The sequence below is a fragment of the Ichthyophthirius multifiliis genome (genome assembly GCF_000220395.1).
Source record: "Ichthyophthirius multifiliis unplaced genomic scaffold scaff_1120509251164, whole genome shotgun sequence".
NCBI lineage: Eukaryota > Ciliophora > Oligohymenophorea > Hymenostomatida > Ichthyophthirius > Ichthyophthirius multifiliis.
The window spans coordinates 5,135-66,082 of record NW_004086143.1 but is presented as its reverse complement, the minus strand read 5'-3'; the positions used below and the strand labels follow the sequence as shown (position 1 = coordinate 66,082).

The window sequence follows — 60,948 nt, the reverse complement described above, 5'->3', positions numbered from 1 at the left end:
ATTTTTTATAAATCTTATATTATTTTAACTAAAATTAAATAAAATAAGATATGTAATCATCAAAAAATGAGGATTATACAAGTAAATAGAAAAACATTTTTATAAAAATTTTTAAAAAATCAATATAAAAAACTCCAAAATAAGATAAAAAAAACCATTAAAATTTAATTAAAAATTAAATATTAATTAAAGCCTAGAAAATATTAGATTGTAAATATATTCCTAAAGAAATACTTCATAGAGAAACTGAACAAAATATAATTAAAAAATTTATAAAAAAGTAATAAACTTAAAAGAAAAAAATCATATTTAGAAATATATATATATATATATATATATATATATATATATATATATAAAGATGTATCTAAAATGAATTAGAATAAAATATTCTATTAATAATAGGATAACCAGGTTCCGGAAAATCATCGACAGTATAAAAAACAATAAAAGAATTTAAAAAAAGCCGAAAAGATTTTACATATTTGAAGTTCAATGGGATGTAATATAAAGATAAGAGTTTTCTTTTGAAAGAATTGTATATAAAAATATTCAAAGAAGAATGTAAAGTAAATATATAAGAACATTTAATTGAAGAATTAAGTAAAACAATCATTTTAAAGCATTTGGTATTAATAATAGATGAATTTGAGAGCTTTTTTTAAGGGAAAAATACAGAAGAAGATCTAAAAATAATACTTAAAATGGCAAGAAAAGAAAATAATATATCTATAATTGGAATATCTAATAAAGTAGATTTATTATTTATTTTAAAGGATATAAGAAATATTTATTTTGTGCCTTATACATAATATTAAATCGAAGATATAATAAAAAAAAGAATTGAAGAAATGAAAAAAAAGCTTATGTTATAAAATAATTCTGATATATTTGAGGAAAAAGCAATTGAATTTTTTTCGAGGAAAATCTATTAAATTAAAGGGGGGGATATGAGGTATTTTTTAGAGATTTTTTAAAAGGCTTTTCAAAAAAATATATAAAAAAATAAAGGCTTTTAAGTTGTTGATATTGAAGATTTTTGTGAAATATTTGATTTTTAAGTATTTTAAAAGTATTCATTTATTAATTAAATGCCTATGGAATAATAAATAGTAATTTTTGCAATGTATTTTTGTGGAATAAATTAAGAAAATTATAATTTGGAGATTTAATTGGGATAAATTTTAAAGATTTTTAATAGAATTTGTTAGTTTTTGGGTATATTGTAGGCGAATTGTTAAAAAATTAAAAATATTTGCTTGATTTTAGAGGACTATTAGGTTGTATAGATTAAAAAAAAAATTAAAAACTTAAAAATTAATTAAATGGAAATTATATTAAAGGTTCCTTTATAGGAACTTAAATAAAATTTTGTAAAAAATTAATTGTTTGAGGATTTTTTATGAGTTCTCTTTATTATAATAATATTAATTTAATATATATATATATATGAATTTGTATTAAATATTTTTTGTAAAAGATGTAAACAAATATTTAATTTAAAATAATTTTTTTTTCTTAATCTAAAAAACATTGAAACACTATTTATTTTTTGGATTTTATATAAAACAAACTAATTTATCTTTAATCGCAAAAAATTTCTATAAAAGCAGTATTTTTTCCTTTAACTTTATAATATAACATAGTTATTTTTTTATTTTTTTTTCTAAGAAATAATTATTTTTTTTTGATAAAAAATTATATGATATAAGTTTTATGAACTTTATTTATTATTTTATTATATAAAATTTTCTATTTAAACAAAAATAAATTAAAAAAGAATAATATAAAAGTATTTAATATATTTATTTTTTTATAAAAATAATTTAAAAATATTTTATCCTATTTATATATACTTAAATGAATATATAAATTTATTTTATTTTACATTTATTTTTTTATATTTATATATCTATAATTTAATTACATTTTCGTTTTTTTTTTCTTTTCCTAAAAAATTTAATTAGTTTTTAATTATTTATCATTCTTCTGAAATCCATTTTATCCTTTTACCATCTTCCCATATTCCTTCTTTTTTATCTCCACTAGGTAATATTATCCAACCTTTATTTTACTAATATATATTATTAAAATTTATTAAATTTACCTTTCCCATTTTATTTTCCGTTTTCCAATATCCTTCATATATTTTACCATTACCCCATTCGAAAATTCCATATCCGTGTTTTTTATCATCAAGATATTCCCCTTTATATATTTTTTTATCAGGCCATATTGTTTCTCCTCTTTTTATTTTTATTATATATATAATTATTTTATATTTAAAAACAAAGCAACAAAAATACTTCCCATTCATTTTATTATTTAACCATTATCCTTTATAAGTTTTACCATCAGACCAAAAATATTCACCATAACCTGAAATTTCATTATCAAAAAATTCTCCTACATACTTACTTTTATCTGCAAAATATAAAATACCTTTACTGTTTTTTTTTCCATTTAAGTAATTTCCCTCATATTTCGCATTATCTGGCCAAATCTCAACACCTTAGCCATTTTATAAATCATCTTTCCATTCCCCTTCATATCTTGCACCTCCACTATGAATATATACTCCATGTCCATTTGCCATATCGTTTTTCCAATCACCTTCATATATATCTCCGTCTATATGTGTTAGCTTTCCTTTACCATGTGCTTTATCTTAAAGCCATTCGCCTTCATAAAAACTACCGTCTGGCCATGTGTGTTTACCAAAACCATCTCGCATACAGTCTTTCCATTATCCAGTGTAATTTCCGCCATTTTTCATTTGGATTGTTTATATTGTTATAGGTTCAGATTTTCCTATTGTTTAATTTATTAATTCTACTTAATCTTCTATTGGTTAATTGTCACCATGTCGGCTTCTTTTTAAAATACTGTTTACTTTTTTTTTAATTTAAGTGTTTTTATATGTTCTATTTATTTTTTTGTATAATATAATACCATTTTATTGTGGTTTTTATGTTTGGGAAATATTTTAATCATATTTGGATTTTTACGAATCATTATTTTAATTTTAAATATTTTTATTTATATCTTTGGATGAATCTAAATTCTATTATTCTTTTTATATTTAATTTATTAAATTTTGATTTTTGGGTTAATCTCTATCTTAAATTACAACATATTCGTTTTCTGTATTAGTTTTACTTTAAGCACAAACACAATTACAATTTCCCATTTTATTTATTTATATATTATTGCAAAATAAAAATAAATTTACTATTTATTAATCGTTTATTTAATACAAAAAATTTAATTTCTAACAAAACATTATTAATTTATAAATTAAGAAAAAATAAAATAAAAAAAAGCTAAATTTTTTTGTTTTATTTGTTTTTTTTGTTTTAATAATCATAAAATATTTGTAATAAGTTTCGCATTTTTTTATTTTATATTTAATTGTTTTATAAAATTAAATATAATTATATTACTATTTTATTTTTTAATATTTTAATATTATATACTTAAAATCTAAATTTGTTTAAAAAATAATATAAATATTTGATTTTAATAAATAAAAATATTTTTAAAAAGAATTTGATAATTAATTCATTTTTAAAAAAAAAACCAAAATCTATTTTTTTTATAAAATGTTTTATTAAATACTTATTATATTATAATAAATCTATTTTTACAAAAAACTTAATATATCAAATATATTTTTTTACCTTAATATAGTACACTTAAGTACTTTCTATATAATTAACTAATTAATATGATTTTCTTGTTTTTTAGAATTTTCATTTTCTACTTAAAATATTAATTCCCCTTTTTACTATTATATTCAATTTTTTTTATTTATCTCTTACTTGATTTTCTAAATGTATATTATTTTTTTGACAATATTATTATTAAAAAATCGAGTTTTATTTTTCATTTAATCTAAATATTTTATATAATTTTATTTTATTTAAACATTTTATTATATTATTACTGATTATTTACTTGTAAAGTATTTAATAAATTGAATTTTATTCATTTATTTCTATAGAAAGATTTTTTTTTATTTAAATTTATCCTTTATAATAACCTTTTTAATTCCATATTTTATCTATGCTTTTCAGACTATAAATTTGCTTATGTTTATTAGAATAATATTATTATTTCCATTATTAGTTTATTTTATATTTTAGTTTTTTAAACGAAGTTTAAAATATATTCTAGAAATAAATATAGTTGAAACTTATGAATTTATTTAACCTTTAACTTAAAAAAGAAAAAAATATTTACAGGTTTGCTTGAATTTTCAATAAATGAATTTTTGTGTTTTATATAAACTTCTATAATGAATTAAATATATTCAATTTCAATTAATGAATTACTTTAAAATTTTGGTTTAAAATTCAGATGAATAGTTACTTTTTAATTGCTTCATTTTTTAAAATGATAAAATGATTATTGTCAATTTTTTAACTTTTTATTCATGTTTTATTAAATATTCATTTCTTAATTGATTGATAATTTTTTGTAAATGGACAATAAAATTTAAGATACTGGAGTTAGTAATTCAGTAAAAAGACAGGAGTGTTAATTTTTTATACTTCATTACTTTCAAATAAATATATAGATTAAACATTGTATTTAAATATTTAAAAAATATTAACATTATATCTTAAAATAAATTCCTTTTTTTATTTTTTTTGTAAAAAAATAGTTCCTTTTTTTTTAGTATACATTCGATGAAATCTTGTCTTCTTTTGGTTTTTCAAACAAATTTAAAAAGGGAATTCATTAAATTGAAAAATTATTTTTTAATATTATATTTTTATTTTTTTTCGAAGTATAATGGAGTTTTAGAAGTAAATTAAGCATTCGATTCTTTAAAAGAAAGAAAATTTAATTTAAATCATTTTTATAAACTATTTATTTTTAGATTATTTTAAATCTTTCAAGAAATCCCTAAAAAATTGGTTTAATATATTTATAAAAAAAAATAAAAAAATCTATCTTAAATAATTTTTATAAATCTAGATTTCTCACAGAGTCTTTTCTAGGTAAACCTGAAAAAAAAAAAAAAAAAAAAAAAAAATTATTTCTTCCAAAAATATAAAATATATATATCGATCATCATAATTATTATTCTTTAATATAAATTGATTTGGGGGATTATTATATAAATTATTTTTTAAAGAGTTTATTATGAAAATTAGATAAGAATATATTGTATTTATTAAGAATTCTGTATTGGTTTCTAATATTATTTAATCTCTAAGTTTATTTAATATTTATCTTCTTTTTCATTTTCTCTGTATTTTTATTTTTGAGATAATGTCTAACTCTACATTTTAAATTTACATTAACGTACTTTATGTCTAAATATCTTATATAAACTCATATTTTATTTCATTTTTATATATATATATTTTATTTGGCTGATTATTTCTTTATTTCTTACAAAATCATTCCTATACTATTTATCGAATAAGAAAATACCAACATTTAAAAATCATATTTATAGTTAGAAATGTTACTTCATAAGATTTCTTGGAAGTGAAATATCTTCCATAACTAACAGTTTTATTTCATTTTCTTATGATTTTTTTTTAATATATAAATAAATAAACTTATTGTTATTGTAGTAATGGGTAAATATTTATTTTTTCATATATGGGCAATAATTGCCATGCTATTATAAATTTATTTTTTTAATTATATGGTTTAATTATAAGACTATGTGTCACTAAAATAAAAAAAATAGTCAAATTAATAAGTTTAATTATATGTTTTTTAATACACATTCTATATACTATTTTTTTTATTATAGTATATCTTTTCATTTTAAGAATAAAATCTATTCTACTATAATATAATAGATAATAATTGTTTTATCTATAAATCTTAAGTATAGAAGGAAAATTAAGCTTTATATGTTAATAAAAAAATATGCTTTAATATATTTAAAAGTCATTTTTTTATACATTAAATTAATAGATAATTTTTTAAAAATAAGTGCTAAAAATTTAATAGAATATCGAATATATAAATTAGAGAATCATAAAAATAAATAGTTTGTTTGTAATTTATTGCAATAAATAGAATTATTGAATTGAAAATATAAACTTAAATATAATGTGGAGAAAATTTGGTTAAACAAATAAAACTTTTTTCAGTTTTAATTGTTTAAATGATAAATATATAATTCTTTTTGATAAATTTTAATTTTTTTAATAATTATATAAATCTTTAGATATGGTTTTATATATTAATTATATTATTTTCATAAATTTTAAGTATATTAATAATTAGTTTATTCCTTATTTCACCATTATTTTTAATTTGACTAATTTAAATGAACATAATTATTTATTCCGTATATAATTTAAATTTATTTACTATTATTATTGTATATTTTCTTGTAAAAGAGCGTATTATTTGTGTATTAATATAAAAGTTTTGTAATTTAAAGAAATTTTCTTAAATTATTTATATTTACTGAAGTTTTATATTTCTTTTTAGAAATTTAAGAAAATCTAATAATGATTGAAATTTGGTTTTTTGTTTTGTTTTTATTTAATTTTTTTAGTTAAAATTAATATTTTAATATCTCCAAATTTTTATGGGATTTAAGCTTTTGATATATTTTTATATTGGAAAAATATATATCCATATAACTCCTGATATGAAATCTTAGTGACATTAAATATGTATAAATTCTATTCATATATACAGAAACATATAAAAATTAATTTATATTTATACAAGTATGTTATTCATTAAAATTATTATATAATAATACAATTAAAATATTGTCAACACCAAAATTAAATAAATATTTTTAATTATATAATATTAGTTTCATGATATTATTCAAAATATATATTTTTTATATAATCAATAATTAAAAACTTATATATACTTGTTGAAATATACTACTATAAAAAAAAGTATCATTGATGTTTTTTAAGATAATAAATAAGCAGTTATTAAGTTGAAATTGAAATAATTTTTATTTATTTTTATAATTTATTATTAATATAATAATGACAATAAATTTATTGTTTTTTTATTTTTATATTTTTGTATATCAGAATTTAATTTAAAAGGTAAATAAGTATTTTAACTATATTAAAATACTTATTTTATAATTTACATTTTGAAATTATTATTAATTAATAATTTTTTAATATTTATTTTTAAATTATTAGAATAAATCTAAATTTATTTTATTAATTTTTGTATAAAATTTTATTTATTATATTATAAAAATAAAATGATTACTAATAATTCATAAGAAAGTACAAAATATTTCATAATTGAGCAAGTAGATAGAGGACTTTATGACTGGTCTTTACATGAATATATAAATGTAATGGATTATTTAAAAAACATAAATTCAAAGCTTGTATTTACAAATGCAAAGAATTTTTAAGACCTCGAATCAGATGAAAATGGAAATTATATAAAAAATATCAAAATTTTAGAAGAAGAAGAGAAAAAAAGAGGAGGAAATTTAACTTTGAAATTCGAGAATAAATTACCTTAATATATAAAAGATGATAAATTATTAAATTTATAAGATTAAAATAAAGATATATAAATTCCTTTTAAAAGAATTGTTTTATTAGATATGAGAGGTGAAAAAGAACTAGAAGTATATTTTAATATTATTTTTTTTAATTTTTTGTTTATTATTATTAGCCGGCTGATTTTGATAAATTTGATGCTTTTATATTCGGAGGTATTTTAGGAGATCATCCTCCAAAAGATAGAACTAAAGAATTAAGAGATTTAAATTTTGAATATAGAAGATTAACAGAAATGTAAATGACTACTGATACAGCTATTCTTACTTCTAAAATTATTCTTTTTGATAAAATTACATTGAATAATATACTTTTTGTAGAAGAACCTGAAATTGAAAATAAAAATAAAAATGGTTAATGTGAAGAATCTTGTTAAATGGAAGGATTCACATATGTAAGTGCTATGTATGATATTGAAAAAGGATCTTTTAGTAATAATGCAGATAAAATAAATATACCTATTATGCCAGATAAAATAAAAAACGAACTTCTTTTTGTAGATTTTTGATATAAAAAACATAAGATAAATATTTTTTAATTAAAATATATATATTTTTATTTTGTTTGTTAATATTTAAAGAAAATAGATTTAAATAATATTCTATTTTTTTATTTATTTATTTTCATTAATATTATTTAGAAAGTAATTAATACTTTAATTAAAATATAAAATTTAATTTTTTCTTAAAAATAATATAATTATCAATAAAAACTCATAAAGAATTCATATTTTAATATAAAAAAACAAAGTCTATATTTTTGTTTTTTTTATAATATTTAAATATTATTGAATTAATTTGAAATCTAATAAAAATTAAGATTTAATAATTAAAATAAAAATATAAAAAGTATAAAACTAAAAAAAAATAAGAAAAAAAAATAAAAAAAAAAAAAGTAATATAAAAAAAAAAGTAATATAAAAAATTAAAATAACAAAAAATTAAATAAAAAAAAAATTCAGATATATAAAAATTTAAAATGGGTAAAACAAAATATTCAAGAGAACCTGCAGTACCTACCAAAGCAGTAAAAGCTTCTGCAAAAGATTTAAGAATCCATTTCAAGAACACTTATGAAGTAGTTAATGCGATCAAAGGCATGAACTTAAGTTTCGCTTAAAGATATCTTAAAGATGTTTTGGATCGTAAAAGATGTGTTCCTTTTGTAAGATTTACTGGATGTATCGGTAGAACTGCTTAAGCTAAGGAATTCGGAAGAACTTAAGGTTTTAAATTATTATAAATATTTTCTTTTTTTCTTAAAAAATAAAATAAAAGGAAGATGGCCTGTTAAATCCGTAAAAGTTATTCTCGGATTATTAGATAATCTTTCTGCAAACGCATCTGTATATATATATATAAATAATAATTAATATTAGTTAATTTATTTTTAATTTAAAAAAGGCAAAGAACCTAAACAGTTCCAATTTGGTCTTAGCTCATGGATAAGTAAATAAAGCTTAAAAGGGAAGAAGAAGAACTTATAGAGCTCACGGAAGAATCGGACGTATAATTTAATATATTTATATAAATATACATATTTATATATATAAATATATAACAATAAAAATAAATATATATATTTTTTTTTTATTTTTTTATAGCTTATTTAAATTCTGGATGCCATGTTGAAATTTTCGCAGTAGAAAAAGCTGCATAAGTTAAAAAAGAAGCCAAAAAAGAAGCAACTAAAAAATTAACAAGAAAATAATAATAAAAAACTAAACTTGCAATTGGAAATTGATTATATTTGCTTTTTTTATTAAACAATATAAATTTTTATGTGTTTTTTTATTTTTTCTGTAATTTTATTTTTTAGAAATATATTCTTATTTAAACTTAGATTAAAAACAATCAGTTAATTTTTTCTTTTCCTATAAATACTTTTTTTTTATATATTTATTTTATTAATAAAAAAAAAAAAAGTAAATTAGATATTTTTAAAAATATTAAATAAAATATTTTTATCTAATAAAAATAATAAAATTAAAAATTTTTAAATATATAATATATATATTTTAATTAATAAAAAAAAATTTATTTAATAAAAATATTCAATATATAATATATCTAACTAAATAGATATTTTTTTCCATAAATATATATATTCCATATTAATATATATATATATATATATATATATATATATATATATATATATATATATTTTAAATTTTCATTTTTTATATAAAACATATTTAAATAAAATTATAATTAAAATGTTTATATAATAAAATTATACATTCAATAACTAAGAATGTATTAGAGTAAATTAAAAACTTTTAAATTCTGTAAGCATAATGATAAATTTATGATTAATGTTGAAGAAAAACCAATTCCTCTTAAAGTACTTATTTTAAGCTGATTTCCTATTAAATATCCAATAGCAAATAATATCCTTCCAGCAATGAAGAGACAAGCAAGCCAAATAAAGTATAACTTTTGTTCTTATTTTTGATTTTAAATTAATTAAAATGTCCAATTAGGTACAAATATTAAAGCCTATTCAATACTATTATATAATATTCTTTAACATATGATAACACATTATGGGTCTTTTCCTAAAGCTGGATTAGGACTTTTGGTCAGTACTCTAAAGAAAATTGTCAATATAACAATAAAGATGAGATAGGTTGAAAAATATACTAAAATAGTAATATTAGATTTAGTTTTTGTTCAAGTGTTTATATTTTTATATCTTTAAAATAAGGATCAAGTAAATTGATTTTTAAATAAGAGCTTTTTATTACAGTTATAGCAAAAACTAAGTTAAAAGGAAAAAGGAATGCTGTTAATATTTTATTGTCCCCCATATTATTTTTATATATTGAATATTTTATTTTTTATTTTTTTATTAAAATAATAATATCAAATATTAATATCTTATTAAATTAAAATTATAATGTTTTTTTATTTTTTTTAATAAAAAAGTAAAATATTATAATTTTTAATTATTATTATTATCATAATTTATAAAATATTTCATCAACTAAATATTTATTTATTTATCCCATTTTCCTTTTAGAAAATATTAAATACTAGATATTATTTTTTTAATAATATATACCATCTTTCTATTAGTAAACTTAAAGAAGATTCATTCGAATTGTATTTTAATTAATTTAAACATATTTCCTTAAAAATAAAGAAATAAATATATATATAAATAGATAAATATAAATATATATATATTATATATATATATTTATCAATTTTATTATTATAATTTAAATACTTAAATCTAATAGGCTTATTCAAATTATTCAATAAAATTTTAAAGTTTTATTAAATTTAATTTATTTTCTTCGTCTATTATTTATTTTTAGTATATATTAATCTTTTACTTATTATAGATTTCTCCTAGTATTAATAAAACTTGATCTATAATAAATATTATTATTTTTTTATTTATAAAAAAATACTTAATTATTTCAAAATTTCTTATAATTTTTCAAAATTTTTTTCACCTTTTGTTTTTTTTGTTAAATAAAAATAATAATAAATTTTTAAATTCAAATTTTTAATATTACATTTTATAAATTATTTAGTTTACATTTCATTATTTTTTTAAATGCCTTTAAAATAAAAATAAAGAAATTATTAAAATCAGAATAAAATATATATTAACTTTATATATATTCTATTTATTTTTGTATTATTTCTTATCCTTCTTAATTTAGATTATTCCATCCTAAAAGACTTATTATTATTAATTTTAATAATTTAAAGAAAATAAAATAAATATACTAATCTTTTATATCTTTATAACTTTAATTTATCATTATTAATAAATAAAAAAATTAATTAAATTTAAGTTTTTTTATTAAATATATATTAAATAAGTATTTTTATATTTTATATATCAAAAATAAATTTACTATATTAAAAACATAAATAGAACAAAAAATATATATATTTACTATATAAACTATTTTAAAATTTAAAATTATTTAGTTTTTTAAAGCATCAACTACTAAAAAAAAAAAAAAAATCCTGCTTTAAAAGTTTATTTTAATACATTTTTTTTTTTTTTCATTTTTCAAATTTCTTCACAGGAGAAATATTACTAATATTAGCAACCAAAACTCTACCACTACTATACATAGATTTTCTAGATTTAGATTAAATATAAACGTCATAAAGGTTTTTATTTGTAGCATTTTCAGCACCTAATTAACTTAATTTTTTTTCATAATCTTAAATTTTAGTAGATGAGTCTTTAGAATCCATAAAATGATTTTCTAATTATTAATATTTAACAATATAATCATTCAATTATTTATCTTTTGATAAAATAGCATTTTTTAAATTTTAAATTTCTTCTTCTAATCCTGTTATATGATTATTATGCGAATTTTTAATAGTATCAAATGCAAAATTATTGAATTTTTCTAATTTTAATCTCAAATCATTAATTTCTATAGCTTTTTATTTTTCTAATTAAACAATATAATTATTTAATTAAACTATTTCTTAATTAAGTTGATTTTTTTCATTTTCCAAAAATTTTCTATGGTCTTAATTAATATTGGATTCTTAACAAACGACAATTAATTATTCTTTATTATAATATTAAATATTAATCATATATATATATATATATATATATTTATATATATCTATGTTTTTAATTTATATGAATTTTTTACCTTTTAATTTCTTATTTTCATTTTCTAATGAATATATTTTAATTTTACTTTTTTTAAGTTTTCAGAATAAATATCATCATTTATTGATAATTTTTTTTTAACTTCATCTGCTTGAATTTTATTTTGATAATCTGAATTTTCAATTTTCAGAAGAAGATCTTTTATATTTATTTTTAGATTTTTAATATCTTCCTCAAAATTATTTTTCTAAAGTTTATTTGAGGATATAATTTTATCCATTTCATTATTTTTGTGAACTAAAATAATTTTCAGTTTTTCAATTTCTCCTTCTAAAAATTAAATTTGCTTAATTTATTATTATTAACAATCTTAATGAGATTAATTATTTCTATTTAAAGTTTCTATATATTCATTATATTCACGTTTTTTTTCTTCTTCTTAAATATTACATTTTAATTTAATTGTTTCTATTTCACTATTTAATTATTCTATATTTATATTATATTAATTTCTTTGCTACATTCTTTCCATGATTTAATCTTCTAGTTCTTATATTTTCTATTATAGAATTTTCTTTATGTCTTTATTTTCCTAAATCAGGTCGTTTATTTGGTTTTCATGGAGCTTTTTTAAACCCTAAATATCTGTAGTATGTAAATTTGCAAGTTTATCCTATAAATCATTAATTTCTTCCTCCTTTATGAAATTATTCTCATAAATTTTTTTCTTTAAGAGCTTGATTTTCGACTCGAATTCCTTCAAGTTCATTATCAAAGTTTTTTTTTTAGGCTTTATTTTACTAAATGAGGTTATTAATTTCCTAATTTTTAATTTCAAGGAGGTTTTTAAGTTAATTGATTTCACTTTCTAGTACGTCCAATTCACTTTAGTGTAATTATTTGAATGAATTCAACTATTCGAGACTAAGAGCGTCCTATCTTCTTTTTAAATTTTCGATTTCTTTCGCATTATCGAGTTCTTATTGACAGTTTTTCATTCTTAATTTTTCTTTTAACTCATTTAATCTCTAAGTCTCTTATTCGGTATATTTGTTGCTTTCTTAAAGTTTGTTTTCAAGATTTTGTAGTTCTTTTTCCCTTTCGTCAATTATATCTTTCGTTTTTCGCAGTTATTCCTCGTAAAGAGATATATTAGAACAATGAGATCTCTTAATAGACTCGATTTATGTTTAATTATCATTCATTAGTTATTGTTTTTTTTCTTAAACCTCCTTTTCGCGTTCTTATTGCATTTTTTCGTTTAATTAGCGCTAAGTTTGGAGTTAGTTCCAAAGCTTTTAAATCTCACTTTCATAGTTCGCCTTTATTTAAATTATAGAATTCATTTGGGTCTCATATTTAGACTTCCATATATCAGATTCGGTGTCGTTTTTGAGAAAATTATTTAGATAATTGGTCGTTTTCATTTATTAGTGTGGCATTTTGTTTTAAAATATCATCTACTTTTTGCTCAAGGTTTTTGACTTTTTTAGCCTTGAAAGAAGCGAGCTCGTAGGTCAGTGTTTACTTAACACAAAGAGGTTTCGAGTTCGTTACAGCGACTTTTCCATAATTCGACTTCATTTTATTGGTTTTTGGGGGGGGGTTATGTGCTTTTTGGGACTTTATTAAGTATTTTCTTAACGGGCACTTTGCTTTATACTTTAAAAACTTCTTTTAGGAGATATTTTATTAACTTAATATGATGAAGATGGCTTTATGTATTATATGGGACTTATAGAATGGGTTGGGGAAGAGTTTTAGTACATTATTTTCTGTTTTGTTTTTCTTTGTTAAAATTTTATTTTTTTGTTTATTAATTTATATACTTGTTAATAAATTTTATTATTATTTTTTTTAATAATTTAATCACAAAAAAAAAAAAAGGCAATAAAAATGAATAATGATTGCCTATTTTTTTTACAATCGAGTTTTAACAAAAAAAAAATTAAAAAATATAGAGATATAGAAATATATAATTTTTATTAAATTTTTATTTATTGTGTTTTTAAAATTTTACAATTTATTATTATTATTATTTTTTTTTGATTTTTTTAAAAAAATAAAAAGAGTGTTTTTTTTATCGAGATATATATATATATATAATATATTTTTAATAAAGATTTTTATTTTAATTCAAAAATAGTCTTTTTTCTTTTTTATTATTTTATTATCTTAATATATTTTAAAAATATAAAGAACTCATGTTTTTTTATTTAGAAATTGTTTCTATTTATATATTTGTATTTATATCTAAACTGTATGTCTTTTAAGTAATTTAATTCTAATAACTATATCATTAAAATTTTCTAAATAAAAATAAAAAAATTACTTGTTTTTCATATGCATTTATTTATGAATTATTATCAAAATAATCATTATTTTTTCTAAAAGTACTCTCTGTCTATTAAATTCTTTCATTTTTAGAAAAGCAATACTATGTATTACTATTATTATATGTTTATATGTTAGTATTATTATTTTTATTATAATTAATTTAAAATGCATTTTTTAATTTTATTTATATTTATTTTTTAGTCTTTTTTTTTTATTTCGCATTTGTATTTAGCTATATCGTTTTCTTTTTAATTATTTGGAATTTAATGTTATATACTATTATAATTTTCATCAATATTCTAATAAATTTTATTTTAAAAATGCTTTATTAATTTTAATTGAGAAGATTAATTTATGTTTAAACTATTTTTTTTTCTACACATTTTTGTTTTATTTTACTTATCTATATTTCTAATTATTAATTTATTATAATTTTCTTGTTTTAATGATTATTTATTTTCTATTAATTATTATTACATATTTTCTATTAATACTTTTAGTTGTTGTTCAATCTTTTATATAAATATATATTTATTTTATAAAAACTATATAAAAATTAAAAAAACCCCTATTCGTCATCTTATTTCTGCTTCTAATTTTTAAAGCTATTATTCATATTTATAACAATTAATACATTGTTTCTATTATTCGGATTATTTCTTAAGTATTTACTCTAGTTAATCTCTTATCATTTTAATGTTATAAAATTAATATGATTCTTTTATAAAATGTCTGAATTTTGCTATTTATTATAAAAAATGAATAATATTATTATTTATTATATAATAGTTATTTTAATAAAATATATATAAAAAAAAAATATTAATACAATGTTTTATTAGATTATTATTTAAATTTTTTATATTAAATAAAATTATAATTATATTCACTATTTAATATAAATATAAAAAATTATATTTTTTTAAAATATTATTAAATTAATAATTTATATTTATTTAAGAATTATAAAAATTATATAAAATACCAAGAATAATAGATTAAAAATTAAGAATTATAAATATTATTTTAATTACATTAATTATTTTATTTAATAGAAAATTAATTTTATGAAATTTTGAATTGAAATTAAATATGAATTTTTTTTAAATAAAATTATTATTTAATCTTTTTCTATTTTATATTTATTATTATTATAAAATTTAGAGAAAATAAAAAATGAATTTAAATTTAATTAATTATAAAATATCAGAAAATCTAAATTATATTATATTATTAAGCTTTTTGTAAATTTAAAATAAAATTAATAATAAAAAAATAATACAGGTAGAAATATTGTAATTTACATTATACATTGAGATAATTAATATAGAGGATAAAAAATACTACTGATTAAAAAATAAACAATGTAAACTTTTTTATGCTATTTAACTATTAATAAAAGATATCTTTGATAAAAATTATGAAAAATAAATTAAATAAATATAATAATAAAAGTTTTGAATAAAAATAAAATAATAAAAAAATAATGAGCTTAATTAGTATTATGAAAATAAAATTTTTAAGATATATATATATATTGAAAAAAAATATATATAAAAAATAAATTTTTAATTTTTTAATTTTTTAATTTATTAATATATATTTATATATACATATATAAAAATATATATATATATATATATATATATATATTATATATTTTTTTATTTATTTATATATATCTAATAAATATAGAAAAATATATAAAATTATTTTATATATTTACTTTTATTATATTTTTATATCTATTATTTTTAAAAACATGTTTTATTTTTAATATTATAATTTTATTTTAATATCTCTAAATAAATATATATTCACACAAAAACTAATTATTTTTTATAATATTAAAAATTTACTATTTTTTTATTGTTTACTTACTTTAGTTTTTTTTTGTTTGTTATTTTATAATGAATTAGAATAGCACATATTTTAATTTATAACTATATCTATATATTTTTAATTTTTTTTATATATTTCATTTATTTATGGTTTACTTATTTAAATTTTAAAGAATTTTTTTATCTAATATAATATAATTATTTAGCAAATCATTATAAATTAATTAAAAAATAGACTATTACTTATGTATAATTCATTTTCTTAAATAAACTTATGTTTATGGTGTTTAGGAACTTTTTTTCCTCCAAGTCATGTTTATTTAAATAAAGTCATATTACCAAAAGAATATTAGGTTTAAATTGAATGATCATCATATATGGATTATAAAATGATTTTATTTTTTATGATATAAATAATTTTTATATTGAATATTTAATTAGATTTAAAAACTATATTTAATTATTTATATATATATATATATATATTTATTTTGTTTTTAATTAAAAATAATATTTAAATTTTTATTTTTAGTTATTCAGGCTTAAGTATATTCTAATTTTTCTAAATCTTTTTCAGCAATAAATATACTTTTTAAATTGGAATGACTGTTTTCTTAGCTATTTTATTAACTTGGCTTTTTCGAAAATTCGGATTTATTTTATTACTTTGACATTCTGATACCTTATTCGGAAGAATTATGCGAATGAGTACTTGAAGCAAGAGAGTTTATTCCCAAAAGTTTTGTATTGTTAGTATTTTATGCTTAATATGATTTTCTGAAATAAGGATTATCATTAATAAGGGCTTAATTAAATTATTTGTATTTATTTTTTCTAGCAATTTTTTTAAGTTCTTCGTCCATTTTATTCGCTTCATTTTTTTATTAGTTAATTAAATCATAATATTATTACTAATCCCATTATTCTTTTAAATTATATGTTTTTCTCTCTGGAGAGTTTAATTTAGAATTACTTCGAGATGCATTTAGGTCTTAAAGAGATATTTATTTTAAAAATTTATCTGTCTGATCTTAATCGAATTCTTTTTGGAGAATAGATGTTATGGAATTGTCTCTTTTTTTTTTTTTTATTGTCTCTTTGTTTTCATATTCTTCATCTTCTATTGCTTCTTCTTGGTTTTATTTTAATTTATGTCTTATTAAAATTTAGGATACTTCTTTAAAAAAAGGATCTTCTTCTACTTATTCACTTTATTTTAAAATTTATATTTATGGATATTATTATTCTTTTTCATCTTTTAATTAGAAATTTTATTATTTTATTTACTTTTTTATTTTTTTTATTTAATTAAATTTTTTTTTGTTTTTATTTTTTTTAAGTTTTTTTTTTTTTTTAGTTTTTTTTTAAGTTTTTTTTTTTTTATTAAGCATTTTTTACTTTATCGTTTTCTTATAAATCTTCGTTTGAATGGATTGTATTAAGTTTTGATTTTATTTCTTAGTATTATAATTCTTATATATCGTTGTTGTTTTATTAAGGCTATGGATGCTATTATTAATTATTCGCTATATATATGTTTAGATTATCGTTTTTTATAAAAAATTAAATTTTTCTTTATTATTAAAATAACGGTTATTAATTATATTCTTCTTTTCTTTTTCCACAGCATGTACCCATTTTATAAAAAAAATTATTTTAAAAATAAAATAAAGTTTTGTAATTTTTATTTATTTTATGCAATTAATAATTTGAAAATATTATTAAAATATATATATATATATATATATATATATATAATAATATATAAAATACATTATAAATTTTTATATATTTTCTGATAAATTTATATAAAATATATATTATTTATTTAATTAATTTTTTTATTATATTATTATAAAATTTATTAATAAATAAATTCATTATTAGAATCTAATTATTATTATATATCTAATTGGGCAATTGGTCTAGTGGTATGATTCTCGTTTTGGGTACGAGAGGTCCCGGGTTCAATCCCCGGATTGCCCCCTTTTTTTCTTTTTTTTCTTTTTTTTTATTTTTTTTTTAGGAATTTAATTTAAACAAAAATATAAATATAAATTAATTAATTATATTTTTATTATACTAATAATATATATTTCATTTTTTATATATATTAATAAGTTTGTTTTAAAAAATTAATATATATTTTCATTTATTATTATTTTTTACAAGAATTTTTATATTAAAAAAACAAAAATATATATTATTTGTTAAAATATCTTTTAGAATTTATATTTTTATTATTCTCGATAAAAATTCATATTTTATAATCTGAAAGTTAACCTGAAATATAATCTAAAACTTCTTTCTTCATTGACATTAAACCTCCATTTTAATTATGAAAATCTTCCATATTTTCATCATATTAATAATTATTGGCATTTATATCAGTAATAAATCCTCCAGCAGCTGATATTATAGCCTCCAAAGCACAAATATCCCATCTAGATGCTCCTTTGGATAAATAAACTAAATAATCAGCTTATTTTTCTAATACCATCAACCCTTTTTTTCCAAAACCTCCTTTTCTGATAATTTAAACGGGCTTAAGTGCTTATATGGTATCTAATTGTTACTAAGAAATTCTGTTTTGGGAAATAGTAGCTACTAGATTATCCAAATTTGAATTATAAATAGGTTTTTAAAATTCATAAGGTAAATAAAACTATCTTCCTTCTTCATTTAATTCGCTTCCATAAGCATAAAAAACTTGATTAACCTAAGAATGTGCGAAATAAATTTTCGGATTATATTAATTATTATCATCATAATGTTGTCCTACAATCCCTATTGTGGGCAATCCGTTTATTGTAACTCCTATAAGAGTACATACGGAGTCTAATTCTCCATTTACATAGGATAAAGTACCGTCTAAAGGGTCAATATAGACTACTGCATCAGATATATTTAATTAATTATTTAAGTTGTTTTTTAAGAAATATTATTCTGGAATCAATTTTTTATTTAATTTTTAGAAATCATAATTTAAATCTCCTGTGTAACTTTTTTTTTTTTATTATTATTATTTTTTATGCTTTGTTTTTTTACTCTATTTATTCTTCGGCTACTATTTTTATTTAAGGGAAAAATTAACGAATTCCTTTTATTATTAATGCTTGGCTTTTCAAATCGGCTATTGTCATAGGATCATTTTTTCCTTTCCATTGTTCACCTAGAGAACCTGATTTTTATATTTAAGATATTATTTTAGATGATTCTAGTGTAAGTTATAAACATATTGATATAAATTCACTTACTTTTCCTATATTTGACATTTTATTTTTTTAATATTTTTATTTTTAATAAATATCAATTTATGTTTTTTTTTTTTTTTTTTTTTCATAAATATAATTTTAAATATATCCATTGCTTATTTTTATATATAATTAAATTTTTCTTTATATGATTACCTCAAATTATGTTTTTTTATATAAAAAACTATTATATTATATTTTATATTTAAATTTATTTTCATCTATTTCCGAAAATTATATAATAGGATCTTTTGTAATTTAATAAAAATGATAATTTTTCAGATTAATTTTATAAAATAAAATTTTAAAATTAATTTTAAATTAAAAAAAGTAAATATTTTAATTGCTAAAGACTTAAATAATTTATTTTAGATTAAAAATTTAATATTGAAGTTTAAATTATCTTTATTTCAAATCTGTAGAGAAATATTAAAGAAACGAAGTTTATATATTTTATACTAATTCTTAGGAGTATTTTTTTTTTTTAAATATAAACTAAATGTTTCATTATACATATTAATATAGATGAATAAATATCTATTATATTCTTTTTTATTTAAAATTATTACTTATTATGATTATGATGTATTTTATTTTTCTATAATTTTTTTTAAAAACTTAAGGCAAGAAAAAATGGAAAAATTGACTTTTTAAAAATTATTATTATTAGAAATTGTATATATTGAATTTCAAAGGAAATGAATTACCATAAAATCAATAATTAAATAAAAATTTAAAATGCAAAAAAAATAAAAAGGAGTTATAAAGGCAGATCATATTTTTTTTTTTTCAAGACTGCCTACAAATCTAAAGTTATAATTAATTTTAAATTTTTTGAATATTAATTATTTTTAGTGCTTTCATATATATAACTAGACTTTATCTTTATTATATAAATAATAATTAGTTATATAATAATTTAATTCTTTGAAATTAAATAATTTTATATAAATTATATATATATGAGTTTCTAAAGTCTTTCTTTAATTAGTTTGACTTTTAACAATCTAATTTAAAAAGTGAAGTATAAATAATTTTTTTAAATAAAATAATTTAAAATTGTCCTTAAAAAAATAAAAGGATTTATAATTAATTAATTAAAAATAATAATATTAAATAAATAATATATATTTTTTATTTTTTAAATTTTATTAATATATATTAATCTAATTTTAGATTTTTTTTTTTTAATTTCGAAAAACATATACATATATAAAAATTTTTATAAAAATAACTTTTCTTTCATATATAAAATATTATATTAATAAGTTAGAGGGAAAAAATAACAAATATTTATATAAATAATAATAATAAAATACAAAATAAAAAGCAAAAAAGGAGGAAAAAAATAATATAAACAATTATAAATAATAATTATTTACATAAAAGAAGTAACCAAAAAAACATTTCATATTTTTTATATTTCCATCATAAATTTTTTTTATTAAAAAAAAAAATAAAAATCAATAAAACAATTAATAATGAATTCATCATTACTTTCCTAATAAAATAAGCCATATTAATTACTAAACTAGCATTCGAAATATGTCTAAAAATATATTATCAAGTCCAAAACCTAAACAAATATAATATATTCGGACGTATATAAGATCATATCGATAATAAATAACGATTCATTAGTCATGAAGGAGGTAATAACAGTACATAAAGACGGAAAAATACAAGAATAATCTAAAAAAGCAAGTATTTTATTAGAAAATGAATATAATATAACACGAAGGATTAATAATTTGCATATTTTAGAGCCTAAAAAGTTGAAAAAACATAAAGAGGGGATTTATATATTGAGTGAATTTGCAAGAGGGAAGGACTGCTTTGAAGTACTCATATAAAAGAAGTAAGAATTTTTTAAAAAAATGTAATGTTTATACAAGAAGAAGGAAGAAAACTCAGAAATTGATGAGGTAGAATGGAAAAAAGGAGAAAATTTACTATAAAGTAACATAATTAAAATTAAAAAATTGGTAAAATAAATTGGAATTGCCTTATTTTACTTACATTAGGAAAAAAATATAGCACATAATGATATAAAACCGGATAATATATTTATTTTTGATGAAAATTCTTAATTTAAATTAGCGGATTTCGGTTATGCGAAAAAAATAGGGTTTAAAGATTTTAATGAGTGTTTTAGGTTTTTTTTGAATAAAAAACCTGGCTATTTTGCACCGGAAATCTTCAATTTTTTAGGAATGGATTAGAGTATTGTTATTGACGAAAAAAAATGTGATGTTTTTGCATATGGGGTTAGTCTCTTTTAGATTATATTTCATTAAAATCCATATTTTATGCATGGGTGTTATTAAAAAGATCAGATTTATTAACTTTTGTAATTTAATAAAGAGGTTTTTTGGAATTAAGTATCTTCTATGATAAATTTATATTCTTAATATACTAATGTAGATGATTTAAAATCTTTGCTAGAAGGAATGTTGGAATATAATGTGAAAAAACGATTAAATATTGAGTAAATAATGGAACATCCATGGATTTAAATACATATTTGAAAACAATTGTATTTTATAAAGTTTTTTAATTTTATATATAAAAATATTAATTTTAAGACGACTTAAAATAAGTATATATATGTGTTTATATATTTTTTTATATTTTTTATTAGTTTCTATTAGTATTTTATAAATTATAAAGAAGTTTTTTTCAAATATAGTTTGAGAATAATAGAAAGGTTTTTTTTAGTATAGATAATAAAATATATATATATATATATATATATATATATATATATATATATATATAATATTTTTTTTTTTTTTATTTTAACCAGATGTTTTTATAGTTCTTTTTTTATTATTATTCAATACGCTTTTTTTTATTTAAAATGGATATTGTAAGTGTAATTCAAAAAATATAAGAATTCTGTTTTAATTTTTGTAATCTAATATGATTAATTTGCTTAATTTATTATTTTTTTTATAAAAAAATAATAATAATTATATTTGATTAGATTTAAATTTTTGATATAAAATTAAATATATTAATTTTATTTTATTAATTTATTATGTATAATTTTTTTTTATTTATATTCATAATATATAATTTTATTTATTATTTATATATTTTGTTTTCTTTTTTTTTAAAAAAAAATTAAATTTAATAATCTTATATGAAATATTCAAAAATACTATTATATATAAAATATATAAATTAAATAATTAAAATATAATTTATTTATATATAAATAAAAAAAATAACTATTTATATATATATATTTTTTTAATTAATTAACACTTTAGGTACATATATTTATAATAAATATTTGATATAAAAATTTTATATTATTTAATATATAATTATTTTTCATTAAAATATAATTTTTAATAATATTTACATTCGTCTTATCTTATTCGTATAAATTAATTATTTTTTAATTATTAAATTTAAGTTAATTTTTATTATTAAACTCTTTAGAATTCTTCCAAATATTCTTCAATATATATTCTCTGACTAAGCTTAAATTATTCTTATAAATTTAATATTTTTTAACATTTTTCAATGTCCTGTTTATCTTCAATAAGTTGAATATATTATTTATCTAATATTAGAAATTAATATTCCTAATCTTATTTAATGAATTTATTTCCAGATTTTATTTGATTAATAAATTAAGAATCTTTTATAGAAGTATTTATAAATTCTTATTAATATATATTAATATTAATATTAATCAAAATTGTTTATTTCATCCACTATTTCAATAAATTTTTATATTATTTTTTTAAAGTTACTACTCTCTATTATTTTAATATCAATGCCTTTTTTATTTTCTAAACTTTATTTTTTTATTTTATTTATTTCTTCCTTTTTATTAAATTCCCCGAATATCCATACTTAAGTCCTTTATATCGACACTATAATCCATATAGTTTATATTTTAAGTCTTATTATTTATAATTTATTCCTTATTTTTTATTTTAATCTTGTTTATCCTTATTGGTTATATATTAATCATCATATTTATCATTATTATTTAAATTTTAATTATTATAGTCCTCATCTAACCCTTTTTTTAGGTTCTTAAAATTTTCTAAAAATTCCTTTTAATATTTTATTATTCTCGAAAATCTTCTGTTTCCAACACTTTAGTCTTTATTAATAACATTATCTGTTTTCATATTATAGTCTTTATTAAAAATATTCCCTATTTACCCTTTTTAATCTTTATTGGTAATAATTCCTATTAATACACTTTAATTTCCTTAAGAAATAACTCCTATTTATACACTTTAAATTTTATTAGTAAGATCTTCTATTTATTAACTCTAATCTTTATTTATTTTTCCTATTTAAACACTCTTATCTTTATTTATATTTTTTATTTAGACACTCTAATTTACTTCTAAAACATCTTCTATTTATAATTTTTAATCATTATGTATATTATTATCTATTAAAACAATCTAATCGTTATTAAAAGTATCTACTGTTTAAAGACTCTAATCTTTATTAAAAATATCTCTTATTTATACACTTGAATTTTTATTAAAAGTGTCTACTATTTATACTACATTCTTATCTTTATTGGTAATATTATCTATTTAAATACTCTAATCTTTATTAATAATATCTCCTATTTATAAACTTTAATATTTATTAGCAATATCTCATATTTATATACTTTAATCTTTTTTAAGAGTAACTTATATTTATTTATTTTAATCTTTATTAACAATATCTTCTATTTATAGGCATTAATCGCTATTATAAATATATTCTATATATATGCTTTAATCTATATTTATTTTTCCTATTTATATACTTTAGTTTTTTTCAAAAAAATGTTCTATTTAAGCACTTTAACTATTTTTTTGAATTTAATTAATTTAATCACTTTAAGAATTATCATTAGTTTTTATATTTTGGAATTTCATTTAATCTATTTAAGCACTTTAAACTTCTTTTAATATTATTTTTTCACTTTAAGAGCCATAATGTTATTTTAATTAAATAAGATTTTAAAATTATTGATGTTATTATATTTATTAATTTATTTAAGTTAATTAAAAAAACTCGTTTTAAGTTAAAATAGAAGAAAGGATTTAAAAAAAATTATTAAATTTGTCAAAATTTTAATAACTAAAATCTTTTTTGAAATTATCTTATAAAATTTAAATATTATTTATAAAAAATTTTATAGTTTTTTAAAGAATTAAAAATAATAATTCTTTCTTAACAGAACATATTTTTTAATGTTTTAATTTTTTCAATTTCTTAAACTGTTTCAAAAAATTTTTATATTTCTATTTAATATTTTTAGAATTTATCTTCATATTTTTGCTATAATATTATCATATTTTAAGCATATATATTACTAATTTTTTAATATTTTAATTATAATTAATTCATTTAATCTTTAAATTCGTATAAAACTTAAATTAAATTAAAGGAATAACCAATTTAATTTATATTGAAAATATTAATTTAATGAAATAAATAAGAAAAAATAAAAATATCATAATTTATTAATTTTTATGTTGTAAAAAATTATATATAATTATTAAATAATTAAAAAAATAAAAATATTATAATATTTATTAGTAAAAAAAAAATAATTATTATTATAAAATAAATAAAAGAAAATATATTTAATTTGAAAATAAAAAATAAGATTATTTTTAAAAAAAAAAAAATATTTAATATTATAATATTTTCATAGAAATTAAAAAAAAATTTTTTTAATATAAATAAAAACAATAAATTTTAAAAAAAAAATTAATAAAAAATATATCAAATATCAAAATTTTAAAAATCTAAAATAAAATATGTATAATTTATATATATTTAAATATAAAAGTATAATATATAATTTATATATATATTATATACATAATTTTTTTATGTTGTTTTAATTTAAAATATTTTAAATTTATTTATATCGTTTATATTTCTAACAATATTTTTTATAAGCTAACTTTATATATTAAATATTTCTAAACTTATTTTTATTTATATTAATTACTTTTTATTTTTTTTTGTTAATAATTATTTTTTATCTTAAATATAATATATATATATATATATATATATTTATATATATATATATATAAATATATTATTATTTTACACATAAATAAATATCACATTTTTTAAAAACTAATAAAATAATTATATTTTTTTAAATATTTATATACTATATCTTCTTTATTTTTTATATATAAGTTTTTTTATTTAAATATAATGTTATATTTTCATTGTTTTTATCACTTATTATATATTGTAATATTTTCTTATTTAAAATATTGATTTATTTATTTTATTTTTTCCATATCCGCTTTATTTCTTTATTTTTTTGTCCTTTTTTTTTTTTCTTCATTAATTTATAAATAATAAATATATAAAAAAAACACAATTAAAACAGTTATAAAACTTATATATGAATTCTTTATTTTTATAAAATAAAAATATATCTTCCTTATCCAATCTGAATTAATTTTAAACTATAAAAAAAAAAAACTAAATAACTAAAAAAGTTAAAAATATTTATTATTATTGAATTAATGATTCAAATAATCTTTATAAACCCTTATTTTACTATAATATAAAGACTATCATTAAGTTATTAAAAGTACATTATATATCCTAAAATAGTTCTAATAATAAAAAAATAGGAATTAGTAATAAATAATAAAATTCTTTTAAAACTAATACAAAATTTTATAAAAAAGACATTTTTATTATATAAAAAAAGATAAATAAGATTATAAAAAGAAAAAGGGAATATAATTTATTTATTTTTTAAGAAATTTTTATAGAATAAAATAACACCAAAAAATCCATAATAAAAAGTATACTGAATTTTTAATATTTTTTTATTAAATTCATATAAATCTTCATAATAATTACAATAATATTTTCACAAAAAAAAAAAAAATATTATAAATATTTCACAAATTTTTTACTAAATATTTACTAATATTTTAATAATATATGTTAATATAGTATTCTTTTTATTATATTGTATAAAATCTAGTATACTTTTTCGCAATATTTTGTTAAAAAATTCTATATTTCTTAAGTACAATTAAAAATATTTATAATATTAGACTATATAATAGCGTATTTCTTGATATAAGTTTAATATTTTTTTTATATATGTATTTACGATATGAAGATATATAATTATATATTAGCTTAAAAAATTTAGAAATGCAAGTACATATGTAATTGGAGAAAGCAAGAAGATATAGAGTTTAAGATTTCGGAAATACAAGAACATATTCATTTGCAAATTCTAGGAAATAAAAGAGTATATTTTAATACAGATTTAACATATAAATGTGTATAGGAGTTAAGTATTTTAAAAAGAGACGCATATATTATAATATAGTAATTTTATATTATAGTAAATATTATTTAAAAAGATTTATGTAAAAATAGTATATTTTTAGGAATATATTTTATATATAAATGAAAATTTTAGATAAAAAAAGTATATATTAAAGTATAAATTTAAATATACAATATAATTAAAAACAATTAATTTTTAAGTCTAGATAAATACAGATATAAAAAAATGAAAAAAAACAATTTATTTAAAGCAATTTGAAATAAAATAAAAAATAATTTACAGCTTTTTCTAAATATATGGTATGTATTTATAAAGATTATAAAAAAAAATGAATTCATTTAATGATTTAAACTAAATATTTATATAGTGTATAAATATAGATTAAAAAAATAAAATGTTTAGGTTTTATTTATTTTTAATTATTTGATATAAGAAATTATACATTTTAGATAAACAAAAAATAAATTTTATATAAAAAAAAAGTTTAAATGTATTTATTATCGAGATTAATATTTTTTTATATATAATCATTTCAAAAAAAAGGAATATATTATATATTAAATATAATATTAATTATATTTTTAAGTGTATAAATAATTACTTTTAATTTTTATTTATTGAAAATTAATTAGAATAGCTATAAAGAATTTCATAATAATAATAAAATAGAAGAAAAAAAATCATTTTTTAAAAACAATTTTTATGATGCTTTATATTATTTTATAAAAGATTAAAAGTAATATACGTATATAAAAATTCTTGTAAAAAAAAAAATATGTAATGTTACAATTTTTTTTAAAAAAATAGATCGAAAAATTATAAATTTAATAAAATATTTATTAAAATTATTTATATAAAATTGTAAATTAAAAATATAATGTATATATATTTATATATTAATTTATATATTTATTTAATTTATTATATATATAATACATATAAATAAAATAAATAAATATATATATATATATATATATTAATTTATATATTTTAAAATTTCTTTTATTTTTAATCTTAAATATCCATTTTTTATAAATTAGTATTTTTAAATTTAATATTTTTATTTAATAATAAATAATATGCTTAAAAAAAAAAAATTATATAATACACATATACTTATTTTTTAATATTATAAAATAATGATTTTATGTTATAATCTATTTTAATAATATATCTTTTTATTAAAATGTAAATATTTTTTTTAATAAATAAATAATTTAAATTTTTTCTATTTTTTTATTAATAAAAAAAAAAAAATTTTAAATCTTAATAAAAGCTATATATATTAATTAACTAATTTTTATATATTGAATACTAAATCTAAATTTTATACATTTTTTATATTTATTTATTTTATATTTTTATATTCAATAATATTAAAAATTTTATATATATATCTTTGAATTTAAATTTTATTAATAAATAATTAAAAATTTAAATAAAAATTATATATATATATTATTTTTTAATTATTAAATATTAAAAATTATTTTATTATGCAAAAAATGATACTATATTATTTTTTTTAAATAAGTTATAGTGTTTTAAATTTTTTTTAAATATTTATATTGATATTAACAAATAATAGTATTTATTTTATATTTCTTATTTATTATAATAAAATATAATTATTTACGTTTTTTTTTTTTTCAAAAGAAAAATCTAAAATAATTGAATTAATAATAAATAAAATAATAAAATATAGCAAACTTAAAAAAATTGTTATAAATAAGATTTTTTATATAGATTTTTTAGTTTTTTATATTTTAAAAAATATATTATTTAAAGATCTTTATATTAAACTTTTAAATATATAAAATTTTTTATCTTTTTTTTAAAAAAAAGAAAATGTATAAATATAAAAACTTATTAAAAACAATCATTATTATTTTTAATCTTAAAAATAAGAAAGAATATATATATATATATTTACTAAGTTTTTTTATATTTTTAATTATTATTATTTAATTTTTTTAAACATAAAATAAAATTTAAAAAGAAATATATAAATAAAAAATGAATGTAAATGATAAACCTGGGCAATATATGCCCGAAAAAAAGTAATTAATATAAGAAAATGTATAAGAATAGTTAAATTTAGTATCAAATAATATTATGAATAAACCAAAATAAAAATATTAGCAAATAATATGTAAAAAAATAAAACTATTTAATAAATTGAAAATATATAATATAAAGAAAAAGAAAATAAAAATATATTTAATTTTTCAATTGATAATTGTGATTTATTATATTCATATACATACTAACCAAATAATGATATTGAAGGAATAAATGACTTAAATGATTATATAAAATAAAATGTAGTTTTTTGGGAAAAAACAGGAAAAAATCATAAATTTTATTTACCAGAAAGCAAGTTCGATCAAATTAAATAATTGACGCCTTTAACATATAAAAAAAATGTAAATATACTAACAATGAAAATAAATATATAATTAGATGATAATAATAATGATGAAAATAAAAAAAAAATACTAATTTAAAGATAATATGATCCATTACATACTTAATAGTTAAAAGAAATTAAATAAACAGGCTAATTTACTGTGTATTGATTAAATAAAAAACATATAAAATATTATATATATATATATATATATATATATATATATTTATATTATATTTATATATTTATATATTTTTTTATTTTTATATAGTTATTCAGATAAAAATTATTATCCTGATATATGGTTAATACAACCCTGGATTCATTTAGGATTAGAAAAATCTCTTAATAATTTAAAGGAATATTTAGAATGTTGCAAGAGTTAATTTTTATAAATTATAAACAGATTTTTTACTAGTTATACTCTGTAAATAATTTTTTAAAATAAGAAAAATACCCATTGTAATTCCTAAGTTTGTAATTTTGATTGCTTATAGATTAATATTTTAGAAGCATTAAGAGTTATTATTGGTATTCCATTGCACTTTTTGATATTAATTTTTGGTATTCCTTTATATAATGTAAACTAATAATAATTCTAGAACCAAGTTTAGAATGTTATATGTGATAGAATTGAGAAATAAATAAAAGAAGGCGGAACTAAGTATACAGATATTATGTTTTTTAAGAATTTAAATTAATTTCCGTTACTTTTTGTTAATTTATTAAATGATTTTGACTTAAATGAAGAAACTTTGAAGATTTTATAAGACTTTTTAAAGTGTAATAATTTTGATTAGGAGTACTATTTATTCGATTTATAGGATTTATTAAGTGATATTTAAATAGATAAAATGAAAAAAGAACTGCAATCAAAAAACATCGATAATTCGATTATTATGAGTCTAGAAAATAACTATAGGGCATATAATATATTGAGAAAACATTCTGTTTTTATAGAAATACAGCCGAATAATAATAAAAGGAATTATGGAAACTAGAAGATTATAGTTTAGAATTTAAAGAATTACAATATATAAAAATAAGTGGATTTAATATAACTTTTCTGGAAGGAAAATAAAAAAGGAATAAGTATTTTAGAAAAAAGAAATATCATAAACTAAATAAAAACGTATTCCAAAATAAATAAATTAACGTATAATTATTTCAGAGTAAAGGTCGTCAAAATAGGAAATGAGTATAAAGAAAAACGTGCAAATGAAATAAATATAAAAACCTCTTTTTATGGCTGGAAAATACCCATGTTATTTATTTGGGCATATTTTATGACACACAAATGGGTTCATTATTTCACTTATATGGCTTTTTTTTCACAAATATCTTTCAAATGTGTCTTTTGTTCGAGTCCTTTTGCACAAGAATATGCTGTGAATAGTAAATCTGGACAGCTTTTTGAACAATAATCTTCTATTGTGAATTCTATTAGCGCAGAGTATAAACTAATTAAATAATAAGTAATTGATAACATCCAAAAATTTGAAAATGAACCCGACGTGGGTCTTTTGGGGAAATCAATTGTCCGTATATTCAATAGATTGGAAAATTATATATGGAGGTACTTTATACTGGGGTTTATTCTAATAAATATATGCCTAAGGACCCTAGTTTTGATATTAGCTTTATTTTTTTTAATTATGATTCCTTTAAGTTTACTTTTAGCACCTCTATATGTGATTTTAGGGATGATTTGTTGCCTTTTTTGTTTTGATTTTACAGTTCCGAATAAACACGATGAGTGGGATTTACCTATTATAGTACCTGTATTTGACCTTTTGATATATAGGTTAATTATAAAGGGTTTTTTTTAGATTTTTTTGAGTATTTTGATGATTTTTATGCATATTTTTTTCGGTATTTTGAGTATAATATTAGGTCATTTATTTTTTGTGTGTAGAAGGATTTTCGATAATATTACTTTTGCTTTAATTTATTATAGAGGAAGGGTACCAGGGGGAGATTCTTATATTGCGTAGAGAATTAAAAAAGGGAAAAAAATTGTAAAAGAAGATTTTTAAGTTTAAAAAAATGGAAAAAATGAAGCTTTTTAATTTTTGAAATTTGAAGATATTTGTGAGATGATTGATGGACTTATAGAAAGATAAATGTTGGAAATTTATAAATAATAAATGAAATAGGTTATTAAAATGCCAATTGAATAAAATGATAATTTTTTGAAGAATGTGGGGAACTTTTTACCTTTTGAATTCTAAGAAAATGCAAAATTATCAGCTAAATATAAGTATGGAGCAGAATCTTTGTATAATTAACTAAATTAAGACTGTGAAGAGAGGATTAAGATGTATCCTAGGGTTTAAAAGAGTAAAAATTATAGTTATGGGTATAAAAAAAATGATATTGAAAATATTCATTTGAAGGTTTAGATTTATTTGAAGGAAAAATATGAGAAAAATATAAATAATTATTAAGCTTTGTTTAAAGAAAAGCCTGATTTTGGTGAAATTGCGTTAGCTTATTTTAATTATATTTTCTTTGAAAATAATTGTAAAGGAGATATTATTAAAAAATTAACTATATAAGATTAATATGATGAAAATGACTAAAATTGTATAAAAATTATAGAATAATTAAATTAAAAGTACCCTCAAGCATATGAACCGAAGAAATATTGTACTCTTTAAAAATTTATTTAAAAATGTATTATTAGATAAGATTAAAGTTAACCATTTATTTTGTTAAATTTAGAAGAATTTTTATTATTAAATATTAATAAATTTTGATATAATATTTTTTTTTTTTTATATAAAAGAATTTTTATAATATTTTAAAATAAAAAATAAATAAAATAAAAAAATGTATAAACCTATGCATATGAATATTTATTATGATTGTAGTTGTAAGTTTGTTTTTGAATAATTATATACTAAAAATGATTAATGTGGTTGGTTTATTTTAGGATGTTTTTGTATTTTTATATATGGAATATTACATATGTTTTTAATTAATCTTAAATAAAAATATATTGATTATGCAGTTAAAAAGTAATAAAAGAAATATATTAATATGTATTTAAAAATAATATCATTATTAATTAACTAAAAATAATCATATAAAAAAAAAAATATAATCATATATATTAATATATATATATATAAATATATATATATATATATATATATATATATATATATATATATATATAACATTTATTTAAATTAACATTTATATTTATTTATAAATATATATTTTTTTCTTTTATTATATTTTTTAACATAATAAATATATAGTTAACATGGAAAAACATTTTTTTAATTTAATTTAGCTTTTTATTATTTCTTTTATATGTTTTCTAATGTAATGATTATGATGATTTTAATGACTATGAATGGAACAGTTTGCCTTGCTATTGTTTTCGGATTAGCTTTAGGCTATTTTTTTTTTGAAAGTAGTAAAAGATTTTCAATATAATAGAAAACAATTGAAATGTGTCATTCTTCTTGAAAATTAACTTAGTTTAATATTATAATTTTTTTTTTTGAGGATATTATAATTTTGATATATATATTACAAAAAAAATTAATTTTTATCACTTCATGATTTAAATAACATTTATTTCAATATTTTGCATTTTTTATTTAATATATAAATTATTAATTTATGATTTAAAAATTCCATATCAATTTTTTCTTTTTTAAATTTTCCAAAAATACCAAAAAAATAAAAATTGCACTATAATACTTCAAAATATATACAAGTCATTATTTAAAATATATTTATTTATAGTTTACTTATTTATAAAAAAATAAATATAAAAAATTTATATATAAAATAAAAAAATTCTAGATAATAATAATATTTATTTACTATATAATAAAAATTATATTGTTTTAATTCAAATATAATTTTATTTAGTATTTATTTTATAAATTAATTTAAATAGTATTTTATTTTTTAGGAAATATACGATATTTATGCCTTTATTTTCAATACATTTTTGAAAAATAAATATAATTATAATTTTATAAATAATGTAATTTGTTAACGAATTTTATTTATTATATTAAAATAAAATTCTCGATTTTATTTCTTTATAAAAAATTAAATTATAATAAAGTATCAATTAATAAAAATAGACAAAAAATAAATATATATAATTATTTTAAAAATACGTATGACATCTTAAATGAAATATATAAAATATAAGAAAAAAAATAAATAAAATAAAATAAAAAAAAAATGAATTACCAATAAAATTAACTATAAAATGCTTTTATTCCTTCTAATATTACAATTGGAGTAGAATAAAAAAAGCACAAAAAATTCGACGATTCGATTGAATTATAGAAAATCGGCGGTTACTTTAAAATAAATGCGATATAAGTATATTGGGACGACAAACATATTTTAGGTCTAAACATAAATTATAAAATTGGCAAAAGTGCTATTGGAGATTTTCTTAATGCTTCCCATAATTAACCCACTTCTTCTCATAAACATCATTGTAGTTTATTCGAAATAGGTCCAGATGACTATTTATTAGAAATAAAAGGAAAAGTACATGCTGATGGGAATATTAATTAACTAGGATTTCTCACTTATAGAGGAAAGTAGGCATCTTTTGGAATAGATGAGGGTGTTCCATTTTGTTATAGGTTCAAGGACTAAACGTTTGGGTCTTTTTCTGGATGCTTTAAAGATTATTTATAGTAATTATAAATTTAAATTATTCCTACACCTGCAGATTTCTTATAATAATTTAAGCCTATTCAACTTAATCTTAATATTAATAATTAATTAGCTGGACAAGCCTAAATTAATTAAAATCAAGTAGGATTTAATGCAAATAATAATAATAATGGTAACGGTGGAAATTTCATGAAAGTCTCAGTTCCTTAAATTAAATAATTTAATACTAATCCTTAATAATCAAATAATGTTCCTATGTAATAATAAGGTCCTTAATAATGGAATACTAATCCTGTTTAATAATAAATGCCTTAATAATAAAGCTTTGGTAATATATATTAATAATAATAATAACAAAATTAAAATAATGATTAATTTAATTAAAAATAACATGATAATAATAATAATTAAGGATTAAGTAATAGTAAATATCCAACACTTAAAAAATGAAAATATATATATATATATATATATATTTTATATAATTTTAGTAAAATTAATAAAAAATTATTAATAGAATTATTATAAAAAAATAAATTTTATATAATATATAAAATATATTTTTATCATTATTTAAAAATTAAATTTGTATTTTTTTTTAAAAATAATTATTAAGCAATAATTTTTTTTAATAATATATACATATTATTATAAACACATTATATATTCTTCTAATAAAAATTTATTTATATTTAATAATTTTTTATTTCATAAATATATATAAATAAATAAATTAATTTTTTTTTAAAAAAAAACATTATATATTAAAAAAAAATATATATATATATTATTAAAACAAATTTTTATTAATTTTTTTTTTAAATAAAAATAATAATGTTTTTTTTTTAAAGAAAGAGAAATATATATTATATAATATGTATTAAGGAAATAGAGTTTTTTAATTAAAAATATATAATTTTTAGTTTATTTTTTTTTTAAAAATAAATAAATAATTAATTAAATGTTAGATTAAGCAGAATCAGTAAATTTATTAAAAAAGGATAAATCAATATCTGATTTTAATAAATTTGTTGGCTTAAAGACACTATTTTATGAATATTTATATTTAATTATAAAAAAAGATGAATAATCATTATTAATAAATTTTATTTTAACTTTAATTCATTATTTTTAAATATATTATTTCGCTTTTCATCCTGTTGTAATATAATAATAAAAAATTAAAAATTAAAAAAAAAATTAAGATATAAAATGTATGGGATACATCAAAAGCAGATGATATAGCAGCGGCTTTTGGATATCCGGGTTTAATACATATATATAGAAAGTCAGACTATATGATATATTTATCATATTTTTATATGAGTTTGATAATAATAGTGTTGTTTTTTTTCATGTTCTTATATACTTATATATTGATAGCGAAATAAAAACAAATAAATTATCTTTTAATAAATATACAATAAATAATAATAAATTTAATTATTTATATTTTATATGTACCATTCTTGGATATTTTTATTATTATTATTAATTGCTAATCAACAAAAGGGTAAATGAAACTTGCAATTTATCCAAATGAAGTTTGTTGGTCAGGAATGCATATTTTTAATGGTGCATGTGGAATAGTAGGAATCAGTTTACTAGAAATATTTGCATATTTATTTAGTTATTTATATTTTAATGGAATATCTAATAATAAGAAAGTAATATTTAAAAAATATATATATATATATATATATATATATATATATATATATAATTTTTTTTTTTATATAGACAAATAGTGTATAAAATTCTAGACATGTTCTAACTGATCATTATAATTTATGTATTTTAGTTTTTTCATATAATTTTTTGAGTAGCAAAGAATTTAATGGTGTACTAATTGCTATTTATTTTATAGGAAGTAATCTAGTTTTTTACATGATATATACTAGAATGCCTTTTAATAATTAAATTGTGTAGAGATATTAATCTTTATTTACTACAGTATATGTTTGGACTTCTATTATGTTATCATTAACTTATGTAAAAATAAATATTTCAATAACATTTTATACATATTTTTTTAAATTTTATTATTTATATTTTTTTATTAATTTATAAAAAGTTAACTGAAAAAAAAGTTTTTCATGGTCTATTATATGCATGGGCTATTGGATTGCCTTTGATAATGTTTATAATTTTTTGGATTCCAATTAAGTAAAATTAAGAAACCTTTACAATGAATGTTAATATAAATAATTTCACAAGTCCTTAATAAGTTATATAACATGCAAATTATGTCCAAAAATTAATATAGAATGACATATCAAAAACTCAAACATCCCATCTATTAAACGGCTACATTTAATTTCATAATAAAACATGTTTAAGTGTAAATTGTCCAATGAACAAAATTAAATATAAATAATAAAATTAAAATTAATAAGAAATATAAAATAAAGATTAAAAAAAACTCAATTAAAAAATAATAAAATAAGATAAAAGGTATATATTTTGTTATGAAATGCTTTCTAAATTATATGAAGCAGCTATAGCTACTTACCCTTAAGATGTTTCTTTAAGAATCGCATATTCTGTGTTTTTAATGAAAGTTTTAAAAAGTAAATAAAATGCAATTAATGAAATTACAGAAGCAGAGAATTTAAAAATTTCATATGATGATTTTTTTACTATATATTAAATAAAGTAATTCCTTTTTTTTATTATATTTAATTATTTTTATATAGAAGAACTTTAGAAACTGAAATAAATCAGGCTTTTTTAGATGGAAATATAGAATATAGTGAATAGAGAAATTTGGAAGGATAAATATAACATTTAAGAATAGCTATGGAATAAACTGTCTCTTTATTAATTGAATTTTGGAGTCAGTTTTTGGATGAAAGGCCTGATTTAATAAAATTATATGATATAGGATCTAAGCTTTTTCCATTAAAATAAATGGTTGATCTAATATGGAAGAAATTAAGTAGAAATTAAGGTGAACAATTACCTAAACTATTCAGAATTTATTCGAAATATTTAATAGAAATTTTCAATGATAAATAATAAGGAAAAGAGCTTTTAGACAAGGCTTCTTAATTTGAAAAATCATAAATTAATAGAAGAGATTTTCATTTTAATTATTCTATTGAATAAAATCTAGATGGAAATTAAGATGCAATGATTTTTATGACTTTGGATGAAGTTAATTTTTATATATATAAATCTATATATAATTAAATATATTTAATAGGATAGAATAGGTTAAATAATTTCAACAAATTTAAGTTGTGTAAGTCTTTTTGGATACGCAAAAACAGAACTATTGAATAAAAATGTAAGCTTTTTAATGCCTTTTGTATATGCAAAGTATCATGATTAGATTTTAAAGAGATATATAGAAACTAATGAAGGCACTATGATTAATAAGGACAAAATTGTATATGGAAAGAATAAAAATGGATATGTTTTTCCGATTACTATTAATATTAAACCGATTTTTCAGGCTTTAAAATACGGAATGGAATTTATTGCGATTTTCAAAAAAGAAAAAATTGTTAAAAATTATGCAGTTGCAATTGCGACACCTGAATATTTAATAAAAGATATATCTTCAAGTATATATTTTTAATTTTAAATATAAAAAATAAAATAGATAGTTTAAATATTTTAGGTATCGATCTTAAAACTATATCTTTATAATCTGTTTATTTAAATAATTTAGTAAATATATATATATAAATAATTATATAAATATATAAATATATAATTATAAAATATTTATATTTATATTTATATATGTTTATATAGATAAATGATATCTAATAATATAAATAATGCTATTTAAATAAAAATGGAAAATAAATAGAATATACTTTTCCTAAAATAAATGAAGATTTAGTTTTATTTAATAAAGGAAATTATATTGTCAAATTGAATGTTTGGTTAATTGAACTTTAATTTAAAATTAAAGAAAAAGATAAAGCAGGTTTTATATTTAGAGTTGAATTATAATAACCTAAAAATATTAATCTTATGAATTCTAGTATAAACAAATCTAGAGTAAAATAATAAAAAAAAAATAGTATAAATAGCTAAGAATTAGATTCAAGATAAAATTACAAATTAAATGATTTTTTATTTAAGGCCAAAATAGATAAGAATTATTTTATTTTTTAAGGAGAATATAAAGCAGGATTGATAAATGAAAATCCTAATAATTAAAATAGTATAAGTATAAGATATGAAAATAAAGATTCATCCCTAGGATTATCAAATTCAAATGAAATAATAGTATCTTAATTAGCTAATTAAAAAGAATAAATTTAAAATGAAAATATTTTATAAAATAAAAAAAAAATAGACTATGGATAAGGGTAATAAAAAAAATTATATATATTAAGAAAAAAAAATATAAATGTTAAAATATATATATATATATATATATTTATATATATATATTTAATTAAATATTTATTTATATATAAATATTTTTCTTTATATTTTTATTTATTTATATATATATATATATTAATTTATATTATATATATAGATTTAAAACCTTACGTTTGATTAAATCTGTTTTACGTGATATTGATAAGGAATAATCAAACATAGAGTTAAGTGAAAGTGAATTAGAATAAGAAAATAAATAAGAAAAATAAAATAAATTGAACCATAAATAAAATCAAAATATTGATTTAAATTAATTTTGCGAAAGTGATTTAAATTCTGCTAAAGAACTTAACTAAGAACTATCTGCATAAAGTGAGAGTGCTACGGTATCTTCTTTGAAATATTTTTCAATTTTTGTCATTATTTGTATGATATTAATCGCTACATTAGATTTTTCTTTAATGTAATTATAAATAAGCACCTAAAATAATCTTTTGAAAAGTATTATTTTAGTTTCAAATAGAATGTCTGAGGTAAATGAAGTTATTTCTTTAACTAGAGAATTACTTTTTTTAGCTAAAAAAATTAGATAACCCCCATAGTATTCTGAAAATTCATTAAGTCCTTCTTTTGAGTCAGACGAGAAAGTTTTAAGAAACAAAATATAGACTTGTGTAGTTGAAATAGAATTTTTGACAATAAAAATTTAAGAAATATATTAAGATTCGAATGATATAGTGAAGATTTATTTTGAAAAAGGATCTTTTTAGGAGTTTTAATTGTCATATAGTACTTAGTAGTTTATTTCTAAAACTCATAATATTATAAAGCTTTAACTTTCAGAAATAAAAGAGTCTTAATCTGATGTTTTTTTTATTTTATTTAATGGTTTGAATGATTATTTTCTTTAACTTAAAAACCAATATTTTTAAATAGTCTCTAATTCTTAAAAGAATTTCGAAGAAATTATAAGCTAGTCTTAAACTTTTCTTTTTATCTCAATAAGTGTAATGTTAATCTTTTCCCTTATTGTCACTGTCTTATTGGGTAAGACTATGTTTGCAAAGTTACTTATTTTGAGTGTTTTTTTAGAAATTCCTGAAAATACGGCTAAATATTTGTATTTAAAGTGTGATAATTTTCTCGCTTAATTAGGATCAGAGGAAGAAGATTAAGTGCATTCAGAAATAGAATTGAATGTAGACGAAAAAAATAATAATAATGATAAGGCAAATTTTTTAGTCAAAAGGAAAAAAAAATTTAAAAATACAGATAATGGTAATATTAGATTTTTATTGAAAATGCTTATTGTTGCAGTATTTATTGAGGCTTATTTTATTTTTAATTATATATTAGGAAATAATAATATTTAGATTATTAAAGATTTATAATAGGAGTATAATTTTACAAATTTTGTAGAACCATACTATTCATTTACTTAAAATGCTTTAAAATAACATATATTTGATTCCACTTGGACTATTCTAAATAGTAATTCTTTGACTATTGTAAATAATTTAATTGATAATTTATATGAATTTGATTCAAATTTACATTAAGTATATAAATAAATATATATATATATATATATATATATATATATATATATATATATATATATATTATTAGGAGCATGCTAAAAATAGTGATCAGCATAATAATTCAGCTAATTATTTAGATTTTTTTAAAAGTGTTATGTTTGATGATGCTTGTATAGTTATTGTTTAATAAAAAGGAGCTTCCTAAACTGAATGTGAATAATTCAGTTAAGGATTGGTTAGATAGGTATTTTTTTTATTTAATATTTTTTGTATATTATTTATAACTTTTCATTTTATTATTAGGGAATTATAGGAGTTATAATTAATTATTTTTAATTAATTAAATATTTGTAAAATAGAAGTTTATGGATGTATGAAAATTCTCAATCTTAATACTAATTTTAGTTTAGCGATTGGTAATAAATAGTTTTTTAAAATGTAAACATTAAAGTTAATAATTTATATAATTTATTAAGATGTCCAGATTCTTTTGATTTAAGTAGAAAATATATAATTTAATATAACATAATTATTTTGTTTATTTTTTTAGCTAGAATATAAACTTAATACATAAAATCATCTCTTCGATATTTATAAAATGCATTCTTTGAAGAAAACGAATTATTATTTTCAAATTATAAAGCTTAAAGAATATTATTTCTAGTTATTTTTATACTTGTGTTTTTATTTACAGCTTTTACCGCTTGGATGTCATTCTTAGCTACTTTAAATAAAGAAGTATTTTTTTTTTTAATATATAAATGATAAAAAATGTTAAAAATTAAAGATTTGGTCAACTAAATGCTTACTTTCATTTATTCCAGTAAACGAAATAAAGAAAATTAAAAATATTTCAAATTTTATTAAAGAATATATATTAAAAAGAAAAATATGAGAAAAAAGAAAATATAAGAAATATAAACTATATATATATATATATATATAAATATTTAATAAAAGTTTTAATAATTTTGTTTATAATGTAAAAAAAAAAATTATATTATAATATTTTTAATATTATTTATTTATATATTCTAAATATTTAATATCAATTATTCAATGCTTTTTTTAATTTATAACTATTTAAAAATATTTTAGAATAAATAATATATAAACCTTTGATAAAAAGTTGTACTTATTATTTTTATATATTATTTTTTATTATATATTATCTTAAAACAAATATTAAAATACTATATTAATGTAATATCAAATAAATTTTACTTTCTTTAGATTTATATTATAATAATTTTATATATATTAATTTAATCAATATAAATATAATATAAAGAATAAATATTTTAATTTTTAATGAATAAAAAATTCTTTTAACTTCCTAATTTTATAGAATTTTTTATTGGATATGGATCATATCATTCAAATAAGATGTAACATTAAAAAATTTAAAAAATAAATTAATAAAAAGTAACAAAATAATACATATAATATGTATTCCTATAATTTTAAATACCATTATGGCAATGATAAAGCATTCACAAGTAAAATTATTTGATTAATACTTAAAATCTGAAATTCCTTATTTCGAATTAAATTTTAACTTAATTTTAGTATTGGTGCTAGGGGCAATTTACATAAAAATTGAATATTTAACAGGGGTAAAAATAAACTAAATATAACAAAAATATATATGTATATATTTATATATATATATATATTAATATAAATATTTATATATATATATAAATATATATAATATATAAAATATAAAATATATAAATATAAATATATTTTAATATTTCGTATTATAATTATTTAAATTTTAATACTAAAGTTAATAACTACAGTATTTTATTTAGGAGGATGGGTATTAAATAATATATTATATTCAATTGCATAAAATAATAATTTTTGTACATTTCATTTCAGAACTGCTCTAATAATTAACATTTTAGCTTGGATTACATAATTTATAGGGCATGGAGTTTTTGAAAGTAATATAATAATATATTTAAAAATAAATAAATATAAAATCATATATAATATATATAAATATATATATATATAAATATATAAATATATAAATATATATATATATATATATAAATTATATTTTTTATAAACATTTTTTTAATTATAGAAAGATCACCTGCATTATTAGATAATATTTTATATACTTTATCTGCACCTAATTTTGTTACTATTGAAGTATATTATTATTTATTAATATATATATATATTAATATATATTTATTTATTAATATCTATAGCTAATGTTTCTAATTGGATATAGAAAAAATGATTATGAAGAATGTACAAAAAAAATAAATGCAAATGTTTTAAATTATTAAAATTAAAGAAAAAAAAAGAAATAATGATAAATTTTTTTAACAATATTTATAAAAATTGAAAAATTATATATAAATTTTTCATTTAATTACATATATCTAATAATTCAAATTTTTTATATTATTTTTATTTTTTTTTTTATTGATTATTTTGCTTTTTTTTATATTTATATATATATATATATATATATATATATATATATATATATATATGTATATATGTATATATTTTTTTTGTTAAAATAAATCTTATTGTATAATTTTCTTTTTTTTTTGTTTAATAAATAAAATATTGATTTATTTAACATTTTTTGTATTTTTTTAGTAATTTTTAATTTCTTTTATTTTTTTAATAAAACATTTATAATTTGAAATTTATTAAATTTTAAGATATTTTGAAAATTTTTATTAAATAATATTTAAAGAATTTCTTATTTTTTTAAATGTTCGTATTCATATTTAACTAAAATTGACATATATAATTTATACTTTTATTAATTTTTTTAATATAGTTTACTAAATATAGTTTATTTGACAATAATAAAGTTGAAATATTCTATTTATCTAATATTTTATAAAATATATTAGATAAATAATATTATTAAAAATAGGATAATATTTATTTTTCATTATTTATTTTTTTATATTTTTAAAGGATAAATTTAAAAGAAATTATATTTTTTTAATTTATGAATAAATAACAAGTTTTAGATATTTTAATTCAAAAATAAAAAAAAAGATCTTAACCAAAAAATAAAAAGTTAATTAATAGGATAGTATAATATTTTTTATTTTTTTTGGATAAAATTATAAAAAAAAATTGAGATGAATTTTTTTGATGATTTTGACTTATAACAATGAATTTTGTTATTTTTAATATTATACATATATAGTATTTTATGATTAATGCATTATTAAAAAGTATATATATAATTACTTTATTTATAATATATTTTGTAATTAAAAAAAATAAATTATAATTATTTATAAAATAAGCGTGTTTTTTTTTATTAATATATATATATATATATATATATATATATATATATGTATATATATATATCTATATATATATTATTAATAAATTTATTATCACATATTAATATTAAAAATAATATAAATAAAAAAGTCTTTATTTTTGAAATAAAAAAGCATTTTATAATACAATATTATTATAATTTTTATGAAAATTTAATATATTGATTTTATATAAATATTTAAGATATAATTTTATTTTATAAATGAACTTTATTTTTTATTTGTAATATCGACTTACTTAATTTTTTTTCTTTCATTTATAAAAATTATTTAAATCTATTATATGTATATAATTATATACTAAAATTTTATGTATATTAAAAATAAATATATTATTAATAGAAAAATAATATAATATAATGTAAAATTAAGGAAATGAAGATATTCAAAATATAAATTATATATTTTTTAAGTAAATATCATAATACTTCTACTTCTTTTATTGAGTTTTGTAAAAAATTTCAAATAATATTTATATTAAAATTTTCATATTAATTAATATTTAAAAATTAAGGCTATTTATCTAATTCTAAAAATTAATATTGCATAAAATTATATAAAATTAATATATTTTAATATCTTATAATAATATATCAAATAATATAGAATTTCAAAATAAAGAATATATTAATAAATATATTATCGAAATTTAGATTAAAATAAAAAATATTATTTAATTATTATAAAAATAAATAAATTTTAATAAAAAAATAAATTATTATATAATAAATATATATTTTAGATATGATACAAATATTTTTTTCAATATATTTTTTAGTTTTTTTAATAAACAAAAAAAATATAATGATGACTAATAATTAAATGAGTTTAAGAAAAATATAATAATTTAAATTTTTAGAAAGAAAAATAAAATTAAATAAAATTAAATAATATTAGAAAAAATAATATTAGATAAAATAAAATATAATAAAATGAAAAAATATTAGATAAAATAAATGTTTTGTAAAATTATTTAAATAAAATATACATAAAATAATTAAATTATTATATTAATAATAATTAAAGATATATAAAAATTTATATTAATTTTTAAAAGCAAAATTTTTTGTAAATAAATAAAAAATAATTATATAAAATTTATAATAATAAAATAGAAAATAATTATATATTTTTATAAATTTATTTTAAGAAGTTTTTATTTGGTATAAAATATATAATATAATATTTTAATCTAAAGAAAAAATTATAGAAAATAAAATATTAATTAAAAAAAAAAATATATATGAAATTAAATTTAATAAAATATATATAATATAAATATTTATATTTAAATATTAATTAATTAAATAATTGATAAAAATAAAAAAAATAAAAATAAAATACATATTTATATATAATAAAATATTATTATTAAATTTTATGTAAGATGTGTTATTCTTAATAAGTTTTTTTTTTATTAAAAAAATAAAATTATAAATATGTTATATATATTTATAAATATTATTCATTTAATAAAAATTATCAAATTTTTTAAAATTTTATATTATAAAATTACAAAGTTATAATATAAAAAGATAAGAACTTTTGATAAATAATATAAAATATATTATTAATAGTATTATTAGAAATAGTTAAATATTAAAATATTTTTATTTGAAATATAAATATTAAATACAATAAAAAATAAACTTCTAAAAAAATATAATATTTATATATGGATCGAAAGAAGATATATGAAAAATATTAAAATATAAAAAAATTTGATTAGTGGTTACTTGATAATACAGAATTTTGTTTAGAAGAAAGATATATTCCTTAAGGAATAAGTTAAAATATAAAATATATTATAAAATATAAAAGTATAATAAAGTTGGTTCAGGCACATATGGAACTGTAATTGCTTGTATAGATAAAGAAAACAATAATTAATTAGTGTCAATAAAGAAAATAGAAAAAGCATTTGAGCATAATATATATACAAGAAGAACAATAAGAGAAATAAAACTATAAAGATTATTAAAACATGAAAATGTATATATTTTAAATATATAAATATATAAATATATAAATATTTTAATATATAAATATATAAATAATTAATTTTATTATATATATTTTTAAATATTATATATATAAATATATAATAGGTATTAGGTATCACATAATTAATACTTCCATTAACAAGATAAGATTTTAATGATATTTATTTAGTATAACCTTTAATGTAGAGTGATTTTAGAGAAGTTTTAAATTCTAATCAGGAACTAAATGAAGAGCATTTATAATATTTTATGTATTAAATTTTTAGAGGATTAAAATATATTCATTCAGGTAGAATAGTTCATAGAGATTTAGTATATATAATTTATTTAAAAAATATAAAAATAAAATATTATTCTAATAAAGAAACCTAAAAATATTCTTTCTAATTATGAAGGTGATTTGAAAATTTGTGATTTTGGATTTGCTAGATATTTAGAAAATAAACTTAGAGCTAATGATCTAAGCGAATATGTAACTGCAAGATGGTATAGAGCGCCTGAAATATTATTAAGTTAAAAAAATTATGATTACAAAGGTATTTTTAGAGATGTTATTTAATTGATATATATTTTTATATTAATAAAAATAAATATTTATTAATTAAACGATATATATTTATATAATATATTTTTATTAATATATATATTTTTAATTTATATTTAAATTTATACATATATATATTATAGTTGATATATGGTCTGCTGGTATTATAATGGCTGAAATTATTAAAAGAAGACCTTTTGTTTAAGGAATTTCTTCACATGATTAAATTATTGGGCTTTTATAGGTTTTAGGAACTCCAGAAATATAGAATATTAAAAATATTGGATATAGAAGCATTTTTTAATCTTTGCCTAAATTTGAAAAAATAAATTTAAATAAAATATTTCCTTAAGCTTCTGAGTTAGCCTTAGATTTATTAAAATAATTATTAGAATTTGATCCTGATCTAAGATTTAGTGCATAATAAGCTTTAGAGCATCCTTTTTTTCAATATTACATTGTCCTGAAGATGAACAATAAAGAAATGAAGTAAATCCTTTAGAATTTGAATATGAATAATATGAATTAGATGAGGAATAATTAAAAGGTTTTTTATTTTTATTAAACTTTTTATAATTTTTTTTGTTATTAGATATTTTATATGAAGAAATTCTAATATATAATTTTGAAGATTTTAAATAATAATATTTTGAAAAACTAGAAAAAGGATAAAGTGTTTATAATCATATTATATAAAAAAGTTAAATTAGGCATTCGTTTGTACTTATTTTTTTTTAATAAAAAAATAAATTATTTATTTTTTAAAGTCAAGTATTATTTAAGAAAATAATACATCGAAAGATAGTGAATAAAATTTTTGATAAATTTTTAATATTATAAATAAAAGATTATTAAATATAATATGTTAATATATAATATATATATGTATTTATTCTTATATGTTTTTATTACATGTAAAAAAATTATTATAATATAAATATAAAAGTTATAATAATAATAAAAATAAAAATTATTAAAATATAATATATAATATATAATTTATTAAATTTAAAGTTTTTTTAAATTTATTAATATTATTTTATTTTTTTATTTGTAAATAAATCATCTAAACTTAACTGTTTCTTCAGAAATTTAAGTTTCTTTAGAACTAATGTCTATTTATTTAAAGAAATTTAAAATATTTTAACTGAATTGTTCAGTTTGAAATTTTTCATTTAAAAATTTTAATATAGTATTTAAAATTATTTATTTATCACAACTATTATAATATTCAGGATGCATTAATAAAACATCCAAAAGATTCTCAAAATCTTCTTAGTCACCTATATTAAATTATTACTTTAAATTAAGGAACAGTTCCATTACAGTTTATTCTTTTAAATTGATATTATATTAATTAATTATTTAATCTAATACTTTCATTTCTTATTACATGTTTTAAATGCTAGGTAAAGTATATTTTATATTATCTTATTATAATGCTTTAGTTATGCAATAGAAATAAAGATAGTTAAACTTGTCATAGTCTTAGGGCGATTTTATATAATAAGGGGTTAGTTTATCAAAATATTAAATTGATTTTTCTATATAAATTTTAGGAATATTATCACAAAATTGAATAATAAAATAAGAGATTTTTTCTCTACAAAAATCCATATTTTTATTTTTTATTTTTTAAATATATAAAAATAATTAGGTTTATTAAATATTTTTTTTTAAAAAAAAACTATATAAATAACATGATAATTCCAAAATTAAAAAAGATATGTAAATTAATTAATTTTAAATATAATATTTTAAGAAAAAAAAATAATTATAGATATTAAAAAATATATAAAAAGACTAATATTTAAAATTTTTTTCGTAATCAAGATTTATTATTATTTTATCATCAAAAAAAAAAAATTTAAATAATTAAAATTACATATTAAAATTGTAGAAATTGAAATTTTTTAAAAAGTAAATAAAAAAAAACTATAAATTTAAAAATTTAATAAAAAAAAAAAATTAAATATTTAATAATAAATTTTATATAATAAAATTAATTTATTTCATTCTTCATTCTTCATATTTTTTATTTTTTTTTCTTGTTTTTATAAGAATTTACAACTCATATCCATGTTATTTACCTTTTTTTCAAATTTCAAATATATTTTATCTATCTATTAAACCATCAAAAAATAAATTTGCTTTATTTTTTATTATCTTTATAATTTCCTTTATAACACTTTCCACATTTTCACTATATAAATTCAAACTCCAATCCTTTATTTTAATAAAATTTCCCTTTATATAAAATTTAGTTTCTTCATTTGTAAATTTCCATAACATTTTAATTAAAATTATTTTAAATATGACCTTCAAATAACTATATATTGGTAAATAATAATATTTATTTTCCTATTTTTATTTTTTTACTATTTAAATATTATTCTGTATTTTTTGCCCAATTAGTCTATGTTTCTTGATTGTTAAACTAACCCCTTATTTTTATTTATTTTATATAAAAAAATTTTAATAATTTAATTTTTTTTTTTTTTTTTTTACTTATTTATAATCTATCTATTCGCCTTTATAATTAATACCATTTTTATATGATAATACATTCCCTATTTTCTATTAGTTTTATCATCTAACTATTCTCCTTTATATATATCGCCATATCAATTTTTAAGTTTTTTTAATCCATTATTTAAATCGATATTTTTTATTATTCTTTCATATGGTCTTGAAGTCTATTTAACCATTCATATTCAAAAATTATGCCTATTTATAATTTTATTGAGAAATGTGGGGGATGAGCTTTTTAATAATCTATGTATTTTATTTGCTATTTAATTAGTCTTATTATTATTAATTAATGTTTTATTTATTCGATATTATAATCGTTTATATTAGTTTGTTTTTACTTTTTATATTAATTGGCTTTGATCTTTTAACTTGATTGATTTTCGGTTTTTTATCTTAAATATGTGATTTTAATATTTTTATGTCAGATTCTTTAGTAATAGAGAAGATGCTTAATTTATTTAATATAAAATATTAATTATAAGAATTTTAAGATAATATCCTATATACTTTATTTTAATAACTAAATTAATTATATTGAACTTTAATATATATATATATATATATAATATATTATAGTAGTTTTAAATTTATCTAAATATAGAAAATATTAATATAATTTTGCATAAAAAACAAAATATATTTAAATTTTATATATTTTTATATACAAAACACTTAAAATTTATATATAATTGATAGATTTAACTTAAACTAGGAAAATTTTAAGTCTTTTTTCTATAAAAAATTTTTAATAAAAATACATAAATTTATTAATTTTTGACATATTTTTTTCCATTTAGAAAATTAAAAATTTATTTGTAAAAAAAAAAAAAAAAATATGTTTTTTATTAATTTTTTTCCTAGTTTAAAAAATATAGTAGATATGGAGAATTTTAATTTCTTTTTTTACCAAATAAAATAGGTTTTATTTATATTTAAAAAGTTTATATTTTATAAAAATCGCGAATTATAAATTTATTTCAAAAAAAAATAAAAAAAATAAAAACATGAAAGAAATAATAAAAAAAAAGAATGTTTTTTTATTAAAATATCTTCTAAAACATTGTATTCATAAAATAATATCTTAAGTAATTGATATATCTGATATATGTGTTTCTTTTAGAATAAAATTGCAATAAGTTTCATCTAGAAAACGGATGTCTAATCTTAATTTAGTTAAATAATTTCAATATAAATGAACAAAAAAATTAATTATTATGTAGTTAATAATTATTTTCAAGTAATTTTTATATGATTAAATTAGGTTATTACTAACAAAAAAAGGGTTAAATTTTATTATATAACACTATGGAGATTGTAAAAAAGCCTAAAAATTTAAAAGTCTTAAAAAAAAACCACTAAAATATCATAAAAATAATGAAATAAGCAAAAATAATTCTAAAAAAGATAAAATTTTTTAATAAAACAAATATGAAAAAAATCTTCCCTCTTTATTCAATAAAATTCTTCAAAATAAAAAACAAATAATAATGATAATAATCATAGTTTTTAGAGTATAATATTTTAAATTTTTAATGTATATATATATGTATATATTTTGTAAAGGAAGTTTATTTATTTCAAATATTAGGTATAAATTTAAATTAAATTAATGTATGATTTTCGGGTATTTTCCTTATTAATTTAGAATATATTAATGATTATTTTATTTTATATTTATTAAGTAACATAAATATTGTATTTATTAGTGTAATTTTTTTATTTATAGTATTATTTATTTTATAATGCTTGTTTATATATATCCTTATTTATTTTAAAAAAATAATTAATAATATTATTACAATATTTTTTTAGTATTTCTTTGCACATTATTAATTAAAAGAGAATATAAATTATACTTATTAATAAAAATATTTACTAGTATATATTATATTTTATATAAATATGATTATTAATGTTTTTACATATTAAAATTTTAATTTATATTATTTATTTAATTTAATAGAATCATTAAATAATTTTCAGTAAATTTTTAAAAAAGATTTAATTAGTTTATATTTTTTGTTTTTTTTTTGAAAAAAAAAAAATTTAAATATAATAGATAACAAATAAACTTATAGAATAAAAAACTTTATAAATTTAAATATATATAATACAAATTAAAATAAAATAGATAAAATTTAATATTATATTATTTCAAAAAAACAATAATAAAATATTAATATATATATATATAATAAAAATAAAATATATAAAATATTTATAGAATTAAATAAATTAAAAAAAAAAAAAAAATATTTTTTTTTTAAAAAAAAAGAAAATATAATAAATGTCAGGGCCCACACCAAGAATTATGAAAGTAAAAAATAAAAAACTAAAAGAATAATATAAAACCTTATATAAAAAAACAAAAGGAAACATAAAAACTTTAATAAGAATAAAGTAAAAATAAATAAAATATAAATATAAAGTTAAATAAAATAAGTTCCTTATATTGAATGTCTAGTAAATAAGGATAACTATCGTCATTTTTTTGTGAAAATATAAGGACCAGGTAATACTCCTTATGAAGGAGGTACTTTTAATGCTGAATTATTATTACCAGATTAATATCCGATGAACCCTCCAAAAGTAGTATTTTGCACAAAAATTTATCATCCTAATATAGATAATTTGGGAAGAATTTGTCTTGATATTTTAAAGGATAAATGGTCTCCAGCTTTGTAAATAAGATCTGTTCTTTTATCCATTTAAGCTTTACTTTCTTCCCCGAACCGTATATATATATATATATATATATATATATATATATATATATATATATATATACATATATATATATATATATATATAGATTTATCTTTATATTTAATTTTTTTAAAAAAATATAATTTTAGCTGATGATCCTTTAAATAATGAAGCAGCCGAATTATGGAAGAGAAACGAATAATAGGCTTTATAAATTGGTAATTTTTTATAACTTTATATTATTTATATATATATAATTTAATTTTTTCATATATTATTATTATTTTTAAATATCTTTTTTTTTTATTTAAATTTTTTATGTTCAACAAAAATTGATTTTTTAAAAAAAACAGCAAAAGAATATACTGCTAAATATGCTAAAAATAATTGACTAATTATAAAAAGAAGAAAATATATATAAATATTTTACATATAATATATATATATATATATATATATATATACAATTAAAATAATTACATATTATCTTTAAAACATCATTAAAAAAATATTTTTTTAAATAAAATAATACTATATATAAAACAATAATAAACAACTTAAAAAAATAATTATTATGTCTTGAAATAAAAATTAATAATTAAAAATAATATCATTTAGAATATAAAATTAAAATGTTTAAAAAACGCAATATAAAAAAATCAAATATAACCTTAATAGAAGAATAGCAAAATAACATTTCTTCCGATGAGCAAGAAATAATATTAAAAAAGCACAAAAAAAATCCAAAAATATAATACATTCCGTAAACTTCTGATATAAAATAAAAAATAGATTCAGAACTTTCAGACTTAAAATATAAATCGAATCCAAATATGACATCAAAACATTAATAAGAGACAACAGACGTTTAAATTTCCGACCCTGATTAAGACCCTAGATATATAGCATTAAAAAAAAACGAAATAAGTTAATTAATAAAGGAAGGTAAATTATCCTAAGATGTATATAGAGGAAAAAATTATGGTATTTAATATAATTAAAAAAGCGAAGAATAAATAAGAAATGCCAAATATACAGGTACATTAGGTCCTATAAAGGCTTCTTCGAATAATGTAAGGGTAACTTGCAGATTCGATTATAATCCGAGCCTATGTAAGGATTATCATGATACTGGGTATTGTGTTTTTGGAGATTCTTGCCTTTATTTGCATGATAGGGGAGATTATAAGAGCGGATGGGAGTAGGAATAAGACTGGGAAAATTAAAAGAAAAAAAAAGAGAAATAAATTCAAAATGGGAAAGAAGTTATAAATTAGGAAATAGAAGAAATTCAAGAAGAATTAGGAAAATATGAAGTGCCTAAAATATGCCATATATGTAATAATAAGTTATTTTAGCCAGTAAAAACGTAGTGTGATCATTTTTTTTGCGAAAAATGTGCACTTTAATAGTATAAAAATAACTCAAAGTGCTTCGTATGTGGGAAAAATACTCAAGGGACGTTTATAAGTTCGGAAAATATGATTAAATAAATAAAATTGGAAAGAAAGGTTTGTAAAGATATTTTAAGAAAAAACGTTTCAAATAAATAAGCTTTTTAATTTCTAGAAGATTCTGAAAGTGAGGAAAATAATAATGAAATTAAAGAAATTGATTAAGATATAATAGAAGTTTAGGTTGTTGCGAATTAAATAAAGAAAAATAAAGAAAAAAATATAAAAGAAGTATGGAAATAATAATAATGAATATATTTTATATATATATATATATATATATATATATATATATATATAATATTTATATATTTTTATATATTTTATTTATAAGAATATATATATTTTTTTATTTATATTTTTTATAATTTATTTTTTAATCTTTTATAATATTAATATAAATTATTTTTACATTTATTAATATATTTATAAGTCGTGGAACGATAATATTAAATATCTTTTTTTTCTAATAAATAATGCCTTAAAAATTAAATAGGAAAACAAAAAAAAATTAAAAATAAAAAAAAGTTAAATCAAAAAAATATATAAAAAAATATAAAAAAAATGGCACACAGACTTCCTCATTTAAAAGGATCTAAAGGAGGATCTATCCTTTAACCTTAATTATATTAATAACAACAGCCTTAAATTAATTCTATTTAGCCAATAAATACACAATCAAGTGCTTTATCTTAACCATTTTAATAATAATCATAATCATAATAATAATCATAACCATAATAACAATTGTAACCATTGTAATTATAATAATAATAATACTAAGCATAATAACCTTAATCAACATATTAAAATTAACTATAATAATAATAAAATACTACAATTGACAATAATATATAAAATTAACAAAGGACACCCAAAAAGTAAAATAAATACAGAATAAATACCCAGACCATAATAAACAATATAAGAATCAATATCTCCAAAACTACATATAGCGAATTCTTAAACAACTTAAGCCCCATATTCATATTAATATTTCGTCTAAAAAGACTAAGGAAGTGCTGGCCCACGTTTTATTAGGCCTTCAATATATTCCTTTGCCACAGATCCCAATTTAATATAATAAACAGGAATTCCTTAAGGCTGTATAATAACTCCATTTGCCGAAACAGAAGAAAATGTCCAAATAATAGACTGTTCCTAACCCAATACATGTATGTTAAGATGCTCGAGATGCCACGGATATATAAACCCATATTTTATATTTACAGAAGGGGGAAATACAGCCATATGTAATTTATGTAAGTAAACAAATAAAGTTCCGAATGAATATTTCGCACCTATTAATGATTTGCAAGAAAGAACAGATAAACTACTCAGACCTGAACTTTCTAAAGGAGTATACGAATTTATTGCACCTTTAAACTACCCTCGGAAAGATATTTAATAAAACCTGATTATGCTTTGTTTAGAAATGACTCCTGTGTCAATACAATCAGGCGTTTTTGCCCAAGCTTTACATACAATAAGGAGTGTTTTGGACTCCTTTACTATTCCTGAAAGGACTTCTTTATCTTTATGTACTTATAGTCAATAGTTGAACTTTTATAGTATCCCTAAAGATTTGAACAATGATCCATAGTTGATTGTTATGGCAGATTTAGACGATCCATATTGTCCTTTTCCGAAAAACGCTCTTTTTTTAAACATTTAATAAGATAGGGAAAAAATCGAGTATTTAATCGAAAAATTACTCAATAATAGTTAAAATATACTACAAAATACCGCATAAGGCCAATTTTTTGTCAAAACGGCATCCATAGGAGCTGTTATATAGTCCATATATAGCATGTTAGAAGAAAATCCTTGCAAAATAATCGCTTTTACGTCCTAATTATCTTAAATTGGGTTCGGGAAATTAAAAAGAAGGGATGATGTAAAGATTATGGGTGGTGAATAGGAGAAGAATTTGTATATTCCTTAATGTAATTCATATAAGGAATTAAGTTAGAATTTATTAAAAAAGTCTATTTCTGTCGATCTTTTTGTTTTTGCGCCTGACTATTGTGATTTGGCTACTATTTCGTTATTATTGACTGTTACGGGAGGTTCTTTATATTATTTCCCGTAGTATAATAGTGCTTATGATGGGGAAAAAATACATTATTAATTATTCAGGATTTTGACCAGGAATTATGGCCAAGACTGCATTATGACTTTAAGAGCTAGTCCCGGTATTATTTTGGAGGAGTTTTTTACCGGAAAAGGCAAAGTTTCAGTCCGTGATTTATAAATGAGTGCTTTGGACAGTGACTAGAGTATAGGTATATAATATAAATAAGAGGAAAAAATTTAAGGAAATGAAGCTTATTTATAATATGCGGTTTTATATACTAATTTATATGGACAAAGGGTTATTAGAGTCATTAATTTAGCCGTACCAGTATAAAATAGTGTTCATAACGTTTTCAAATGTGTAGATTTAGAAGGGACTATAGGGATTTTATATAGAAAAGTAGTATCGAATATTTAAACTTAAACTACTAAGTAAATGTCTGATACATTAGTTTAATAAGTGGTTAATATTTTATATTCCTATAGGAATCATTGTGCTTAAGGCAGCTAATAAGGATAGTTAATACTTCCTGAAACTTTGAAAATGCTACCAGTGATGTTATAAGCGTTGTTAAAATAAGAACTTTTTAGGTCAAATTCACAGGGGAAAGCAGATTTTAAAACTTTTGAAATGATCAAGCTTTTTAGCTTAAATCCTTATAATTTATAATAATGGCTTTATCCGAAGGTTTATCCTATTCATAATATAGAAAGTGAGTATTGGGAATAAATTAGTGTCGGAAGTGTAACTAATGATGATAAAGTACTCATGCCAAATACTATAGCGGCTTCAGTAGATAAACTAATATCTAATGGGATATATTTAATTGATAATGGGGAAGTAATTTACCTTTATGTTTAAAAAGATGCTAGTTTAGAGTTTATAGAAGGATTATTAGGAGTTTAAGAATATGAATAAATTAAGGGAGTTTTATAATTCCCAAATTTCCCAGAAAATTAAATTTCGTAAAAAGTTAATGCTATTGTAGATTAGTTAAGGAAAAATAAAAATGGTGCATATTAAAGTATACATGTAGTAAGTTATAAAGATGTCTATGAATAAGATATTAGAAATATACTTATTGAAGATGAAGTTAGAGGGTAAAAAAGTTATGCAGATTTCTTATGTTTTATTCATTAGCTTATTTGTAATAAATATATGTCTTGATATTTTTTTTTTAATTATATATATATATATATACATGTATTATTTTTTTTTTTTTTTTTTAATAAATATATGAATTTTTATGCTTTTTTTTTATTTCTTTTTTTTTATTAATTAAAAAATAAAATAAAAATTAATATATAATTTTTTTTGATATTTTAAATAAATTGAAATATTATTATTTATTAAAAAGAATATTTTTTTATATTTTTTAAATAAAATAAATATTTATATATAGAAATATTTATCTTCTATATAGTTAAGTATATATATGATAATTATATATATTTCTAATAGATTGATATAATTATAATTATTTTTATTAAAATATTATGTTTTTTTTTTATTTTTATTATCATTTTGATAATTAATCTTTTTAAACTTGACTTAAAGTCTTATAATCTATACCATGTTTTAATTTCATATGTAAATTTAAAGATACGTAACTTCCGTAAGTTTTTTAGCAATTATCTTGAGTACACTTTTATTTATATATGAATATATATATATATATTACTTTTAAACATTATTATAATATTTTTTTTTAAAAAAAAAAAATTAATATTATTAATATTTTTTAAAAAATATATTTTTTTTAAAAAAAACATTATATTTAAATTTTATTAATTTTTATTTTTTCCTATGTTATTTTTTTTACTTGAAATATTTTATTAATATCTTAAAAACATCTTCTTTTTCTTTTTTTAAATTTCTTTTTTTAACTTTCATTTTGTTCTTTTACATTACTTATTTTCACTAAATTATCTATTATTTGCTTTTTATATATGTATTTTAAAAAACAAAGTATATTTATATCGCTTTATTTTATTTTACTTCTAGACTTATTATTTTATCTTTTAATTCTTAAATTTCTTGCATATATTAAAATATTTAAGAAATAATACATTTGTTTTATAATTATATTTATTTAAGCATAGTTTCTTCTTCTATTTTATTTTAGAACTCGAATTTGTTCTAATTAACATCGTTTTATATATTTTTTTCGAAATTATTATTATTAAAAAGATCTAATTGAAGCATGTTTTATAAATTTGTTAAGTTAATATTTTCTTTTTAATTAGTTTAATTTTAATCTATAAACTATTAAATATTTTAAGTATTATTTTGTTTATTTTGTGCAATGTTTTCATTTAAATTATAATATTGCTTTTTTTGACTTTAAGGATTATCTACTATAAGGGATTTTCTAATAATTTATTTATTTTGAGAATTTTTCATTATTATTTTTTATTATTATTTTATTAATTTATTTTTTATTTTATTAATTATTATTTTAATTATTATTTTAAAACACAATTTTTTTTATTTATTTAATAATATATATTAGTGAATACTTTTCAACACATCAAAAAATTATTTTAAATAAAAATTAAAACCAAATTAAAATTTTCTATATTTAAAATTAATACCTAAAAACTAATATAATTAAATATATTTTATTTTATATATATTTAATTTTACTAATATTATTTTTAATTTTATTTATGATTATATTATATATCAAATATGCTTTTTTAATTATTATTTTAATATTAGTAAATCATTATAAATAATAATAAAAAATATGTTTAATTTAAAAGAATTTAAAAAAACTTAATGTAATATCTATTATATTACATTAAAAATATATTAATTTTATTTTATTTTAGATTAAAAATATTTAATACTTTAATAATTAATAAAAAATATATTAATTTAATTAAAATAAAATAAATAAAAGAAAATTTTTATAAATTTTTTGTTATAAAAATTATCAATAAATTTTAACTAATATTTATTATTTTAATTATATTTTACTAATATTTAATCTGTTTATTCTTTATTTTTTTCTTTAAACATAGTAATTATAATATTTAATTAAATTTTTATATTATATTGCTTTATTTTTAAAATAAAAATATGTTTATAAGAGTTTTTTATAAAAAATTAATATCATATAATTTATTAAATCAAAAATAAAATAAAAAATATATATATATATATATATATATATATATATTAATAAATTAAAAACAATTAATGTAATTTAATAAATTAATTAAGTAAATTATAATGAAATTATATAAAAATAAAAAAAATATCATATTATTTTAAAACATAGAAAATAATTTATTATAACTAAAAATATTAAGAAAAAAGTTAATTTCATATAATTTTAATCAAGAATTGATTTTATTTGCGTATAAAAATAATTAAAAGATTTATTATAATATAGAAAAGAAAATAGGCTATATAATTTTTAGTATTATATATTTTTATAATTAATTTTTTTAATTTTTATCACCATTATATATTATTTTAAAATTAAAATAATGTTTTCTTTTATTAATTTAAACTTTATAAAAATAAAATAATGAATAAAATAAAAAAAATGAAAAATCAAATAAAATTCATATATATATAAATATAAATTATAAAAAAAAAAAAATAAGATAATTTTATTATTTATTTAAATATTTTTAGATTAAAAAATATGTCTAATATTAAAAAGTAACAAAATTTTTGCAATTTTTCTATTTCTTATAACTTCTAATATATGATATAGTATTTTATATACTTTTTCTTTTCTCTATTATTATATTATTCTACATAAAACATATTAAGAATTACTGAAAAAAACCATATTAAATTAAAAATATATTATTAAAAAAAAACAATAAATCTTTTTTTTATCATTAAAAAAAAAAAATGAATAAATCATAAAAATCTTTATAAATGCCTATTCCTATTAAAAAATTAACATATGATGATATTTCGAGTAGAGTAGGATCAGCTTTATCAAATCTTAATAATGGATCGTTAAATTAAGAGAATATTATAGATATTGATTAATTAGAGATAAATAATGATATTTATAGTTAAAACAATCTTTATTAATTAGATGAAATATTAAATTTAAGAGCTCATTCAATGAATTAGCATAAAAATAAAATAAATTATTACGAAAAAAATATGAATAAAGATATATAATTTGACATCAATTGTATATTATAAGAATTAGATTAAGAATTTTATAATTTATCAAAATAAGATTGATTATATTTAAACAAATAATTAAATATTGTTAATAAAAATATATTAATTAAAAATAATAAAAATTAAATAATAAATAAAATATAAATATTCATAAAATAAAGAAAAATTATATTTTATTAAATTATTTTAGTGATATATGTAAATATAAAAATATAATTAAATTGATTTAAAGATATTATTATTTTTATTTTATTTTTTTTATATAATTAATAAATTTATTAATTATTATATAAATTATTATTTATAATAATAAAAATTTTATATGTTATATTTATATTATAGTATTTTAAAAGGTATGTATATTTTTATTAGTAAAGAAATAAATAATATATATATGAAATATATTGATTTTATATATATAAGGATAATAGAATTAAAAAATAAATATATATATGATAATAAATATTAATATATTTAGATATTATATTTATTTTATAAAAATATCAATATTATAAATTGATATATTTTTATAAAATCCAAAATTAAATATTTATGGATTTTTTAAAGAAATTATATAATATTTATCTAATTATTTTTATTTTTTATCTTTTTTTATTTTTAATTAAATATTTTTATATTTTTAATATTTTTATTTTTTATATTATATTTTTAATGTTTTTTAAAAATCTAAATAATATATATTTTATAGTATTAATTTTATTAATATTAAATAAAATTTTTAAATTTCAATTATTTTTTGTATTAAATTTATTAATTAATTTTTAAAAAATTATTATAATGTTTTTACTTAATTTCAAACTATATAAAATTTTAAATTTAAAAAAATGCTTTTTTTATTGAAAAATATAAATATTACTATAATTTATCATATAAATAAATAATATGAAATTATATATTATGAAAATTTTGTTTATTTTAAATTAATTAATGATTTATTAAATATATATATTTATTATAATAATTTTATTTTAATATAAGCCCGGAAAAGTTATTTTTAAATATTAATTATAAATAATAAATTACCTTAATAATTTAATGAAATATTTTAAAATTATTATAAATAATGTATAAATTAATATAGAAATTTAAAATATATATATATAAAAGAAATATTATTTATAATTTTTTTTTATTATATTAAAATAATTAATGTAAAAACTTTTATCAATTTATTTTATAAAAAATATTATTAATTATCAAAAATTAATATTATTTATAATTTTAAATATTTGTTAATATAGTGAAATTTTATTTATATAATTAAATATTATTTATAAAATTAGAATTTTATTATATTAATAATTTAATAAAAGATACAATCATATATTTAATCATATATTTTATTATTAAATATCATTTACAATATTTTTATTTTTTATTATCATTTTTAATTATATAATATTTTTTTAATTTCGTGTTTTAAAAACAAATTTATTTAATAATTTGAACCTTGATATAAATTTAAATTTTTTATTTTATTAAAATAAATATGAATATTTTTTTCATTTTAAAAATACATTTATTTTCAGTTAATTTAAATATTTATATATAAATGTATTATTTATTATTTATTTATTTATTTTTAAAAAAAGAAGTATAAATAAAATATAAAATAATCTTAATTTATTAATTTAATATATAAACTTTTAATATTTAAAATAAACTAAAAAAAAAATAGGTCCAAAATAATTATATCTAAAAATTCTTTAATACATACATATATAAAATATATATTATACATTTCTTATTAAATTTTATAAAGATACATAAATTAATTTAATAAAATTAAAAATTGTTTTAGCATATTTATATAATTTGCTATTCACTATTGATAAGTAATATTACAAAAAAATATTAATTAAAAGAATATTGGAAATTAATTATTTGATATATATATATATACTAATAATAGTTACTTTAAATAAAAAAGTAAAAATAAAATATATATATATATATATATATATATATATATATATATATATATATTTTATAACTTTTTTATAATTCCAACTAAATAAATATATAATATATATAATAAAATATATATGTATATATATATATATTTTAACATAAATTAATTTTATTTCAAAAAATATCCTATTTTTTATTTTTTTATTAATAATATTAAAAATTTTAATATTTATTTATAATGTCATAAAATTATTTTTCATTTTTATAACTTATCTTTTATATTTTAAGCTGCATCTTTTGCTTTGTCCATTAAACTTTTCTATTTTTATT

The 60,948-nt window shown here is 15.6% G+C and overlaps 9 protein-coding genes and 1 non-coding gene across 10 annotated transcripts, besides 139 other annotated features; 5 read left to right on the top strand and 5 right to left on the bottom strand. All coding sequences in view use genetic code 6, as the record gives it.

Moving 5' to 3' along the window:
* Positions 1 to 315: 315 nt before the first annotated feature.
* Positions 316 to 358: a microsatellite.
* Positions 359 to 1,981: 1,623 nt separating this feature from the next.
* IMG5_151800 (hypothetical protein) lies at positions 1,982 to 3,130 on the bottom strand (the record flags this gene model as incomplete). The annotated part of the gene is made up of 4 exons (XM_004030820.1): positions 2,953 to 3,130; positions 2,307 to 2,892; positions 2,108 to 2,246; positions 1,982 to 2,074 (listed from the first exon to the last, which is right to left on the bottom strand). The coding sequence occupies exons 2-4, from the start codon at positions 2,774 to 2,776 to the stop codon at positions 1,982 to 1,984; spliced, it is 702 nt and encodes a 233-aa protein (XP_004030868.1). The 5' UTR covers positions 2,777 to 2,892; positions 2,953 to 3,130.
* A 198-nt stretch (positions 3,131 to 3,328) lies between these two features.
* Positions 3,329 to 3,358: a microsatellite.
* Positions 3,359 to 5,015: 1,657 nt separating this feature from the next.
* Positions 5,016 to 5,041: a microsatellite.
* A 1,096-nt stretch (positions 5,042 to 6,137) lies between these two features.
* Positions 6,138 to 6,183: a microsatellite.
* Positions 6,138 to 6,197: a microsatellite.
* A 1,382-nt stretch (positions 6,198 to 7,579) lies between these two features.
* IMG5_151790 (hypothetical protein) lies at positions 7,580 to 8,043 on the top strand (the record flags this gene model as incomplete). Its single annotated transcript, XM_004030819.1, has 2 exons — positions 7,580 to 7,603; positions 7,651 to 8,043. 2 exons carry the CDS (start codon positions 7,580 to 7,582, stop codon positions 8,041 to 8,043), a joined length of 417 nt encoding a protein of 138 aa, XP_004030867.1.
* Positions 8,044 to 8,365: 322 nt separating this feature from the next.
* Positions 8,366 to 8,490: a microsatellite.
* Positions 8,393 to 8,490: a microsatellite.
* Positions 8,407 to 8,459: a microsatellite.
* IMG5_151780 (hypothetical protein) lies at positions 8,452 to 9,393 on the top strand. Its single transcript, XM_004030818.1, has 4 exons — positions 8,452 to 8,760; positions 8,813 to 8,880; positions 8,939 to 9,041; positions 9,139 to 9,393. The coding sequence occupies exons 1-4, from the start codon at positions 8,514 to 8,516 to the stop codon at positions 9,276 to 9,278; spliced, it is 558 nt and encodes a 185-aa protein (XP_004030866.1). The 5' UTR covers positions 8,452 to 8,513; the 3' UTR covers positions 9,279 to 9,393.
* A 60-nt stretch (positions 9,394 to 9,453) lies between these two features.
* Positions 9,454 to 9,567: a microsatellite.
* Positions 9,462 to 9,566: a microsatellite.
* A 57-nt stretch (positions 9,568 to 9,624) lies between the features above and the next one.
* Positions 9,625 to 9,702: a microsatellite.
* Positions 9,652 to 9,701: a microsatellite.
* Positions 9,703 to 10,684: 982 nt separating the features above from the next.
* Positions 10,685 to 10,739: a microsatellite.
* Positions 10,689 to 10,739: a microsatellite.
* Positions 10,715 to 10,740: a microsatellite.
* A 293-nt stretch (positions 10,741 to 11,033) lies between these two features.
* Positions 11,034 to 11,077: a microsatellite.
* Positions 11,078 to 12,119: 1,042 nt separating this feature from the next.
* Positions 12,120 to 12,153: a microsatellite.
* Positions 12,154 to 16,045: 3,892 nt separating this feature from the next.
* Positions 16,046 to 16,077: a microsatellite.
* Positions 16,076 to 16,140: a microsatellite.
* Positions 16,141 to 16,987: 847 nt separating this feature from the next.
* On the bottom strand, positions 16,988 to 17,184 carry IMG5_151770 (hypothetical protein; the record flags this gene model as incomplete). Its single annotated transcript, XM_004030817.1, has 1 exon — positions 16,988 to 17,184. A coding segment is annotated over one exon (197 nt), but the record flags the coding sequence as incomplete, so codon positions are not given.
* A 405-nt stretch (positions 17,185 to 17,589) lies between these two features.
* Positions 17,590 to 17,684: a microsatellite.
* Positions 17,591 to 17,706: a microsatellite.
* Positions 17,635 to 17,687: a microsatellite.
* Positions 17,645 to 17,709: a microsatellite.
* Positions 17,667 to 17,700: a microsatellite.
* Positions 17,668 to 17,699: a microsatellite.
* A 248-nt stretch (positions 17,710 to 17,957) lies between the features above and the next one.
* Positions 17,958 to 17,990: a microsatellite.
* A 43-nt stretch (positions 17,991 to 18,033) lies between these two features.
* Positions 18,034 to 18,093: a microsatellite.
* Positions 18,048 to 18,088: a microsatellite.
* Positions 18,094 to 18,195: 102 nt separating the features above from the next.
* Positions 18,196 to 18,235: a microsatellite.
* On the top strand, positions 18,236 to 18,307 carry IMG5_151760. The gene has a single exon. It is a non-coding gene; the product is annotated as a tRNA-Pro (tRNA).
* Position 18,308: 1 nt separating this feature from the next.
* Positions 18,309 to 18,343: a microsatellite.
* Positions 18,309 to 18,344: a microsatellite.
* A 234-nt stretch (positions 18,345 to 18,578) lies between these two features.
* Positions 18,579 to 19,596, bottom strand: IMG5_151750 (hypothetical protein; the record flags this gene model as incomplete). Its single annotated transcript, XM_004030816.1, has 2 exons — positions 18,579 to 19,323; positions 19,370 to 19,596. 2 exons carry the CDS (start codon positions 19,594 to 19,596, stop codon positions 18,579 to 18,581), a joined length of 972 nt encoding a protein of 323 aa, XP_004030864.1.
* Positions 19,597 to 19,675: a microsatellite.
* A 1,356-nt stretch (positions 19,676 to 21,031) lies between these two features.
* Positions 21,032 to 22,052, bottom strand: IMG5_151740 (hypothetical protein; the record flags this gene model as incomplete). The annotated part of the gene is made up of 1 exon (XM_004030815.1): positions 21,032 to 22,052. A coding segment is annotated over one exon (567 nt), but the record flags the coding sequence as incomplete, so codon positions are not given.
* A 254-nt stretch (positions 22,053 to 22,306) lies between these two features.
* Positions 22,307 to 22,357: a microsatellite.
* A 143-nt stretch (positions 22,358 to 22,500) lies between these two features.
* Positions 22,501 to 22,617: a microsatellite.
* Positions 22,582 to 22,672: a microsatellite.
* Positions 22,586 to 22,671: a microsatellite.
* Positions 22,590 to 22,635: a microsatellite.
* Positions 22,673 to 22,966: 294 nt separating the features above from the next.
* Positions 22,967 to 23,017: a microsatellite.
* Positions 23,018 to 23,767: 750 nt separating this feature from the next.
* Positions 23,768 to 23,857: a microsatellite.
* Positions 23,858 to 23,863: 6 nt separating this feature from the next.
* Positions 23,864 to 23,944: a microsatellite.
* Positions 23,874 to 23,944: a microsatellite.
* Positions 23,945 to 23,982: 38 nt separating this feature from the next.
* IMG5_151730 (hypothetical protein) lies at positions 23,983 to 24,306 on the bottom strand (the record flags this gene model as incomplete). Its single annotated transcript, XM_004030814.1, has 1 exon — positions 23,983 to 24,306. One exon carries the CDS (start codon positions 24,304 to 24,306, stop codon positions 23,983 to 23,985), a length of 324 nt encoding a protein of 107 aa, XP_004030862.1.
* Positions 24,016 to 24,353: a microsatellite.
* A 766-nt stretch (positions 24,354 to 25,119) lies between these two features.
* Positions 25,120 to 25,260: a microsatellite.
* Positions 25,141 to 25,187: a microsatellite.
* Positions 25,191 to 25,252: a microsatellite.
* A 1-nt stretch (position 25,261) lies between the features above and the next one.
* Positions 25,262 to 25,316: a microsatellite.
* A 44-nt stretch (positions 25,317 to 25,360) lies between these two features.
* Positions 25,361 to 25,431: a microsatellite.
* Positions 25,375 to 25,447: a microsatellite.
* A 103-nt stretch (positions 25,448 to 25,550) lies between these two features.
* Positions 25,551 to 25,607: a microsatellite.
* Positions 25,608 to 25,612: 5 nt separating this feature from the next.
* Positions 25,613 to 25,667: a microsatellite.
* Positions 25,668 to 27,724: 2,057 nt separating this feature from the next.
* Positions 27,725 to 27,763: a microsatellite.
* Positions 27,747 to 27,893: a microsatellite.
* Positions 27,783 to 27,891: a microsatellite.
* A 1,608-nt stretch (positions 27,894 to 29,501) lies between the features above and the next one.
* Positions 29,502 to 29,565: a microsatellite.
* Positions 29,502 to 29,581: a microsatellite.
* Positions 29,538 to 29,582: a microsatellite.
* A 2,829-nt stretch (positions 29,583 to 32,411) lies between these two features.
* Positions 32,412 to 32,494: a microsatellite.
* Positions 32,421 to 32,493: a microsatellite.
* Positions 32,495 to 33,093: 599 nt separating the features above from the next.
* Positions 33,094 to 33,144: a microsatellite.
* A 333-nt stretch (positions 33,145 to 33,477) lies between these two features.
* Positions 33,478 to 33,526: a microsatellite.
* Positions 33,484 to 33,526: a microsatellite.
* Positions 33,527 to 34,500: 974 nt separating this feature from the next.
* Positions 34,501 to 34,565: a microsatellite.
* A 156-nt stretch (positions 34,566 to 34,721) lies between these two features.
* Positions 34,722 to 34,763: a microsatellite.
* Positions 34,724 to 34,767: a microsatellite.
* Positions 34,725 to 34,761: a microsatellite.
* Positions 34,768 to 35,059: 292 nt separating the features above from the next.
* On the top strand, positions 35,060 to 46,564 carry IMG5_151720 (PAS domain S-box family protein; the record flags this gene model as incomplete). The annotated part of the gene is made up of 15 exons (XM_004030813.1): positions 35,060 to 35,644; positions 35,718 to 35,969; positions 36,052 to 36,632; positions 36,674 to 37,133; positions 37,183 to 37,546; positions 37,585 to 37,652; positions 37,740 to 38,305; positions 38,482 to 39,883; positions 39,954 to 40,109; positions 41,658 to 41,817; positions 41,964 to 42,031; positions 45,031 to 45,201; positions 45,318 to 45,524; positions 45,577 to 45,748; positions 45,900 to 46,564. The coding sequence occupies 15 exons, from the start codon at positions 35,060 to 35,062 to the stop codon at positions 46,562 to 46,564; spliced, it is 5,877 nt and encodes a 1,958-aa protein (XP_004030861.1).
* Positions 35,143 to 35,191: a microsatellite.
* Positions 35,659 to 35,699: a microsatellite.
* Positions 36,337 to 36,394: a microsatellite.
* Positions 37,642 to 37,715: a microsatellite.
* Positions 37,654 to 37,709: a microsatellite.
* Positions 38,311 to 38,353: a microsatellite.
* Positions 38,355 to 38,479: a microsatellite.
* Positions 38,355 to 38,480: a microsatellite.
* Positions 38,378 to 38,454: a microsatellite.
* Positions 38,566 to 38,600: a microsatellite.
* Positions 39,885 to 39,947: a microsatellite.
* Positions 40,745 to 40,781: a microsatellite.
* Positions 41,001 to 41,037: a microsatellite.
* Positions 41,100 to 41,132: a microsatellite.
* Positions 41,508 to 41,614: a microsatellite.
* Positions 41,560 to 41,607: a microsatellite.
* Positions 41,821 to 41,929: a microsatellite.
* Positions 41,839 to 41,936: a microsatellite.
* Positions 41,859 to 41,928: a microsatellite.
* Positions 42,034 to 42,087: a microsatellite.
* Positions 42,045 to 42,092: a microsatellite.
* Positions 42,284 to 42,334: a microsatellite.
* Positions 42,284 to 42,339: a microsatellite.
* Positions 42,334 to 42,400: a microsatellite.
* Positions 43,185 to 43,246: a microsatellite.
* Positions 43,345 to 43,405: a microsatellite.
* Positions 43,349 to 43,397: a microsatellite.
* Positions 43,885 to 43,941: a microsatellite.
* Positions 43,885 to 43,950: a microsatellite.
* Positions 44,073 to 44,166: a microsatellite.
* Positions 44,074 to 44,166: a microsatellite.
* Positions 44,109 to 44,166: a microsatellite.
* Positions 44,268 to 44,338: a microsatellite.
* Positions 44,412 to 44,450: a microsatellite.
* Positions 45,206 to 45,258: a microsatellite.
* Positions 45,212 to 45,314: a microsatellite.
* Positions 45,788 to 45,838: a microsatellite.
* Positions 45,821 to 45,875: a microsatellite.
* Positions 45,826 to 45,872: a microsatellite.
* Positions 46,565 to 46,674: 110 nt separating the features above from the next.
* Positions 46,675 to 46,747: a microsatellite.
* Positions 46,748 to 47,687: 940 nt separating this feature from the next.
* Positions 47,688 to 47,739: a microsatellite.
* Positions 47,740 to 48,106: 367 nt separating this feature from the next.
* Positions 48,107 to 48,140: a microsatellite.
* Positions 48,141 to 49,979: 1,839 nt separating this feature from the next.
* Positions 49,980 to 50,029: a microsatellite.
* A 352-nt stretch (positions 50,030 to 50,381) lies between these two features.
* Positions 50,382 to 50,504: a microsatellite.
* Positions 50,389 to 50,507: a microsatellite.
* A 237-nt stretch (positions 50,508 to 50,744) lies between these two features.
* Positions 50,745 to 55,625, top strand: IMG5_151710 (hypothetical protein; the record flags this gene model as incomplete). Its single annotated transcript, XM_004030812.1, has 6 exons — positions 50,745 to 50,751; positions 50,795 to 51,022; positions 51,144 to 51,212; positions 51,787 to 52,332; positions 53,405 to 54,733; positions 55,235 to 55,625. Coding segments are annotated over 6 exons (2,570 nt in total), but the record flags the coding sequence as incomplete, so codon positions are not given.
* Positions 51,024 to 51,099: a microsatellite.
* Positions 51,222 to 51,269: a microsatellite.
* Positions 51,406 to 51,458: a microsatellite.
* Positions 52,701 to 52,773: a microsatellite.
* Positions 52,701 to 52,821: a microsatellite.
* Positions 52,709 to 52,770: a microsatellite.
* Positions 52,748 to 52,816: a microsatellite.
* Positions 52,784 to 52,827: a microsatellite.
* Positions 52,946 to 53,000: a microsatellite.
* Positions 52,984 to 53,014: a microsatellite.
* Positions 53,151 to 53,190: a microsatellite.
* Positions 53,151 to 53,205: a microsatellite.
* Positions 55,626 to 55,774: 149 nt separating the features above from the next.
* Positions 55,775 to 55,801: a microsatellite.
* Positions 55,802 to 55,845: 44 nt separating this feature from the next.
* Positions 55,846 to 55,923: a microsatellite.
* A 461-nt stretch (positions 55,924 to 56,384) lies between these two features.
* Positions 56,385 to 56,421: a microsatellite.
* Positions 56,422 to 56,919: 498 nt separating this feature from the next.
* Positions 56,920 to 56,983: a microsatellite.
* Positions 56,921 to 56,997: a microsatellite.
* Positions 56,922 to 56,999: a microsatellite.
* Positions 56,927 to 56,995: a microsatellite.
* Positions 56,928 to 56,986: a microsatellite.
* Positions 57,000 to 57,139: 140 nt separating the features above from the next.
* Positions 57,140 to 57,211: a microsatellite.
* Positions 57,144 to 57,202: a microsatellite.
* Positions 57,212 to 57,677: 466 nt separating the features above from the next.
* Positions 57,678 to 57,709: a microsatellite.
* A 1,242-nt stretch (positions 57,710 to 58,951) lies between these two features.
* Positions 58,952 to 58,996: a microsatellite.
* Positions 58,997 to 59,278: 282 nt separating this feature from the next.
* Positions 59,279 to 59,357: a microsatellite.
* Positions 59,358 to 59,880: 523 nt separating this feature from the next.
* Positions 59,881 to 59,924: a microsatellite.
* Positions 59,907 to 59,999: a microsatellite.
* Positions 60,000 to 60,647: 648 nt separating this feature from the next.
* Positions 60,648 to 60,693: a microsatellite.
* A 32-nt stretch (positions 60,694 to 60,725) lies between these two features.
* Positions 60,726 to 60,770: a microsatellite.
* Positions 60,771 to 60,948: the final 178 nt, after the last annotated feature.